The sequence below is a fragment of the Cupressus sempervirens genome, chromosome 5 (assembly GCF_028749045.1).
Source record: "Cupressus sempervirens isolate cs-2001-9-10 chromosome 5, ASM2874904v1, whole genome shotgun sequence".
Lineage (NCBI taxonomy): Eukaryota > Viridiplantae > Streptophyta > Pinopsida > Cupressales > Cupressaceae > Cupressus > Cupressus sempervirens.
The window spans coordinates 871,505,287-871,577,375 of NC_143122.1; the positions used below are offsets into that span (position 1 = coordinate 871,505,287).

General features: G+C 34.9%; 1 protein-coding gene and 1 long non-coding RNA gene across 3 annotated transcripts; both read right to left on the reverse strand.

Annotated features, from left to right (window-relative positions):
* Nucleotides 1–5,642: 5,642 nt before the first annotated feature.
* On the reverse strand, nt 5,643–28,435 carry LOC149558699 (GCN5-related N-acetyltransferase 5, chloroplastic-like). Of its 2 annotated transcripts, none has more exons than XM_089832800.1 (3): nt 27,530–28,435; nt 26,944–27,097; nt 5,643–6,049 (listed from the first exon to the last, which is right to left on the reverse strand). In XM_089832800.1, exons 1-3 carry the CDS (start codon nt 28,143–28,145, stop codon nt 5,830–5,832), a joined length of 990 nt encoding a protein of 329 aa, XP_089688926.1. In that variant the 5' UTR covers nt 28,146–28,435; the 3' UTR covers nt 5,643–5,829. The 2 variants fall into 2 exon arrangements, with proteins under 2 accessions (XP_089688926.1, XP_089688927.1); XM_089832801.1 differs by having other exon boundaries at nt 26,944–27,085; nt 27,530–28,335.
* LOC149558700 (uncharacterized) lies at nt 6,353–7,303 on the reverse strand. The gene is made up of 2 exons (XR_016365056.1): nt 7,022–7,303; nt 6,353–6,890 (listed from the first exon to the last, which is right to left on the reverse strand). It is a non-coding gene; the product is annotated as an uncharacterized LOC149558700 (long non-coding RNA).
* Nucleotides 28,436–72,089: the final 43,654 nt, after the last annotated feature.

Consider the following 72,089-nt stretch of genomic DNA (forward strand, 5'->3'; position numbering starts at 1 on the left):
CTAGATATAGCAAATGTAGTTGGGATTGTAGCTAGATTTCAAGTTGATCCTAAGGAGTATCACTTTGTAGTAGTAAAGAGAATATTCAGATTTTTGAAAGGAACATCTAACTATGGAATTTGGTATGCTAGGTCAAGTGACTTCACTCTATGCACATACTAATGAGGATTGGGTAGGCAATATAGATAACAGAAAGAGAACTAGTGGCAGAGCATTCTTTCTTAGAGGAAGATTGGTTTCTTGGCTACGCAAGAAGAAAGATTGTATTTCGCAGAGTATAGTTGAGGCAGAGTATGTTGCAGCAACAAATAACTATAATCAAGTTGTGGATGAAGCAAATGTAGAAGGATATTAGAATTGAGTTTGAAGAACCTATTATCATTTACTGTGATAACACAAGTACAATGAGTATGTCTAAGAATCTTGTATTGCATTCTAAGACTAAGCATATATCTATCAAGTATCATGTGCTAAGAGAGGAAGTAACAGAAAAGGAGATTAGATTGGAGTATGTGAGTACTAAAGATCATATTGTAGATATATTTACAAGGCCTTTGCCTAAAGATACATTTGAGCACTTAAGAGGTATGCTTGGGGTTATGCCCCTGCCTACTTCTGAGTAGATGATGTAGTAAGTGCATTAGTCTAGTGGTACAGAGCACTATCGTTAGGTTGGATTGAATGTTGATACTTACCGTATGGGGGAGTATCTGTGATAAGCTAAGTCATTAAGGACTCTTGGTAATTGTTCTTGAACAGTGTCTTTGGACACTCGAGCTGGTTGAAGACTTAAAGCGACATATTAAGCAATTGATATTTAACAATTAGTATCCTGTAATATTGAGGCCTTTGACATTGATGTCAATGGGGGAGAGAATATGCATAAAAAACATCTCCTAAGCAATGAGGGAGAACTCCTAAGCATGAATGAGGGAGAGATATCTCTTTGGAGAGATTTAGAAAGATTCATGTAAGGAAGCATGAATATGCATCTAGTGTACTATGAATTGTTTAGTGCGAAGTGAAAAATTATTGTCGATCCCGAAGAAGAAGAAGAACTGATGTGTTGAGAATTTTTTTTTAGTGTGTTGACAACTAATGCTGGTCAGAAATAGCACTTGAACATTGTTTTGGAATTCTTGGAGCTTAGATGATTTTCCATCTATGTTGTCATCAATGTCAAAGAGGGAGATTATTAGCATGAATCTTGATGATACTACTTTGGGGGAGTATCCTAAGCATTGGAGAGTATTGACATGTTGCATTCATGACTATGTTTGTCATTGATGTCAACATAGTATGGTTTCTGTAAAGACTGGATGAGTAGTAGACATAGATCTTAGTCGTACGAACAATGGTTTGATTGTCTAGTAATGCACAATTATGGATATGTTCGACGCAGTGTCTTAATGATGTAGTTCAGTGCACAGAGTCTAAGTAGAAAACGTCCAAAAGTTGCACCTAATTTATAGAGAGTAGTTCAAAGACATAGTATTGGGAAAGTAGTTCCTAATGTTTGTTCACTATATTACATCTAAGATGCATTGAGAAGATGTGCAATCAAGCAATGACAGAGTATAGTCTATTAGTGACATCAGCAAGTGTGCAAGCCCTAGTATCGCACGTGTGAAATTTTGTATAAATTATGAGCCAACAGTGCTAGTGCAATTGTAATTAATTAGTTATCTTATTATAATTAATTGGAAAAGCCTCAAGGCCAATTCAAGAAATTATTTTGAAGATATGGTATAAAGGAAAGAGATTTTCCTTGTTTGTAATGAGATAATGTGTGTTATGATTGTTGTATGAAGTGCTAAGTGCGAAAAGGAGTAGAATGTTTGAGGAATGTGTGTAAGCGATCCAAGGGATTATTGGATGTGAGATTTGTGATCTGGTTACAAGATCAGAAGGAGCAGAGATCTAGTTAACAGGATAGAGGAAGAGGAAGGAATTATATTTCATTTTTATTATTCTGCAAGGAATAATACTAAGATCATTTGGACAGTTGGTTCATTGATCTTGCCCTTGAAGTTGTTTGGGCAATGGGTTCAACTATCTTCCACAACTCCTAAGAGGGTTGGCACAACTCCTAACAGGATTAGCACAACTCCTAATAGAGATTCAAAGTCTTCGTACAAGGTCTAATATGTACTGAATGTTGTTATAGACTCCTAACAAGGTCCATCCTCTAACAAGGAATATTTGTATTAGTACACCATCTTGTGGTTACCATCCCCACTGGGGTTTTACCTCTAATCAAGTGTTTCCCTAGTTAACATATCTAGTGTTATTGTGTATGAGTATCTTGTTGTGGTTTCTGATTATATTGCTTATATGGTTAATATTTACTAAGGTTGATAATTGTGATATTAGTTGTATAACTTATTCACACACACCGCCTCCCCCCCCCCACTCTCAATTATATTGGTGGACTATATATTCTAATAGCAACCCTATGAAAGAGAATCACAAACCAGTCACTAAGAAACCTTCACTACTCACTAACCCTACAACTTGAGATAGAATGTGAACATGCAAAATAAAGGTAAACAAATCACAACTTCCTAAAGTCAAATCATCTATACTAATTCGTATAGTCGTACTAGGGCATTAAACATTGCAAAACAATGGAAAACTCAGGAAAAATGTCCATAGAACAAGCTCACACGTGCATAATCTAACTGGAAACATTCCAACCTTCCAAATATGATCCCCGTGCTCAAATACCCGAGCATGGGTAGTTACAACTTCCCAAACCACCATTTGCAACTTTTTGCACTCTTTACATATTTTGGTCAAATGGGTCCATCTAGGACCATTCTAGGACCCTAGTTAAGATTCCTAGGACCTATTACATAACCAAATACCTTGTTTGCCCATTCCTAACAACTTCTAACCTATTGAGCAACTTTTGGCCAACTTAGGACCTAAAGAGCAATTTTGGCTCTTCCCACAAACACATTGGGACTAGTATTCCAAGGACTCTTGGAACTTATTAAACACATACAACCTCTTAACTAACCTTGAACAACCCCAAAAACCAAAAAGAAGGTAGGTGTCCTACACCAATTTAGAAAGCAAATATATTGAATCATGATCCCAACACTTGTCCTAGAGTGAAATTTAGGTCTTCCTAGCTCAAGTTATGATGAGATGAATGTTGAGAGGTATAGTGTGAGAGAGAATACGTTAGGGTTAGTAAAGAAAACTAATTCAAAAAGTGCATATAAGTTGCACCCTACCCTTTTGAAGAGTAATGAGGGATGGAATAACTACTTTGTAAACATCATATGGACATTCTAATGCATATACAAATACAACAAATAGGTAACGCTATTTATATTTCAAAAAAGGTAAATTGATTCACAAGCATAAATAATATAACAGTCAAACATGGGTAGAGCAATACTTGGAATAATATCAAAACTAGTAGTCATAGTTTTGTGTTGGTGTCTCCTTGTCTTAGGTTGTTGTCTCTTCTTTTATGTCATTGAGTACAAAATAATACAAGCCTATAAGGATTTCATGTCTCTTTAAAATGATAAAAAAATAATGATTTGTCCCATGCTTGTTTGGCATAGTATATAACTCATGTTCTCTTGTTTCAAATTTGAAATTTGAATGTTGGCACAAATTGGAGACATCAGATGATTTTGCCATTAATTTCTAAGATGATTGATTTGGTGGAATGCTTGCATCTGTTTCCAATTGCTTTTACAAGACAGATGGTGTCCTTAAAGCTTGTTTGTGTTGGATGTTGGTGGGCATACAAATGAAGCGAGTATTAGGTGGGCAGTTCAATTGGATAGATGAGGGAGACATATACCAATAATAAGTGTTATAGGGATAAGTTTTTAGTGTGTAGATCTTTTGTGACAATGAAGGAATAGATGGGTGTGCAAGGAGTTGACATGGCAATTCCTTTTTGGTGTCTAGGTGACTAACTATTTTGGTGAGTCTTATGTTGATATATGCTTTGAGAGGTGGGGAGTCCCCTTTAATCATACATCTCATACATGAGCATTAGGGATTTGGTCTAAGATCTATCATAGGCGAAATGGATAAAATCTAACTTGGTGGATTCTAATGATGCGTTTATTTTTTAAACAAATATAAACTAATGAAAGTGCAAATAATATTTGAACATTGATTGGCTAGTATATGATTTTGAATTGAGTTAAAAACATAATCTTTATTGGGCATTTAAATGCACCAATATGGGTCCCTCTTTGATCATCTTCTATAAGACATATTGGTCACTGCTCAACAATATCAACCCCTCCCCTAAAACTCTCCCATACGCCCCCTACTCAAAATTCAAAGAGGAAGGTTTCCTAAATTGAAATAAGGGGCTATTTTCTTGCAAATAGACTAGTTTCAGCGTCGTGGTCCATATATGTACCATACTCAAGGACCGCTTATGAATCAAGAACACAAATGAATGCATCAATGGAGATATTCACATAGCCATCACAGGTTCTATTTTCACTTTTTGATATTCATACCATTAGATTGCAAACTAAATCTTTTGCAATCTTCATTAAAGAAACAATGATTCTAATAAACTTACAGATTAGACCATAAGAAAGTAGTTGCATAAACTAATATCTTCATTGAGTTAATTATCATTTGCAATATTGAAATTCAGATTCCTACTACTTTTAGAGCTATTTATGCAACTTTTGTCAAAAAGGTACTATTTTCACTAAGCCTTGTAAAGCTCTCTTTGAACCAACATTATACTTGCTAGAAATGACACCCTGTGAAAAATTGTAAATGCAATTAGATGATAAATAGAGCTAGAACCCATACAAACATTTTGAAATCCTCTATATTTTATCAATGAAGATCAAAGATCAATCTTTACAAATTTAAGTTACGTAGCACTAAAATCTTATATTTCTTCCATTTCATCATATTAAGAATATATTTATCTTAGCCACATTTACATCCATTTTTCGGGTATATTTCATTCGAATTTGTAAAAATAAACTTTTCTCCTAAATATGACTTCAATTTTGTTAATTTTCTACATGGCATATACCATTTCACTTATGAATAATCCTTGGTTGTAGGATCTCAAAAGTGTTTCAAACAAGTCTTGATTTCCACCAAATATTTTTTCTTGTTTTCATCCTTGAGTTTGACAAGGATTTGAAATTCTGGCCCCTCCAGCTTATCATATAAGCAACTCATCAATCAACCACCACTTCTACTCATCCTTAATTTTATGAAGCAAATCTACCAGTTGACAAAGGAATAGCTCAATCAGTCCTCACATATCTCATACCTTGTAACAGAGATTACGAATCTGTAAGTGTTCTAGATTATCAAATAGAGCACAAACATCAAGAAGACAACATAATGATACTCACTTCAACTCAAATAAGACATGCAGTCTACTTCCATTGATTCGTCTACAGAGGTTTCGGGAATCTTGTTTTTCTCAGTTTTGTTGCTATGCTCCAATATTTTTAAGAATTTTCACAATGATTTTTTCCGACTTTCATCAAGGAATTATGTTTCCTCCATATCTTGTTTGGTGTTTAGTCCATGCCAGTGTCAAAAAGTATAAAATCTTCATATAAACTAAATTAATGATGTTACATGCCATTTACACTACATTATCAAGATGCAACAAGTTATATTCAGAAATTTGATGTAGACTGGAATTAAATATTGATAATCGTGTTAAACAAATGGCAGAAAAACACACACTTTCCATGGTATACCTCAAATGTTTCTTCATGAATACAAATGAGCTGAATTTCTAAGGATCTATAAAAATCATATGCTACAATTTGGAGGCTCCATTGCTTACGTTTTTTACTAACTTGTTAATGGCAATTTCTTATACATCAGATGTTTACGACGTTGCAATGTTAGCAGAGTTAACATGCTGTCTGTCTTGACAACTTCATAACCAGCTTTTGTGTACATATTGAATGGTGCTGTGTCAATCATTCTACAGTGCAAATACATTTCACCAGATCCCATATGTGTTACAAGCTTCTCACTTGCCTTCAAAAGCTGCCAACCAATTCCTCTCCTGATAAAAAAACAAATAGTTGACCATGAATTTCAACTTGCAAGGCTTTTCTACTTACATATGACAATTCATAATAGCAATTCAGCTATTTTACCATTAGCCAAGGGAATTTATAATTGAGGTTATTTGTTAGACACAGGCATTGAATGAGAAGCCTAAGCAAATCTAGCAAAAATTAATGCTTGTATTCAAAAAATGTCAATCACGTAAATGGAATTTGACAAGATGCATTGACCATATAGATGTAACGATGTCTTTGTTTGAAAGTTGTAGAATTATAAATTACTTAAAACTTTGAGTATAAACTTACAAACCTTGAAAGAAATTGAATTAATGGTTAACAATAAACTGTTACGCTGGTTCAAATCAGCTGCAGTCAAACTGGAGATACATGATACAAGCAATAAAATAGTAATTACATTAGTGCTTCTTTAAAAGGACATCAGTAATGTTAATCTTACATGATGCATGGATTTTGGGGCATGCCATATGGTCAATAGCTCTAAACCTTCCCTTCAGTGATCAAATGATATGGGATGATAGGCAGCTGTCTTTGACCTAATTGCACAGGAAAATACCTCACAGGACTCCACCTCATGGCCCTATAACATTCAGAAATTATGTAGATCTTAAGAGTCCTCGTCATCGTGGTCTCCAAGAACATCAATAATTGCAATCTTATACATGCATTTTGGGGCATGCCGTATAATCAGTAGCTCTTTCACTTCCCTTCAGTGATCAAATGCTAAGGAATGACAAGCCAAGCTGCCTCTGACCTAACTACACAGGAGTCCACCTCGTGGTCATATATCATTCTGTCATTATTTGGATCTTAAGAATTCTGGTCGTCATTGTGTCAATCACAATCATCCAAGTCCAGGTTGACATTATTAACCGATCAAATAATGTGAGGTCCAAAGGATTAAACTCCAATAATCAGGGTTTAACAAAGTAACAGAATAATTTTCATACCATAAGGCTCTTTCTTTTAACATCAACTTCCACTCCAACTTTTCCCCCACTTACAGTTTTAAATCATGCCACAAGAAACAGAAACCGTAAAAGGGACTTTAGTTCTCACCAAGATTCACAACCATAATAGCAATTCACACGTGTCATAAATGTATATTAAACCAGTCAACTCTTACACTAGGTAATACACGTTTTCTATGTCATCACAGTAGACAAATCACCTTACAGTTTCAACACTGTAGCTTATGATGTCTTTCTAAATGCCTAAACCTTCAATCCATTCTGCATGTTCACAAACACCATGTTTTCACCGATATCATATCCATATGCTATACATGTTTGTAACCCCATTGATTACATTGAGATACATAATTCATGCATAAGTATAAAAAGACGAGAAAACTATGGGGTCCATTGCTGGCCATTAAACTATCAAACTGTACTGCATTCGGGCAATAAATACAGATTTAAGACACAAATATCAAGAGGGGAACATTAAGCATGTAGCTAAATCAGTATACAAATGTAAAACGTGTTAAAAATTATCAATACACTATACACTAACTCCAATACAAATAAATTAAAACAAAATACATTGTCATGCATGTAACATGCATAGCATACCAGCCTCTTGCTAGAGCTAAATAGATTCTAATATGAGAATGGGATCAAGAATTAAATATGAAACGATGTTGGGTTAGAGAAGTTCTGCTCAAAACAATTCATTTGTAACTATTGGGGAGTAAATGACATCATAGAATTGGGTCCCTTCTTTCCTCCAATCTACCTTGACTAGTTTTGTTTTTTTAAATTTATTTTTCTGTGAGCTTATTGTGCTGCTAAAATTTTAAAGCCAAAACCAATGGTCTGAAGGCACGACTTCTCAAACAACTTATTGCAGCTTTGTAGTCTAATTTTAAATTTTCATTTGTTTGATGTGGGTTTTTGCTAGAGGAATTAGTGTCAATGATGATCAATATTGAGGTTATTAGTAGGGTTTTCCAAGATGGTATAAGAGATAGTATTGAATTTAACAGAAGAAGATTTTTAGGGCCTGGAAAGTATGACACATGCTAAAATCTAGAGAAAAAAAATCTAAACTAACGGAAGTAAATAATTACTCAAAAAGTGGCGATTACAAAAAAAATCTGTTTTAACTCCATCATGTATAACAGTATATATGGAGCAAGAACTACGAAAGATCATGAAAGCATGCACACAATAAAAGTGCAAAATTCTACCTATCTCTAAAAAGGCATGAAAGGATTACATGCAAAACTGTAGAAATAATTTTGTTGGGTGAAAATATTGCAACTGACAGTTTTCCAAACACTTGAAAAATAGTAGTTTTCAAGTTCAACCACAATGTGCAAGACACAATCTCTCCTATTTATAAGGAAAGGTTCCCCTTTTTTATTGCTACTGAAAACAACTAGTACTTAACTAGGATCTAAGATTATGTATACTACGCTAATCAGTAGGACATTACATTCACTATATTCTTGTTCTTTAGAATACATGTTCTTTCCTCATGATATCCTCCTCTTTCATGAGAAATGATCTTTTCTTACATTAAACTTCCAACTACAATCTAGCAAAGTTAATGACCAAGAAGTTCAGAAAAGCTCAAAGACTTTCCATGACTTTCATATTGCATTGTTCTAAAACCATAATAGTGATTCACACGTCATAAATGTATATAAAACCAGCCAACTCTTACACTAGACAAATCACATTAGGGTTTCAATACTGTAGCTTATGTCTTTCTAAATGCATAAATTGTCAATCCATTCTGCATGTTCACAAACACCACGTTTTCACTGAAATCATAAGAATATCCATATTCTATACAGTATTTATAATCCCATTGATTACAGTGAGATACATAATTTGTGCATAACAAGAAAACTACGGGGTACACTACTGGCCATTAACCTATCAAACTGCAATGTATTTGGGTGATAAAAAATGATTTAAGGCACAAATGTCAAGAACAAAACATTAAGCATGTAGCTAAACCAGTATAAAAATGTCAAACGTGTTGAAATTATCAATACACTAACTCCCAAACAAATAAATTACAGAACAATACATGGTAACGCATGTAACATATATAGCATAACAGCCTCTTGCTATAGCTAAATAGATTTTAACACAATAGAGGATCGAGGATTAAATATGAAATGATGTTGGATTAGATAATTTCTGCTCAGAACAATTTATTTGGAGCTATCAGGGAGTAAATGACATCATAATATTGGGTCCTTTCTATCCTCCAATCTACTTTGACTAGTTTTTCAATTTATTTATTTTTCTATGTGCTTATCATGCTGCTAAATATTTATTCAAGAGGCCAAAGCCAATGGTCTGAAGGGATGACTTCTCAAGCAACTTATTGCAGCTTCATAGTCTAACTTTGAAATTTCATTTGTTTGATATGGCCTAGAGGAATTAGTGTTAGTGATGATGAATATTGAGGTTATCAGTAGGGTTTTCCAACATAGTATAAGAGATAGTATTGAGTTTAACAGATGATGTTTTTTAGGGCCTGGAAAGTGTGATAGCTGCTGAAATCTACATTTTTTTCTAAACTAGTGCAAGTGCATAATCAGTCAAAAAAGGTAATTAAAAAAGATAACTGCTATAACTCCATCATATATAGATGGGGCAAGAAATACTAAAGATCATGAAAATATGCACGCAACAAAAGTGCAAAATTCTACCCATCTCTAAAAGGCATGAAAGGATTACATACAAAACTGAAGACATAATATTGTTGAGTGAATATTTTGTAACCGTCAGTTTTCCAACTACTTGCAAAATAGTAGTTTCAACCACAATGTGTGAGACCTGGTCTCTCCTATTTATAAGGAAAGGTTTCCCCCTTTTATCGCTACTGAAAACAATTAACACGTAACTATGATCTAAGATTGTGTACACTAAGCTAATCAATAGGGCATTACATTCGCTATATTCTCTCAACTAACACGTAACTAGGATCTAAGATTATGTACACAAAGTTAATCAATAGCACATTACATTTGCTATATTGTCTCAACTAACACCTAACTAGGATCTAAGATGATGTACTCTAAGCTAATTAACAGGGCATTACATTTTCTATTTTCTCTCTTCATAATAGGTGTTCTTCCTTCATCGCGTCCTCTTCTTTTAGGAGAGAGAATCTTTTCTTACATTAAAGTTCAAAGTACAATCTAGCAAAGCTAGTGACCAAGAAGCTCACAAAAGCTCAAAGACTTTCCATGACTTATTGCATGATCTTAGGAACAACGATGCAATGTACATGTAGCTCAAAGATTACAATATATACTACAACTTAAACACACAAACGCAGCACAAAAACTACAAGTTATTTCTTAGCTTGAATGTAGAATACTAGCTTCAAGTACAATAAGCAGCTTAGAGTCTACAACATTGGGTTTAAATCCCTTTTAGAGAATACTACAAAACTCACAATCAAGTTCAGAAAATGTCATCGCATCACAACTTGTTCCAACACAACGAACAAAAGCAACTTGTCTCTTTTATTGAATACAGTTCAATTTAAATCCAAAATCAAAGTTTTAGAGTGCTCACAAACTAACAAAGGTTTGTTACATTTCACAAAAGATAGGTTTTTTACAATGAGCCCTCTCATATTTATAGGTGGGGGGCTATGAGAAAAAGGTGGGAGAATCCTAACCCACTGTTGACATATTCAACATTACACTCCTAAACTATTTTGACTTGTAATGTGATATTGTGCAATTACAACTTTCCACTTTAAATGTGATATGTCAAGACAGTTGCATAATTCATTACAAAAAACAAACTACATGTATCCAAAAGCTTTTCATGCTGCTAGGTAGCTAGTGCTTTGAAGTCTTGAACTTTTTGTACATGGATGAGAGCATCTGAAATGGAACAACATTAATGGACTTTGAAGGTTTCTAATGTTGGATGACAACTTGACAAGAAACATGAGACGTCAACGAAAAACCTCTGGAAAGACTGTGAGAAGGGCAAAAAATGGACAAAGTATGAAAAAGGTTAAAAATCAGGTCTCAAGACCGAAATGGCAAGTGCAAGATGTCTAGACATGCAATCTGGTCTAGGATGCATGGAGGTTCAACCAATAATCCGGTCCTACAGACCCGATTACAACTGCGGGATGAAAATGATATGCGTCAAGTCTGACTACAAATTGGATGTGCAACAGTCGGTCATGAAGTTGAGTCTCTAAAACCTGGCTGCAAAAGTACAAGGAGGGTTATCATGTAATCAGGTCATGAAGATCCAATTGCAAGTTGCAAAGGGTGCATGCTATCATGCAATTGGGTTCTAAATCCTTAACTGCAAGTATTGTGAACTAAAAGCCTGATGATGCCTGAGGAGGGCTGATGACATGCATGTCGGGTCGTAAGATCTGATTCTCATTTATATTGCATAGTGAACCCACCATTAGGTCTTGGAAACCCGACAAGTAAAACCTTCAAGGTGGGTCTCTCAACCTCCTCAACATCTATGACTTAGTATGGTGACTTGCATTTGCGTCTTAGGCATGTAAGATGAAATAAGACATGTAATCGGGTCCTAAAGACCCAATTAGAGCCGAGAAAACTTATTGATTGGTTCTTAAGGCTCAATTCACATATGCAGATCAATGTTCAGCTTGCAATTGGGTCTTGGAGACCTGATTGCACTTTGTGAATGCATGGACATGACTTGCAAGTTAGAGTTTAGAGCTTAACTGTTTGCAAAAAATGATAAATAAATTGGGTCTTGGAGACTTGATTGCACTATGTGAATGCATGGACATGACTTGCAAGTTAGAATTTGAAGCTTAATTGTTTGTAAAAAATGATAAATAAATTGGAAGGAATAAATTACAGAAGTTATTAATTCAAAGATCCTATGTTCTAATCTCCAAAGAGTACATACAAAACCATAAAGAAGAGGTGACTTTGAAAAGAACTTCAGTAAAGCTGTGAAGATTGATCAACTGAGGCCTAGAAATTTTAGCAGGGAGAAGGTAGATGAGATAATGGAATTACTGAAGATTGTTGAATTGATAAAAACAGGAAGTACAGATACAGGGAGGTGACCATTGAGAATAATAAGATGCTTTACATCCATGAATTAAGGCTTTGTAGTATTACTTTTCCATACTACAAAATATTTATGATGACATGTGGCTAAATAATTCGGCAAGAGTTGGCATAAAGAGAAAAATAAATCAGAAACAAACTGAAAATGAATATACTTATTTAGATATAGTGGAATTTGTTATGCCCTGCATACCTGTCCCTACTTTTTGTGAGAAAAAAGTTGGGTTCCCTCTTTTCACTTTTGTCTTGTCTCGCTTGAGACAAGTCCTTTGTGGTTTGTTTTGGTTTTCGATTTTTGAGTTCTCACATCCCTGTCCAAGTTGTCAGTCCCTCTTGTGTGGGAGAAGGAAGTAAAGATCCTCGGCCTCATACCAAGGATCTAAGGCTGATGAGAAAAGTAATTTACGGACCTGTCAAGAACCCTTTCCCTTGTGTCTTCCGCGACAGGAAAAGGCTTACACGGTCTTGGGCTGGACACGTAGAAAGGTCTATTAATGAAGAACAAGTACAATTAATGCACCCTTTAATTATTGTGATTGACAGGTTATTTAAGATTCCTAGAGGTGTTAGTCAATAATCACAATCACACTTTGCAAGTAGAAGTCTTCGTTTGGGTTGACACCCCACCTACATGTGATCATTTCTTAAGTTTGCAAGTGCTTTGGTGGGACGAGCTAGTTCTGGTTCATGTTTGGACAAAGACGAGTCCTAGCGCCGCAATACCTCTGCCAATTAGTGTTCCAAGTTGGTGTTTTGTCCTTCGCTTTTCTTTCCGCTTTGCAAGTCATGTTTTTGTTTGGCTTTTCGTCTCTTTGGTATCCTTTTTGTTTACTTGTTTCACCTTCTTGGGTGTTGTTTTGCTGGTCGTTGTTTGGCTTTTCTCTGTTGTTGGTTTGTTTCCACTATTTGTTTGTTGTGGGGCAAAGCTATTTTAGTTTCACCCTCTTCGTGTGCAAGACAAGTTAAGGTTTCTTGCACAGAATGCTCTCAGTAGGTTGAATTTTGGTCACTGGTTGTTGGTTTGAATTCCTCGTATAGAATGCATTCTGCCAAAGGAAGCTTTGCTTGATTTTGTATGTTTTCTTTCTTGGGCTTCGTTGTTTGGTGGTGCAAGTCCATTCCTTTCAATTTTTCATAGTGTTGGCCCTAGAAAAACAACGGTTTGCACCTTGGGTGCATTCAGTTGTCTGTTTTTGTCCTTGGTTGTGCATGGGGTTGGATCCCACAAGTTGAGTTGGTTTGTTTAGCTCGGCCAGAAGGTTGAAAGCACGCCTTCATGGGTGCCTAGTTGGTGGCTTTGGCACTGAAAGTAGTATGGGATATGTTGTCACTATTAAAAGCACACATGTGACCTCAGTCCTAGTGGGTTAGTGGTGGCTCGTTGGCATTGCACTAGCAGCCCTTTTCATGGTCTTGTGTCACTATATGAGGTGGTTTCTACCTTTAATCATTTACCTATATACATCACCCATCCTCGGGTTAACTGTCTTGTGTCATTTACAACAAATTAGTTGGCATTTTGAATTCAAATGGTTGTCACATCCAAAGTACGCAGCATTTATTGGTCTCATGTGTCACACAAGCGAATATTGAATGGTAGTCTTGTCAATAGCGTAAGGACAACTCAGCATTGTTAGCACGTTGTCGATGTCTTTGTCCAAACAATGCAATTTGGGATTTTGGGGAAGAATGAGTAATAGATATCTTGCAAGTTCGAGACTATCTAATTTATGCTCACAAATTTAAATATTGCAAGTTATTAGGATTCAGGGGATTTATCTCCCATGACCAATGAGAGGTAGCTTTCATGCTTCTAAGGTATGGCTTCCGGTTACCATCTTTTGTCTTTTACCAGAAATTACTTTACTTGTTTTGGTTTCTAGGTTTCATGTTCCCTCCCATATAGCATATTCGTCTTTACAAGGGACTGAAGGACAGAAGGTCCCAAGAATCATAAATCTTAAGCTTGGTAAAATTAACGTATTTTAAAAAAGGATCATGAAATTAACGCATGTCCAATCCTCATAGGTGCTAATGGATACTAGCTTCAGAGGATCGGCAAAATTGTTCAGGTAGTAGGGTAGGACCAAAACCAGTGTAAATTCTAGAAGATGGTTGTTGCCTTGTAAAATACACATCTCCAAGCAAAGACAGGAAGACAATTCCCCAAGGGTTCTAGGCTAGCAAGGTCTCAAGATCCTAGTCATGGAAGGACTAGTTGCCAACACAAGATGAGCGGCGTCCAAGAAAGGGAAGCTAGAGAGATAGTTAGCCAATATACAGAAGGGTGCTCATATGTTCGGAACTTAGCAACAGCGAGTCCGAAACGTTTGTCTTGCAGGATCGATGAGGCTTCCTCTTCTATGTTCGATGCACCTTGTAACGTGACATAGAATGATGCATGACAAGGACCTCATTACAAGCAATACTTTCAATGTCAAGGGATCCTTTTGGTTTAATTCAGCACCTGCTCAAAAGGAGCTTCACTTGCTCTCAAAGCACCACAACTCTACGAGGTGAAGTTCTAGGTCTAGAGCTCCTTTCCCATGACTCGGTCGGATGAGCTTGAATTACGTGGTAGCCAATATTCAAGGTTTTGAATCCGTGAGTCTTGGAACTCAATTCCTCCTACAACATGGTCGGATGTGCTGGGATTCTTTCTGAAGCCAACCATCCCTTGTCGCTGTTGACTGATAGATTTATTAATGATGCGGCGGGCAGTTAATGATGGCAAATAAATTCGTTTTTCAAATGTGCATTTCCCTACGTACCCAGTGCATTTAAGATTGTCAGAGAAGTGGAGTGCTCTTATCAAATAGTGTTAATTAAGGTGGTAGGTGAATTAGTTACGGTTGGGATTTTTTCCCACACAGTGTAAAAGCCTGTCTATAAATAAGAGAAAGACCAATTGTTCTAGGGTTGGTAAAGATGATGATTTTATCGTCCATACTATTGTAACACTATGATGACCCCGTTCCAATCCTTCTAATCAAGAAACAAAAATATCTGATGATCCTTCCTAGTATTATTGTTTCCTTATAACGTGTGTTGGTGAAAATTCACGACTATTAATTAAGTCACTTTGGTAATATAAGATTGTATTTGGTTTGTAATCATATATAAACCAATATATATTTATATTTTAATTATAATATAGAATATTTTAATTAAATACTTATATTTTTATAATTAGATATATTACTTTATGTATATTATCATTCATTTTATTATCATATTGATTATATATCATTATACTAATGATATATATTTTATTATAATAATAGATTTTTATTGTTAATATATTTATTTGAATTTGAATTGTAATTATTCATTAATTAAATATTATTATTTATTTTTATTTATTATTGTTTATTCAATATTTTTTATAGTTAATTATTATTAAATCTTATACTAAAATGGGGACATGAAAAACGCCTTATTTCATGAATGAAAGCAATATCACCTTTTTTTGAAAAATCTTTGTCACCTAGTGCGTGTTGGTATTTATAAGCTACATTATGAGTAAAGGGATCTTGAGTACTTCTTATGGGATTCATTTACCTTCAAAAATAATTAGATCTTTCTATATTGTTTCTATTATCTTCCTTGGCTTGAATAAAACTAAATGACTTTGTTTACTTCGGTGCCAATTTCATTTGCAGCACTTATATGTGTTAGATTGATTGATCGAGCATAGGTTTAAGTAATCCTACAATTCAAGCATATATTGTTGATAATAATAGTGCAAAAGTAGAAAACAGGTAGATTAAATGTCTAGCTCTATAGGCTCTTTAATCTATTGTTATTTGCTTTCCTTGCTTTCCCTGGTTCTTTCTTGAGATATTTGTCTAGCTTGTTCAAGTGATCCATTGCCTAACCAAACATAGAGGGAAATGATGAAGCTTCAGCATGCCTTACTAAATCAGTCACATCCTCATCCAACTTTACCTATTCTTGCATGATCAAGACCCGGTCTATAGGGAGTGTGTTGAACCCTTGGTATTTGGTCTTTAATTGTTGTCATTGATCTCAATAATGTAATTATAATGAGCATATGGTATGCTTAACATCATGTAATTATCTTATTTGATGTCTTTAAATATTGTTCAAAACATATTCAAGACAAACACTGTTATACAATTAACACTTAATGTTCACATTGGTTAAGAAAACGGTTATAAAAAAACAGTTTTGGTCTATGAGAAAGTCGATAGGCTTTTTTATTAGTTAGACCCCAACTATCATACCATTTTGGAATGGCTTTGAGTTATCTAAAAGGGGTTTTTGTTAGTTTTTGCATAACACATATACAGAAAGAGAAAAAGTTTATTTATCAAAAATAGTTACCAAATTGTTATAACAGTTTTGAGCAGTTTTGGTCAAATGGAAGTTTGAGGTATGTACCTAACTCCAAAATTTCGACTTTCTTGGTTTATAAGTAGAGGATACTTTCCTCTAAAACATCCAACAGGTGGTTTTGACAAAAGTTGCAAGATTTGTGTGGAATTCCTTGCAGACCGAACAGTTTGCAGGCAGATTTTTAATAGCAAAGAAGAGGGTAATGCTTTATGTTTCTATTTTCATATTTGTGATTTGATTTTCATTGCAAAAGTTAATCAGAGGTAGAAGAAGGGTTACATATTTCTTCTTCATTCATTCATATCAATATTTGACTAGATCTTTTAATGGAAAAAGAAAATATATTTGGATACTGGATGTTTTGAGGAGAATAGAAGTATATCTTGCATTATGCTTTCAACAAGAAGTTGAAACTAGTGATTCATGATTTATATTGTAACAAAGATGATCCTCTGATTTTATATCTTATTTGTTCATTTTGGAAGTTGGTGCTTCTTGTATTCGTGAAGTTGGTGCTCCAGGTGTAAGGGATTGGTGTTTCTAAAACAGGGTGTTGGTGCTTCTCAGAGTTGTGGCTCTAAAAGATTTTCTCAAGAGGCCAATAAAGTTTCAGATTCAAAATGGTTTTTTACCCTAAGGGGTTTTCCACATTAAAATATTGTGTCACTTGGTTATTTCATTAACTATCTTGCTCATGTGTTGAATTTTATAACTTGTAATTGTTTCAAGTTTTCAAAAGCATTTTAAACCAGTGATTCAACCCCCCCCCCCCCCCACCTTCTCAGTGGTGTTTGTATTCCAACAGTTTGGAGAGGAAAGTTTTTGCTTCCCATATTGGCCGAACATTCCAGTTTGGTGACAATTGTTACACTGTTGATTAGATGCAAAACAAAGTCCCGCCAACATATTTTTCAAGGAAACAGCATAAAAGTAGATGTAGATTTGACACCCAAAATGAGATGATCAAGCAATCAAAAAACAAGAGGCCACTCGAGAGTAAATCCTTGAATTGAACAACATGATGAACAACATGATGATTTTGAGCTCATTCACTAGCACATCCAACTATCTCACAATACTTTGTATCTCAGATTCTCCATCCCTAGGTAGAGAAGTACGCCCTCTGTGGGTATAATGAATACCAAACCTCCTGTCACCTGTTGAAAATAGTGGATCTTTGATAAACAATTACAAAATGCTTGTATATAAATTCTGATTCAAACCATGTAGAAAATAAGTACTTATCTGTACAGTGACTTGCAACAAACCTTTATCAGTTCTTCCTTCTTCAACAATGGCAAATGTTCCTGATCACTGTATAACACAAGTGAAGGTGATAACAATAAATAATATTGATACTTATCCGCAGATACTCAAATGTCTTTGATCGATACTTTTCTCTGCAGTTAGAATGAGCACATATATATAAATGGAGACAAACATGACTCCGAAGAGTCATGTCTCTACGTGGCCCAAAAGCCACATAGGGACATGCCTCTTCGGAGGCATGTTAGTTAACATGATAACAGTCAGTATTAGTTTTATATACCATCACCCGATAACAACACAAGGGCCTGATAATCATAACAAAGCCAAGGCACGAGTATGAAACCCAACACAAGTAATAGAATCTGTCGCTGATAATATGAAGCCCAACCAATATAAGTTGGTCAACATCATGCACATTTTACTGTCAATATTTCATATGCATGACAGAGATATATGCATACGTATATGTATGCATACATCAGTATGAATATATGTACATATGCATATGTCTTTGTGATGCATATCAGATAGTGGTGGCATATTTATAACTCTGTAATGTATAGCGGATATCAGTAACAAAATACAGATGCTTATATCTCTTAGATGTATTACAAATAGTGGTAGCATAGAAGATTCATGTTTTGCTTTTTTTGACGCTAAACATTAACACTCCCTCTTTAGCTAGGGAGAAGTAAAACATTAATCAGATTCATCATATAAGCAATATTGCATGAACAGTAAATGATCTCTACTTGCACTTAAGCAATGTCTAGAGATAGCACACATAGTCTCTACTTGCACTTAAGCAATGTCTAGAGATAGCACATACAATCTCTACTTGCGCTTAAGCAATGTCTAGAGAAGCCCAGAATAATCTCTACTTGCACTTAAGCAATGTAATCTCTACTTGCACTTAAGCAATGTCTAGAGATGCCCATAATACACTCAGGTCTATTATTTACAAGATCGTCACCTTGTAAATAATTTCCTTCTAATGAATATGTCCATGAAAAATTGTCACCTTTCATTGCAAATCATATGTGAAATAATAATCACCATGAACCAAGTCAAAGGGTAGTGCAAAGGCTTTCACCTCAATTTTATCTCTTATAGAGAAGATAACATCCATAAGGGAATGTATCTCAAAATTTCTCCCTCTGAACATCGATCCGAGGAAGTCAGGTCCTCTAGTTACTTCCTCATAAATTCTCTTTACCCAAGGATGCTTTGTCAAACTCACTCTGAATCAATTGTCTGATTTTCTAGTGATAATTCATCACTTCCTATACATAGGAGTAGGCCCATCACATCATGCAGTCACCCACATGTATTTCTAGACTCCCTCTGAGTATCAAACTTCTAAGTTCCTACGTTGCCTTAGAAGAAGTTTCATACTCCCTCTTAATGTAGAAGGATCTCATAATCTCAATCATCAAGGATATTTTCTTCAAGAGTCTCACTTGATCATCAAATTCACATAGTTGCATGAATTATAGTCCTCTGAATTGTTACAATTTATTGATCACTAAAGATTCCATCACAACATTAGTTTACTCCCTCTGAATTAATGTGATTGATATTACTGACAGTTGAAGATATCACTGATAGGTGATTGATATCACTGAATCTTCAAGGAGTAACCTATATCCTCTATCTGCTCCCTCTCTTTCAAGGTTTCCTCGAGCTCCCTTAAGTATTAATTTTTGGAGCTCCTTGTATAAGGTTGTCTTTAAAGTATCGACCCCCTTCTTGATATGAAAGGATACTCAAATCTCAATCATCAAAAATATATTGGCTTCATGAGTCTCACTTTATCCAACCTCGTCACAACTTCTTTGAAGCTACTATCATAAAATTGCCTCTTTTCCTGAAAGATGAACTTCAGATACAAAGGAAAAGATCAAGGATGATAACTCATATAGTACATATAAAAAAATACAAATGACAGAGAGATTTTAATGAGTAGATAAATGCGAACTCAAAGATAAGAAATACATATCTAAACATTTCCCTTCTAAAGATGGTTCAAGTGGGAATGAAACATTGTTTATCATTCCTCCCCCACAATGTGAAGTTCCCATTCTTATATCATCAAACAATTTTGCATCATATTCAAGTATGACAATTTTGCGTCATGAAATATTAATGAATTTGGCAAATATGTTATAGTTCAAACTCTAGTTTTAAATAAGTGCTCGTATTATGAATTTCATGTTCACTTTCTAGAGTATAATGTGTCGTGCCTCCAATAATTTCCTTCCTTTTAGATTGTAATGCCTTCTTATATCTTGTACGAACACATCTCATGGTATTAAAAGATACATCTCTCATCTAGTTTGTATGCTTGATAAAGAAATGTTTCTTGATTGAAGCCACCTTTTGGACTCATAGTCAGCACTTTTGTGTTACAAATATAGACATCCTTATTGGTTGATCTGACGTTCGATAACTATAAATATATCTTCATAGGTTTCAATAATTGTTCCATTTGTTCTACACATGGACAAGCCCTTTTTCATGATACAACTTAACCAACCCCATTGATTGATCTTGTATATTAATTTCTAATCAACATAGTATCTATTGTTTATTATACATGGAAATTAAAAGCATTGATAATTTTTCTTATACACTCATCATTCAAATATTTACTTCATCTCTATATGTATATTTCAGAGAACCATATCATACATAATCCATTACCGTGCAACGCCGAGGACCTCTGTTGAGCACTACAAGTTGGGATTTGATTACCTCACAAAACTCTCATTGAATACTAATAATTATCTCCAACCTCTTGATCTTATCTTCCTGTCATGATCATGTTAATTCACATATCATCCAAGATCTTCCATGACTTGCCACAAATTCATAACCCACATTATAAGTTACAAATTTATCATTTTATTGAGAAAAGACATAGTGAATGTTGACGCTATAGATGGTCGGATGCTCCTTAACTAGCGACTATTATCCTTAGTGAAAGGTCACTTTCTTATTCTTTTATTTCAAGATTTTATTTCCAAGTATGAACATTTGTTTTCTTTCCAATTATCCTCCCGGTTGTTGCTTGTCGAGTTTCCTTCCATCTCGTGCAACACTTTCTTTGTGTATCATCCTTTATAAAGTACAATATCTATCGATGCCAAATCATTCTCTTATCTACGATCCTCTTGGTACTGACTCTATCAATATGCATGGTAGGAACTTTTATTTCTTGTAAATATTGGAAACCTGGATATTAATTCTTTACGTCAATACATTGCTGATAGAGACAATGCCCTTCCTTCAATCCCTTAATCATTGCATTCGTCAGTTGTCATGATTTATGCTATGATTGTCTGATATACTCAGGGTTCAATATCCATTATTGTCTTGGTACCACAAGTTTGAGATGCATGAGGAGTATCTTTGTTGTTATTATTTTGTAGTCTTGTCTTTAAATGCTATCGCACATAGCTATTTTATCATCATATTTAAATTTTAGGATCTGTCGATTTTGGGAAAGCATTATTGGCTTGACAACCATGCATTTAATGTTTAGGCTCATGAAAGATGAGAATAGGGATGATGGATGCCACCAATGTCAAATCTAATCAATGCATTGACTGATATTTATTTTGTAGCAACTAAGTTATAATACTTGACTGTTGTGACCTTTTAAATCGAGTAGATGGTGCATTGTTTAATGGATGGTTGTGATAGTGTATTGGTGATGAATTTATGCTCCATGTTTATTCATGGTGCTCCCTGGATCATTTTCTAAACTTGAAACCAGTAACAAATATCATCCAGAGAAGTTCGAGGATTTTAAGTCAATACTTTTATGGTGACGTCTCTGAACAAACCTTTCCCTTTGTTTTATTCAACTATAGCTACTGCTCGTTACTGTAGACTCGTGTAGGCACATGCTTGTTTGTAGAGTTCCTTTGTCTGCCAGGCTTCATTCGTCCAAGGAGTTTGCTTGAGTTTATTTTTTTCGTTAAATATCATTCTCCTTTGCTTTACATACTGGCGGTTCTTCTAAAGACTGTATATATCAATTTGCAACATGTGTCGATGGACCCCTTACATGAAGATGCTATAATGGAAATCCTCCTTTGACCACCAAATACAAATTCTTATTTTGCAGTCTAGCTTTGATACTTTGTAATAGTTTTTCTATCAATATGGCTCTGATACCATGTTGAGAATAGTGGATCTCTGATAGACAAACAATTACAAAATGCTTGTATATAAATTCTGATTCAAACTATGTAGAAAATAAGTACTTATCTATACAGTGACTTGCAGCAAACCTTTATCAATTCCTCCTTCTTCAGCAATGGCAAATGCTCCTGATCACTGTATAACACAAGTGAAGGTGATAACAATAAATAATATTGATACTTATCCACAGATACTCAGATGCCTTTGATCGATACTTTTCTCTACAGTTAGAATAAGCGCATATATATAAATGGAGACAGACATGACTCCGAAGAGTCATGTCTCTATGTGGCCCAAAAGCCACGTAGGGACATGCCTCTTCGGAGGCATGTTAGTTAACATGATAACTGTCAGCATTAGTTTTATATACCGTTGCTCGATAACAACACAAGGGCCCAATAATCACAACAAAGCCAAGGCACGAGTATGAAACCCAACACAAGTAATAGAATCTATCATTGATAATATGAAGCCCAACCAATATAAGTTGGTCAACATCATGCACATTTTACTATCAATATTTCATATGCATGACAGAGATATATGCATACGAATATGTATGCATACATCAGTATGAATATATGTACGCATGCATATGTCTTTGTGATGCATATCAGACAATTGTGGCATATTTATATCTCTGTAATGTATAGCGGATATCAGTAACAAAATACAGATGCTTATATCTCTTAGATGTATTACAAATAGTGGTAGCATAGAAGATTCATGTTTTGCTTCTTCTGACACTAAACATTAACACAGAAGTGGTTGTTGATATGGCAGTATCCTCGCATGCTCCTACTCCCACTATCGCTGCATCACCATCAAATACATGATCTTGGGAACTCATGACAATTATATCATTTAACTCAACCTGACATGAATTCTCATCATATTCCACCTCGACTATGCCCATCTCATGCGGTGTCTCATAAGAAATGTCATGTACATCTGTATCATCACATTTCGCTTTTCGAAAAAACGATATGACACCTTGCTCAAATCTTGGATTCGAAATCAGTTGTGTCATCCAATTGTGATTTTGAGCTCATTCACTAGCACATCCAACTGTCCAACAATACTTTGTATCTCAGATTCTCCATCCCTAGGTAGAGAAGTACACCTTCTGTGGGTATAATGAATACCAAACCTCCTGTCACCATCCATAATGCTGACAATTGAATCTCCAAAAAAAAACATTGATCAAATTGAGCCCAATTCTTGTAGGCTAGTAGGAAACCACTCTGATACCAATATATAATCCTACTTGGTTATAGAAGTAACCTATTGACTTGATGGTGCACATTTATATTATTGTCCAGACAAATCTGCAACTCATAGAATTGTAAACGCTGGCCCATATTGCCCTTAAATTCAGATGTGGGACTCCTTATTGCAGCCCTTTACAGACTTCCTAAATCAGCTCACAGGCCCAGTTATTAAAATTGTAGTCTTCAGCAATGAAATGTATGACATTAAAATGAAACGCAGGCTTCTAGCAATAAATTGCACACCCTTGAAACAAGATATGTAGACCCAATAATGGATCACAACCCTTGCAGCTTTCTAATAAATCGCCAAACTCCTCAAACAGTAAATGTAGGCACAATATGATATTATTCTCACCAATTCAAATGAAATTCTTCAACAGCATAGCTCTCCTTAGCCACAGTAAAACAGTAGGAGATATGCAAAATGTTATACAACAGCAGCAAATTGGAAGCTAACCTTCAACTAATTCTCATATTCGAATCTACAGTACTTCAGCTGTAGATCCAATGGAACAACTCAGAATTCAAACTCTTATACTTCAGCAAGGGCACAAAAATCAGAACTCAAAAAAACCACAGAGGCAACAAAAGAAACTAAATATTCAAGCGTGCTTTTTTCAACAAATGGGCTTGTATTTATAACCTCCAAATGTCATTTTTGTTGCCAAAATGTAACTTCACTCAAGAAGCTTCACCACACAACATTAATTAGAAGCTTCCATTAGATTCTTTAACTTGACTTGGCTTAACTAAATAATAAATGGCTCTTTCCATTGATAACTCAACCCTCAACTTAAGTGAAATTATAAAGTTAAATCATAACTTTATAATAAGCTATTTAATAATTTAATATTAATTTAGCCACTAAAAATATAATAACTCCCAAAATACTAATCATTTAAATATGTCATTTGAAATAGAAGTCATGCCTATTATTTCTCCATTACCAAATGCAACTTCCAAAATAGAAAGGGTCCATCTCAATCAACACCCAACTTACCACAAATAGTAAGTACACAAATCTAGGCCCAAACGAAGTCCAATATGAGCCAAACGGAGACCAACCTGTAGCTTACTGAATTGTAGAGAAGACAAAGCCCTCCCAACCCAAGCCATTGCCTTCGAAGACCCTCTATCCACAATAATTAGCCTAAAAGGATCACAATAACAAGCTAATCCCTGAAACTCTGATATTGACAAAAAATTGGGGACGTTACAAACAAATATGAATCCGATGCATGCAAGATTGAGTTACCCCCTATAATTGTCATTTCTCTTATTTTTATTGTATCTAATCTAACCCCCTACAAGAGTTCTCTCAATGCAGGTGATGGAGATGAAGTAGCAGCCAAAGAAGAAGAGGATTGGATCAGTCAATTGCCAACTAATGCACCATCAAAGATGGAATGCATCCTAGATAGCAGAAAGACCAAGAAGATAAGGAAGAAGACTTATTATGAGCATATGATCAAATGGCCTGCCTGAAGGAGAAGCAACTTGGATGCTGGAGGAAGACATCAAGAAACGAGGAGATGTGCAGCAGTTGGTCTCTAAAAGGGCTTGAGGCATTTTGTGCCTGGACAATATGATGCAGGACCACTTTATAATTCGATGTAAGCCAAAAGGCACTTAGAATACAAGTAGGGTAGGAAGATTCTAATAAGACCCAAGGGATCCTAGGAGATCATAATTTAAGGATTGAATCCAATTATAAGCCAAATTTGGGCCAAATTGTCAAATAGGACCTATGGATCTAAGAGCAATATGGGTTAAAGTGGTGAAAAGGGTGAGACCAACTTGTAATAAATGGATCATTTACATCATATATATGCATGATCTAATGTTATTGGGTCCTAGATGGGTCACAAGAGCAATATGTAAAAATGTTGAAATGTTGTCATGACAACATTGCAACTTTTAGGTGCCTTTTTGCAAAATGACTGATAATGGTCACACAGTTCAAATGTTAGTTGGGGAAAGGTTGTGATCATTCTTGTAGTCGGAGATTTGAAGTCATTGAAGCAATAAAATCGCTGAAATTTTCTAAGATTTTTGGCTGTTTTCATATTTTGCATATATTGTTTGGATTGGTAGGCATGTTTTGATTACAGATCAAGGAACTTATGTGTCTTACCTTCATTTTGCAATTTGTTTGAGGATCTGAAGTTAAATCTAATTTATTTGGCATCCAAGTTAACACCAGGTAGTCTGAAACCCTCATATACCAAGGGTTTGACAGAAAACATGGAATTGGCCTAATCGTCCGGTCAAAATTCATAAAAATGAGAATGTAGATCTTTGTATGACAGTTAAGAATATCAAAATCTCAGATTGCTCCAATCAAATGCCTATTTGTGGTGGCGTGCCCTAAGCCTGGCATCTCAATGTGACAGGCAGGAGTATGTAAATTGATTGATAGGAAGAAGGAAGAGGTTTGAATGTTGGTGAAGGTCATTTTTGGTGATATTGAACCTGTTAAAAATTGAAGGAGAGGTTGGATTGACAGGATCAAGTCAAGTCCTTGCTGTTACTTTGTAAATCGAGACCTAATTAGCCCATTAGGCCTTATAAGTCAATGAGCATCAGATGCCTTGCATAATCGATCGAAGCCTGAATTTGTGATACTGTTTAGAGGACCCAAAAGGGTATCTGGAAACCCACTTTGTTTGGTCAGATCATCAGTGAGTGGCAAGCCAATTTCCTTTTAGTCATGTTAATTGCCAATTAGGTCTATTTTAAGGCATCTATCCTAAATCAGGTGTTAGGGTCACTATAGAAGGTTTGAACCTATCAAATATGATGTCAAATGGCATATGAATACTTCATCAGGAGAGTAGGAAAGTATTGAAGTTGTTGGGCCATTCAAACCCCTGGAACTAGCCCAAGTCCTTAAAGGGGTATAAAGGGGATTAAGTGTATTGTGTTGGTTAAAGTGTTAAATTGAACAAGGAGGTGTCTAGGGTACCCAAAATAATGTAATGGAGTCCTAGAAGAGGGAGTAGAAGTTTGGTAAGAGTACAAAGAGATGTACCTTCATTGTTTAGAAGGGTAACCTTGGGATCTCTTGTATCAATTTGTGATCAGTCAATCTATTGTCTCCTCATCAGTAAAGAATTGTCATGATTAATGTTCCACCTAAGTTAATGATTGTAATACAGCTCAAAAAATTGATGTTACAGATTCTTTACAAAGGCAATGTGGTAGAAAGGAAAATTATTATTCATGTTATTTGGAGATTCTCTTTCGCCAAGTTTTTGTGGTCATTGTTTCATGCTAAACCAAATATTGTTGTACCCCACTTTTCATGAAAAGGTCATCTCCTTGGTGACATATTAATGATCAAGGTCAATGGAAAAATTTTATGGCACTGAATTCTTTTAGAAGTCGAGGTCCAGTGCTGCTTCTGTTGATGACTCTCCCATTGGCGGACAGAGAAGTATAAATGTTCAAGAAGGAACTGGTAAATATCAGAGCTAAATTCAGTGTTTCCACAGAGATGCGGAGTCACTGCCTATAGGGGCACAGTCTCAGAAGTTATATTTCGTAACCTTTTCTAAGACGAGACTTTAGCTGGAGTCCTACCGTTAGATTGGTCCATCTGTTATTTTATGTAGTCATAAAAAATACATTCTTTACAGTGTTCACATACAAAACCGCAAAAAAAATAATTTGAATGCAATGAACCTTAAGAGATTGAATGCAGTACCTGCGAAGGTCTTTATTCACTGCCATGTTGAAGAGATATGGAGAACTTTTTGGAGGAACCGGTGTGGTATGAAACTTAGAAGCTCCTTTAGAATTTAAAGAAATCTCTACAGTGCCACAAAAGGTCCATTCTCCCTCTCTTTCTGCATACAGACCTTAATATAAACAAAGAAATATAATGAATTTAAAATCCAAAAAAATAAGGAATTTAATATAGAAAAGAACTTGAACACATATATTTCCAAATATATATTTAGGAAATAGAATCCATCTCCCTTTCTTGAGCGGATATCTTTACTACTCCTCTCCAATGAAAGCAAATTTCTATAAGGTTACAAATTTGTTTGTGGTAGATTCTGAAAGATAGTATCACTTTTTTGGACGCCAACATTTTCCATCATCAAGACGAGAAAAACTAAACAATGAACCCCAATTCAAAACCTAATGAGATAACTGGAAAAAAAATATTACATCAAACTTCTTGGGTTGGCATAACTCAGTGGGCTAGGCAAGGTGCAATAATCAAATTGACCAAAATCGGAAGTGTAGAAAAATCTAATATGCGAATTGCTCTTGCCATTGCTTACCTACAAGTGTAATGGCATGTGGAACAAGAGCCCTCCTCTCCATCATATGATCTCTGATTGTGAACTTCAATAAAGGCTTATAAGTCAAAGGCCCCCACATAAGTTCTGCAAAGGACTCTGTCAAAAGTTCTATTGTATCCTCCATGTGTTCACTATCCATGGCCTTAATCACCAAACAACCATGATCGAACCTATTCTCGTACACAAACTTTTCCAAAGATTCCAACTTTTCTAGCTCTTGATCATCCAACAATCCCTTGTCCTTCTTGACCTTGACTGGGTCTAAGCTGGAGGGACTTAACACTTTCCGAATAACTTCATCATAGACTGGACCTAAGCTGGACGGACTTGCGCTCTCGATTCCTTCTTTTAAGGCATATCCATTTCCTAATTCAATGTCAGCTGGGCTGTTTTTATCCAAATTAGTGGACCCGCTGTAGGGTAGTCTGGTTCTATTGTTGCTTCCGAGTACTCCATATTTAAAGATATTAGTCTTCAAATTGGCGTCGGCAAGAACAAAAGAATGGGCGTGTGTAGTGATTCCAAGGCAACAATCAGAGATAATTGTGGAGGCCAATTTAGCTGAAGGATGGGGAGTAATTTTTAGGAAGTTCATAATTAAAATAATTGGGAAAATACAGAGGTACGAATCATCCCCACTTCTTCTTGTCTGGAGGAACTGTTCGTCTTATCATGTTTGATCATGGGCCGAGACTGGTTTAGGTTTATTTTTACGCTACCCTTATCACATACGTTGTTCCTCTCGTGGACTTACTTGAATCTTTCATTGGCAAATCAATTAGGAGGCAGAAGAGTGATTCTCCAAAACTATTTATTGTCATATTGATTTTTTTCCCTGGGTCCGAACTATTTACTGTCATATTGGTTTTGTTCCCTGGGTCCGTTCGGTTCCTAGAAGATGACAGGAATTGGTTTTTACAAAATCTGAATTTGAAATTTTTTGCCTTTGTTTCAAAATTGGCAAAATGGAATTAGCATTCCAGACTTCCAATTTTGCTTCAAATCAAGTTTTCCAACTTCCTAATAGCAAGTAGGAATTGAAAATCAAAACTTTATTATGTTTTTTTAAGGAATGTAAAAACAATAGATTGAACTACTTTTTGAAATTTGCCTTCAACTCCAAGCTTACACATAAAAATGTGTCTTTACACACATCTTCCGAGTGAAACAAACGGTTCGAGTAAAATTCTAAAAATCAAAATGAAGATTTGCAAAATCTTGATTTGGCTAAATCAAGGTTTGTAGCAGGTAAGGCAAGTGCTATTGTGATACTTTTTAGATTTTATGTTTTAACTAGTGATTAAATTTTTTGGTTTCTACAACTTAAAAATTGAACTCATTTAAGGCCCGTTTGGTAAGCGGAATAGGAATATGTATTCCAAAAAATTTGAATTCTTTGTTTGGATGCACCAAAACGAGATTGGAATACGAGGTAAAATAGGAATACGTATTCCAATTTTGGCTCAAAAATGGGGTTTTGCAATTCCATCCAAATAGGTGGTATTGGAATACGTATTCCTATTCTATTTTTTTTAATTTTAGAAAACATAAATTTTCAGGTCCGCGAATTCCCATCAAATATTGGCTGACCCAAACGGAGAACAGGAATACGTTCTATTCCAGAATACGTATTCTGAAATAAGCATTCTAGAATACGTATTCATATTCCACTCACCAAACGGGCCCTTAGCTCTTATATTGGTGGAGTGGATTGTAAAACTAATAATTTTTAAGAGTTAGTTTTTATTAAGGTGAATATGATTAATTAATGTTTAATATTTTTAATGTAAATGATTTGATTTAATTTTTTTTATATTTAAATATTATTATTTTTATAATATAATATTTGTCATTTAATTAAAACTACTAAAAAGATATCTTTCATATATTATATAATAGCTTAAGAAATACTATTATATATTATTATTATAAAAATAATAATTTTTTTATTTTAATATATTTCTAATATAATATTATTAGATGACATATTTACAATAGTACATATGTATTAATAATTATATTTATAAATAACTTTTAAATTTAAATTATAATTAATATCATTATAGAAAACTATAATTATATAATATTTCTATTAATTAAAATATGTTATAAACTATAATAAATTTATTAAATTAAAACTATATCTATATAAAAGCTAAGTATTAGATACTATGTGGCACTTTATATTCCTTTATATATTTCATTAGTCAAACATTGGAACCAAGCTTACAATTTGATTGCACTATTGATCTTTTATGAATTTTAGAAACTTCTATGATTTTATAGAGTCATTTATATTTATATTAATGTAAACTTTTAATAGGCAAGAGCCTACAACTCAATGGTAACTTGTGAGCCTCTTAGAGTCTTAAGTTTGAATTTACTTGATTTTAACACATTATAATAAACTTTTAATAATAATAAAATATATAAACTTACAAATTTGTCTAATGACTTTGATATTTTTATATATTACTAACTTATAATTTTTTTAGATTTTAGATTTTTTAGATTTTTGAATATATGACTTATATATTTATTTTTTTATTGTTATATTTATAATGAAATTTTTGAACGTGTTATTTATATTTATTTTCTAATTATATATATATATATATAGAGAGAGAGAGAGAGAGAGAGAGAGAGAGAGAGAGAGTTATTTTTATTTGTTAGGAAGAGAGAATTATTAACCTTTAATATTATTTGTTCTTATTATTTTATATTTTCTATCTTAATTTTAAATGAATAAAATAAAATTACTTTTTGTGGATTATTGTTATATGTCTTAGTTTTGAAGGACTTTCTTTTAATTACAGTTACAAGTTTTATTTAGAATAAAATATTTATAATATTTAATATATGTATTATAAATTATATTGATAAAATATTTAAATTTAAAATAATTTCGTAATATGTAAAATGAAAGGCACTAAAATGACTAAACTTCCATAAAAAATTCATATGAGAAGTAGAGGCAACCATCAAATTATAGGCTTGATTGGGACATTTGTCTGCTACACGTTGGCCATTTTGAATGAATAGTTATTGATGCAATGGGGGTCATCTACAGGTCAATACTTTCAAATTACCACTTTTTTATCCTTCAACACATAATGACTCCTACAATGTCCATCATTAATACCCATAAGCCAAAACCTTGGCTTTAAGAAGTTAAGTCACATACAAGACAACCAAGAAGTATCATCAAATTTTGATATCTAATATATGGTTTAGGATACATGAGCACGTACAGTTAGCTATAGCCACTGCTAGTGTCTTCCTCTGAGGGGACTGTTATAAAAATAAGTGTCACTAGGGGTAGAGCTTTATAGTGGAATACTTTAATTTCATTATTTCATATACTTAAAATTTTGGTTTCCATTGATATGTTGTTAAATTAAGATTATTTTGTTGAGATTTAGATAATGATCCTCAAAAAATTAAGATCAATAGTTGTGCACAAAGTCATGTTTGTACTATGTCATAACATATAATTAATTTTTTTAGATTTGAAGAAATCTTTATGAACATAATTATATTGTGACTATTTAAGTTCTCTATTTTGATTAACTTCTATATCCATTATAGAAGCTCACTCTTCTATAGGTCTCTCTCCCTAGTGGTAAGTAACTTATTAATGAGTGAATAAATTTTATCGACACCATGAAATCAAGCAATCCAATGAATCAAAATATATAGAATTAGCATACTAGGTATGTGCAAGATCATGGTGTGCCAAAAAGTGGCGATGTGAAAAAAATAGAGTTTGAAGACGTCTAAAAGCGCTTTAAAATCTGCTTTGACTTTTTTCCACCTATCCAGGTACCAAACTTGGAAGGTAAGGCCGACCCTTATCGGATATCCAATTGCAAATTGGATATCCGATTTGATATCGGATATCCGATTTATATGATAATAATATAAAAAATATTACTTATAATAGTATAATATAATACAATACATTATAATATAATATTATATTATAATTAAATACATTATAATATTATATTATATTATAATACATAATGTATTATAATAATTAAATACATTATAATATAATATATAATAATAATATTATTATTATTATAATATTATACTATAATAATAATATTATATTATAATAATATTATACTATAATAATAATATTATATTATAATATATAGTAATGATATATATTATATATATATAATATAATAATAAAAAAGTAATATATTATAATATAATATATAATAAAAAGTATAATATATTATAAATTATAATAATATAATACATTATAATAATATAATATAATAATATTATTATTATATAATATAATAATATAATATAATATATTATATTATAATATAATATATAATAAAAATATATATATAATATAATAATATTATTCTATTATAATAATATTATATTATAATAATATTATATTATAATAATATAATAATATAACATAATTTAAAATATAATATAATATATCATATGTTATGTAAAATGATTTGTGTTATTAAAAAATGAGATTTGTGATATCGGATATCCAATATCTGTCAGCACTTATAAAAAAAACACAGACCCGCGGCTTGTATATTTCGCGTTTTGAGGCCAGTCACGACCGATATTGGCTTATATATCGGATATCAAATATTCAAGTAAGTTTTTTTTTGTTTTTTAATTCATTTTTAATCTAAATTGAATAGATTTTAGCATAATTTTGTTTGTTTTAGTTGAATCTAGGGTTTTCTTGAAAGAATTGGTTAAAATTTAGGTTTTTTTAAATATATATTACGTTTTGCAATTCAATAGGAATGGCTGATCAAAATGATGACACTGAGGCACAAAATAATATTCCTCGTAATCCCCCACCAAATGATCTAGCACCCCCACAAAACTGTCCACCAAATGATCCTCTACCCCCTCAAAACTGTCCTCGAATTGAAGATTTGATAAATGAGAATCTCACCGAGTTGAGAGGTTTGCATAGAACATATAATAATGTACCTGCATTGGCTCCTATGTTATCCACATTAAACACCATAGTGGATAACATTGAAACCCTTACAAACCAACAAAATGCCGCTCTTCATTGGCATGATGAAATGCACGCGATGTTTGATGATGGTTTGGACTATGATGAGATTGCGGCCCTCAACATAACCAAAGAAGTTTTGGCTAGCCTTTTTGCAAACCCAAAAACGGGTTTACTAGTCGACCGAAAAAAATCCAAACTATCCATTAAATGGTGCACAAATGATGCCATACGTGAAAACTTTTGGGATCATTGGTGGATGGTCTTTGATATCCCTCCACATGGCAATTTAGACATACCATTTTATTTCCTTAGAAAATTATATGCAGAATTTGTGTTGAAACTTAAGGTGAACTATTGGAGCATGAAGCCCAACATGGGCTTAGGACTAGGAGCTCCTCAGGATAGATTCTCTTCCCAGCGGAAGAAAGCTAGCACTTTTGTCCCCCTCACTGATATCTCCCCTCCTCGAGTGCAACATCTAGATATTATGACAAAGGCTAGCTCTCAGACCATTAGAGCCATTCATAGGCTAAGTAGCCTAATGATATCTCAGGCTAGGTCAGTCCTGCCTCCTCGTGTTGATGATGTTGGTGCCAGTTCATCATCGGCTAGGTCATCACACGTTTGTGTGCCTCACACTTGCATTACATGCAAGAATATTTGCCTGGGTCCCAGAGGTGATCTTCCTGAGTATCATTTTGTATTAGGTGAGGATACACTAGACACACATTCAGAGGTTATAGACCCTGATGCAAGAGAGGAGGGGAATGCCTTTGCATGAACTCCTTCAGTGTCGGTACGTGTATACATTTTTTTTGTTATGACATATGCAATTTAAAGTTAATTTTTATAATAGAGTAATTTTAATTTTTAAGCCATATTGACTTTTATATGTATGTGATCTTCATTCATGTTTAGTTGATGACCGAGGAGGAGCTCAGATAGATTGACGATGCCACGCTCTCGGCCATTTCATTTGGCCTTGAGACATCTACGATACATTATGTTGTGTTCACATTTTTTTAAATTTGATATTGTAGCATATATGGTTGCTAAACTTTCTTTTATCTTGCAGGTAGCAACTATCCTAGGGGGACAAAGTGCGGAGGGTGAGCCAGCGCGCATTGACAAAGGAAAGGTAATTAGGTGCTTTTTATTTAATTAAATATCGATGCATTCTTGTAACATGTTTGTGATAATCTCATTTAATTACATTCTTTATTGTATATAGGGCGTGGCTACTAGCGATGGCCATGTATAGATTCTGCATCGTAAACCAGTAGGGATTTCCATTCGCACTCAGAGCCCCACTGTATGTATAAGTATCATTTATTTTTTATTATCCTTATCTTCATAAATAAATTCAAAACTGATTTCCATGATATTAACAACTACTATTTTGTATCTCATAGGAGACTCCTAGTGCACATGAGGTCTGACAAGAGAGTTATGTAGATTTGATGATGTGACCACTCTTTCTTGAGGAGGAGCCTACAATAGTAAGTTGTAGTTTGAATTCATGATTAAATATGTTATAAATTTAGCATGCTATGAATTATAATGTTATAGTTCAAATTGTAGATTCATTTGACAAACGTATTTGAACATATACAACCCACAATCAAAGAGGTAGAAGCATTGCTGAGGGCATATGAGAGGACTCCTGACTGGCGCAGGAGGTCGACGACAGAGGTATTTATTATGAAATTTTGATAGTATAAATTTTCATTACAAAAAAGATCATTATGCATTTGAGTAATTCAATGTTAGATACAAAGAATCATATAAATTTAGTAGTCTAACTTTGGGTTTTCCATTTTTGTTTATGTAGGAGGCATCCAATCCACCTAGTGCAACGAAGAGGCTGCATTTTGATCATCCACCGACACCCTAGGATAGTATAGTTATCGTAGGATGCATCATGAGACATTTTGAGATGGCATATGCCACATTGTATATAGAAACATTGATATTATACACATTTTGATGGCATTATCAGCCACACTTTGTATATGGTTCCATGTATTTTGATATATATTTGAGTTCTTTGTCTATGGATACGCTGGTCTATTTTGATATGTTCATTATTAATAAATGGTATTTTACAATTCAAAATTTTATTATTGATTCATATTATATGAGTAATGGTTTGTAAATATTATATGATTCATATTATTGATGCCCATATTTCAAGGATTTATTTGAAAATTTTAGCAAGTGGAGAAATTGAAAGTTTGAATATATGAGACGATTTAGTTGAACATTAAAAATAAAACTCCTGAGATTAACTAAAGTAGTAGGAATGAATGTTCATTTATTCCTGAACCCGAGAGATCTTCATCACTATGTATGTGGGTAAGAGTTTTTCCCTTTATCGTTCATAAAATTCTTATAGTGAGTATTCCTCAATTCATATTCCTTTAATCATTCTTCAATGCATATTAGTGCTAATTTAAGAGCTTTCTAAAAATAATCATATAAGAAGTAACCCAAAATAATGACACAATGAATTAAAGAACTTTCAATTATACACAACACATTCCATATGAATTCATATCATATGAATTCAATATTTATTCTCAACGTCCTTGGCACTGGAAAAGTCTTATTTTGAGTGGTTAAGCTAACCAAATGCTTTTAACATATATTTTGTCTTTTAAAGATAAACTATAATAACATAAAAAAGATTTGTGACTTATACAGATAATAATAGGAACAGAAGACGTATAAGTACCTTGAAAGATCAACCTCGAAATGCACTTAGAGCACCTTGGAGACTCCTTGGTATGGGGTGTCCGCGAATGACAGATGGTCCCCGTGGCTGGAACAAGGGTGTGACTAGGGTTCACCCACCCACCCAGAGCTAATGGCACTGACGATTCAATGCCAAGATCAGCGGTTTCAAATTTATGTTGTGCTGCACCTATGAACTGAGGCACACTGCAAGTTTTGGCATCGAGCAAGATTGCTGTGCCGAATCCAAACGGAATGTGATCTCTCAAAAATGAGATAGGTTATTTTAGACTTCAACATCATTGTCTTGTAGCATTTGATAGTTCATCGACAACCCCCATGAGTTTCAAGTTATGACCCTCAGAATATCGACCTCAAAATGCACTTAGAGAACCTTGGGGACTCCTCGGTACGGGGTGGCCACGAACGATGGATGGTCTCCGTGGCTAGAAGAAGAGTCTGACTAGGGTTCACCCACCCACCCGAAGCTAATGGCGATGACGATTTGATGCCAAGATCAGCAGTTTCAAAGTTGCGCTATGGTGCAACTATGAACTGAGACACACTGCGAGTTTTGGCATCGAGTGAAATCGTTGTGCCGAATCCAAACGGAATGTGATCTCTCAAAAATGAGATAGGTTATTTTAGGTCTCAACATCACCGTCTTGTAGCATTTAACAGTTCATCAATAGTCCTCATGAGCTCCCAGTTATGACCCTCAGAAGATCGACCTCGAAATGCACTTAGAGCACCTTGGAGACTCCTTGGTACGGGGTGGCCATAGATGATGGATGGTCTTTGTGGCTGGAACAAAGGTATGACTAGGGTTCACCCACCCACCCAGAGCTAATGGCACTGACGATTCGATGCCAAGATCAATGATTTCAAAGTTATGTTGTGGTGCACCTATGAACTAAGGCACATGCGAGTTTTGGCATCGAGCGAGATCACTGTGTCGAATCCAAACAGAATGTGATCTCTTGAAAATGAAATAGGTTATTTTAGGCCTCAACATCACCATCTTTTAGCATTCGACAGTTCATCTATAGCCCTCACAAGCTCCGAGTTATGACCCTCGGAAGATCAACCTCAAAACGCACTTAGAGAACCCTAGTACGAGGTGGCCGCAGACAATGGATGGTCTCCGTGGCCAGAACAAGAGTGTGAATAGGGTTCATCCACCCACCCAAAGCTAATGGCGTTGATGATTCGATGCCAAGATCAGCAGTTTCAAAGTTGCGATGTGGTGCACCTATGAACTAAGGCACACTGCAAGTTTTGGCATCGAGCGAGATCACTGTGCCAAATCCAAATGGAATGTGACCTCTCAAAAATGAGATAGGTCATTTTAGGTCTCAACATCACCATCCTGTAGCATTTGAAAGTTCACCGATAGTCCTCATGAGCTCCCAGTTATGACCCTCGAAAGATCAACCTCGAAATGCACTTAGAGCACCTTGAGACTCCTTGGTACGGGGTGGCTACGAATGATGGATGGTCTCTATGGTTGGAAAAAGGGTATGACTAGGGTTTACCCACCCACCTAGAGCTAATGGCATTGATGATTCGATGCCAAGATCAACAGTTTCAAAGTTATGTTGTGGTGCACCTATGAACTGAGGCACACTACGAGTTTTGGCATCAAGCAAGATCGTTGTGCCGAATCTAAACAAAATGTGATCTCTCAAAAATGAGATAGGTTATTTTAGACTTCAACATCGTCATCTTGTAGCATTTGACAGTTCATCTATAGCCCTCACAAGCTTTGAGTTATGACCCTCGGAAGATCGACCTCAAAACACACTTAGAGAACCTTGGGGACTACTCAGTACGAGGTGGTTGCGGACGATGGATGGTCTTCGTGGTCAGAAAAAGAGTGTGACTAGGGTTCACCCACCCACCCGGAGCTAATGGCTCTAACAATTTGATGCCAAGATCAGCAGTTTCAAAGTTGTGTTGTGGTGCACCTATGAACTGAGGCACACTGCGAGTTTTTGCATCGAGTGAGATCACTGTGCCGAATCCAAACAAAATGTGACCTCTCAAAAATGAGATAGATAATTTTAGGTCTCAACATCATTGTCTTGTAGCATTCGATAGTTCATTGATAGTCCTCACGAGCTCCCAGTTATGACCCTCGAAAGATCGACCTCAAAATGCACTTAGAGCACCTTGGAGACTCCTTGGTACGGGGTGGCTGCGGATGATGGATGGTCTCTATGGTTGGAACAAGGGTATGACTAGGGTTTACCCACCCACTCGGAGCTAATGGCGCTGACGATTCAATGCCAAGATCAACAGTTTCAAAGTTATGCTGTGGTGCACCTATGAACTGAGGCACACTGCAAGTTTTGGCATCGAGCGAGATCGTTGTGCCGAATCCAAACAAAATGTGATCTCTCAAAAATGAGATAGGTTATTTTAGACTTCAACATCATCGTCCTGTAGCATTTGACAGTTCATCTATAGCCCTCACAAGCTCTGAGTTATGACCCTTGGAAGATCGACCTCAAAACGCACTTAGAGAACCTTGGGGACTCCTCTGTACGAGGTGGCTGCAAACGATGGATGGTCTTCGTGGTCGAAACAAGAGTGTGAATAGGGTTCACCCACCCACCCAGAGCTAATGGCACTGATGACTCGATGCCAAGATTAGCGGTTCAAAGTTGCGTTGTGGTGCACCTATGAACTAAGGCACACTGCGAGTTTTGGCATCGAGCGAGATCACTGTGCCGAATCCAAACAGAATGTGACCTCTCAAAAATGAGATAGATAATTTTAGGTATCAACATCATCGTCTTGTAGCATTTGATAGTTCATCGATAGTCCTCACAAGCTCCCAGTTATGACCCTCGGAAGATCGACCTCGAAATGCACTTAGAGCACCTTGGAGACTCCTTGGTATGGGGTGGCCGCGAATGATGGATGGTCTCTATGGTTGGAACAAGGGTATGAATAGGGTTTACCCACCCACCTGGAGCTAATGGCGCTGATGATTCAATGCCAAGATCAGCAGTTTCAAAGTTATGTTGTGGTGCACCTATGAACTGAGGCACATTGCGAGTTTTGGTATCGAGCGAGATCGTTGTGCCAAATCCAAACAGAATGTGATCTCTCAAAAATGAGATAGGTTATTTTAGACTTCAACATCATCATTTTATAGCATTTGATAGTTCATCTATAGCCCTCACGAGCTTCGAGTTATGACCCTCGAAAGATTGACCTCAAAATGCACTTAGAGAACTTTGGGGACTCCTCAATACGAGGTGGCTGCAGACGATGGATGGTCTCCGTGGCTGGAACAAGAGTGTGACTAGGGTTCACCCACCCACCTAGAGCTAATGGCACTGATGATTCGATGCCAAGATCAACAGTTTCAAAGTTGTGCTGTGGTGCACCTATGAACTGAGGCACACTGCGAGTTTTGGCATCGAGCGAGATCACTGTGCCGAATCCAAATGGAATGTGACCTCTCAAAAATGAGATAGATAATTTTAGGTCTCAACATCACCATCTTGTAGCATTCAATAGTTCATCGATAGTCCTCACGAGCTCCCAGTTATGACCCTTGGAAGATCGACCTCGAAATGCACTTAGAGCACCTTGGAGACTCCTTGGTATGGGGTGGCCGCGGATGATGGATGGTCTCTATGGTTGGAACAAGGGTATGAATAGGGTTTACCCACCCACCCGGAGCTAATGGCGCTGACAATTCGATGCCAAGATCAACAGTTTCAAAGTTATGTTGTGGTGCACCTATGAATTGAGGCACACTGCGAGTTTTGGCATCAAGCGAGATCATTGTGTCGAATCCAAACAGAATGTGATCTCTCAAAAATGAGATAGGTTATTTTAGACTTCAACATCATCGTCTTGTAGTGTTTGACAGTTCATCTATAGCCCTCACGAGCTCCGAGTTATGACCCTCGGAAGATCGACCTCAAAATGCACTTAGAGAACCTTGGGGACTCCTTAGTACGAGGTGGCCGTGAATGATGGATGGTCTCCGTGGCCAAAAAAAGAGTGTGACTAGGGTTCACCCACCCACCCAGAGCTAGTGGCACTAACGATTCGATGCCAAGATCAACAGTTTCAAAGTTGCGCTGTGGTGCACCTATGAACTAAGGCACACTGCGAGTTTTGGCATCGAGCGAGATCGTTGTGCCGAATCCAAATGGAATGTGATCTCTCAAAAATGAGATAGGTCATTTTAGGTCTCAACATCGTTGTCCTGTAGCATTCAACAGTTCATTGATAGTCCTCACGAGGTCCGAGTTATGACCCTCAGAAGATCAACCTCAAAATGCACTTAGAGAACCTTGGGGACTCCTCGGTACGGGGTGGCTAATGATGATGGATGGTCTCCGTGGCCAGAACAAGGGTGTCACTAGGGTTCACCCACCCACTCAGAGCTAATGGCACTGACGATTTGAATAGTTCTAGCTGTTAGAAGTTAGATTTTGAAAAGTTGTCAAGAAAATTGTAAAAGTTCCCCTTTTCACACATGCCCTTGTTCCATCATGTTCCCCTTTTCCATGGTTGGACTCAAAAAAACTCCAAATATGAGGCACCCCTCTCTCTACGTGCATCCTACACAACCAATAAAACATACGAGCATTGTTGAATTGACCTGTACAATTATCTGACCAAATGATATGTCTATCCATAGCAATTGCATGCTCATGTAAGAAATCAAAATAATTCTCGAAACAATGTTGCACACACTCGTGAGAGTGAGATCTATCATCACTCATATAAAAATGATACTCTCTAATAATCTTTTGATTATCTTCCACACTATCAAGGACATGCCTATATGTTATGTGAACAAAAATTGCAATCTGAATGAAGTTGTAATACTGAGATTGTGTCTCATTTTGAGGTTTCAATGGGTAGTTCTCAGCAAAATCAACAACTGATATAATAGTGCCAATGGGAAAAGTCTCCTTACACGTTCTAAATTGTTGATCCAACTACTAAGACCTGTGACTATGTCTTGCATACTTGTAAAAAAGATTTGCCTTGAAATCTGAAATAAAATTAGCCACACTGATATGTTTTCCAACCAATTCACATCTAGAGCTCTCACTCCCACTCTTCAATGTGTATTTCACCGTTTCATATACCCTTTTTTCCAGTATTGTCTTTCCAAGATCTTGTTCACACCCCTCATGGAAACATGTGTCAAACTTGGATAAGCCACCACATTCTAAACACTTCTCATTTAAGCAAGCATTTCTATAAAAGGAACAACCATCAACTCTAGGACATAAGAGTTGATCTAGCAAGTCTCTTGATGATTTTGGAAGCCCACTAGCCCCACAATCCTCCAACATTTCTTTACTATGCAAAGTAGAATGGATGGAGTGTAATAGTTCATGGTGCATAGAAAACTCAACATAATATTTGCAACAACATGTATTTCGAATTTTGAGTGGCACACAATAAAATGGCTTCAAAGATTCAAAAGCCCTTTGTGATATATGAAGACTTGGATGACTCTCTCTAAATTGTTTGAACAACATAGTTTGACTTACCTCCAATTGGTGTTTAGGATGTGGCGTGCGGTCTCTGATGCCAATTCTCAACTTTAAGACATCTTTAGCATTGGGTGATACTTGTGAGTAAGAGTGCCAAAATTGTGCAATTTCTTCGTTCACATCATTGGATAGCTTCTTATCAAAACGTGGAAGTCTCCCACCAAATGCCCATGTTTCATTTTGAAGAGGATAATCAATTTTCTCTCATCGACTAAGTGCTCTTCTCAAAGTAGTACAATTTAGATTCAAATCAATACAAGTTTGTCTCATATATCTACCCTTTCTCAAATGATGACTTACTAAAGAGGTTGTAATAACCCTTTGAGCAGCTCTATTATCCTTCTCTCTACTATTTTTCCCAATGCTATTGAGAGCACTGAAAAGATTCTTCACAATAATGGCATTTCTTTCCAACTTTTTATTGACACAAATCTTCAATTTGGAAAGCATAGGTCTCATCTTTTGCATCTTTAATAAGTGCATGAAAAGCTGACATTGCTCTACCACTGTCTTGTTGCCGAAAAACATCTGATATAGTCTTGAAGCCCATAACCGAATGGTTCTTTCTAATTTTTTTCCTTCCAAACTAGTAATAATCATTTCATCAATTTCAATTATCCATTTTGGTGTTTTAGAACCTTCATGTCGATTATAATTAGGAGATATGTAAGGTTCTTGTGCATTAGGTTCTTGTGCATTGTCATCTTCGACATGGTCAATTATTCAATTTGGATTATGACTTGGTGGCATTTCTTCTTCAAAATTTTCATTCTTCAAATTTTCAATTTCGGCATTATCATTTTCAATAGGTACATTTTCATTCCCCAACTGTACATATTCATTGTCTGACTCTATGATTTCACCTTTGATTAATTCATCATCAACTTGACTAATATTTAGCATACCTTGTCTTTTTCTTCGGTGTTCCATTTTGTCCCTTTCCCTATATGTCGCAATGTCTTCATTGGATATCTTCCTTTTGTGTTTATCCTTTCGACGACTGCGGCTCCCCATTCAGATGAAAAATTCGAACACCTAAGGTTATATTTTCAATTTTTTTTTCGATTGGTTGGGCCCCAAAACGCGACTTTTTTCAAAACTCGTGAAAAAATAAGTGAAAAAGTGATGTTGTCGGGTCTATAGGGATAGGAAAATATTGGAAATTGGTGCCAGTAAAATTGGATATCCAATTTGGAATCGGATATCCGATTTTGCAAAGTGAATTTTTGGGGGGAAAACTTGCTATAATTTCCCTCCTTTGCCATAATTTATTAATATTATGAAAATCATTGGAGGGAAACCGACTTTGGTTTATTACTAAGCTAATAGTATAATAGTATTAATATAAAGTATCAATAGTATTAATATATAGTAGTATTAATATAGCTATAGTATCAATATTACTATTATACCTATAATAGTATCAATATTATTACTATAGTTATAATAGTGTAAATATTTAGTGTTTATTTATATTATTATTATTATTATGCTACAATATAGTATTAATATATATATATATATATATATATATATATATATATATATATATATTATAGCTATAATAGTATTATTATTATTACTATAGATATAATAATATTAATATTTAGTGTTTATTTATATTATTATTATTATTATCATAAAATAGTATAAATAGTATATATATATATACTTTCATTTTTTAACCCATATACATATGAACGGTTCGAATATGTCCCTAGGGGTCTTAGGACCCCTAGAGACAAATGTCATCATTTAATGGGTCAAAAGGGGTCATATGACCCCCTTTGACCCATATGAATGATTCAAATATGTCCCTGGGGGTCTTAGGACCCCTAGGGACATATGTCATCGTTTAATGGGTCAAAGGGGGTCATAGGTCACCCTATGATCCCCTTTGACCCATATGAATGATTTGAATATGTCCCTAGGGGTCCTAGGACCCCTAAGGACATATGTCATCATTTAATGAGTCAAAAGGGGTCATAGGTCACCCTATGACCCCCTTTGATCCATATGATCGATTCGAATATGTCCCTAAGGGTCCTAGGACCCCTACGGACATATGTCATCATTTAATGGGTCAAAGGGGGTCATAGGTCACCCTATGACCCCCTTTGACCCATATTACCCATTCAAATATGTCCCTAGGGGTCCTAGGACCCCTAGAGACATATATCATCGTTTAATGGGTCAAAGAGGGTCATAGGACACCCTATGACCCCCTTTGACCCATATGAATGATTTGAATATGTCTCTAGGGGTTCTAGGACCCCTAGAGACATATGTCGTCATTTAATGGGTCAAAGGGGGTCATAGGTCATAGGTCACCCTATGACCCCCTTTGATCCATATGAACGATTCGAATATGTCCCTAAGGGTCCTAGGACCCCTACGGACATATGTCATCATTTAATGGGTCAAAGGGGGTCATAGGTCACCCTATGACCCCCTTTGACCCATATTACCCATTCAAATATGTCCCTAGGGGTCCTAGGACCCCTAGAGACATATATCGTCGTTTAATGGGTCAAAGAGGGTCATAGGACACCCTATGACCCCCTTTGACCCATATGAATGATTTGAATATGTCTCTAGGGGTTCTAGGACCCCTAGAGAAATATGTCATCATTTAATGGGTCAAAGGGGGTCATAGGTCATAGGTCACCCTATGACCCCCTTTGATCCATATGAACGATTTGAATATGTCCCTAGGTAATGGGTTAAAAGGGGTCATAGGTCACCCTATGACCCCCTTTGACCCATATTAACGGGACATATGTCATCGTTTAATGTGTCAAAGGGGGTCAATGGTTGACCTATGACCCCCTTTGACTCATATATATTAATAATATACATATATATTAATAGTATACATATTAATATAATAATATAATAATAATATATATATATATATATATATGTATGTATGTATTACATTATTATATTTAATAAAAATATTACGTTATTATATATATATATTAATAACATACATATTAATATAATAATATATATAATACATATTATATATTTATATTTAATATATTACGTTATTATATATATATTAATAACATACATATTAATATAATAATATATAATACGTATTTTATATATATATAAATTACATTATTATATTTAGTAAAAATAATAATAATATAAATTATATTTATAGATTGTAATAAGATTAACATAATATATTATTATATATTACTAGATTATATGTTATATCTTTACATTACGTTATTATATATATATATATATTATTATATATATATATATATATATATATATATGTATGTATGTATGTATAATATTAAAATACGTCTTTACATAGTAATAAAAGTGAAATAATTTATTATAGCTATAATAGTATTATTATTATTACTATAGATATAATAATATTAATATTTAGTGTTTATTTATATTATTATTATTATTATCATAAAATAGTATAAATAGTATATATATATATATATATATATATCCTTTCATTTTTTAACCTATATACATATGAACGATTCAAATATGTCCCTAGGGGTCTTAAGACCCCTAGAGACATATGTCATCGTTTAATGGGTCAAAAGGGGTCATATGTCCCTAGGGGTCCTAGGACCCCTAGGGACATATGTCATCATTTAATGAGTCAAAAGGGGTCATAGGTCACCCTATGACCCCCTTTGATCCATATGAACGATTCGAATATGTCCCTAAGGGTCCTAGGACCCCTACGGACATATGTCATCATTTAATGGGTCAAAGGGGGTCATAGGTCACCCTATGACCCCCTTTGACCCATATTACCCATTCAAATATGTCCCTAGGGGTCCTAGGACCCCTAGATACATATATCGTCGTTTAATGGGTCAAAGAGGGTCATAGGACACCCTATGACCCCCTTTGACCCATATGAATGATTTGAATACGTCTCTAGGGGTTCTAGGACCCCTAGAGACATATGTCGTCATTTAATGGGTCAAAGGGGGTCATAGGTCATAGGTCACCCTATGACCCCCTTTGATCCATATGAACGATTCAAATATGTTCCTAGGTAATGGGTTAAAAGGGGTCATAGGTCACCCTATGACCCCCTTTGACCCATATTAACCATTGTAATATGTCCCTAGGGGTCCTAGGACCCCTACGGACATATGTCATCGTTTAATGCGTCAAAGGGGGTCAATGGTTGACCTATGACCCCCTTTGACTCATATATATTAATAATATACATATATATTAATAGTATATATATATATATATATGTATGTATGTATGTATGTATGTATGTATGTATGTATGTATGTATTACATTATTATATTTAATGAAAATATTACGTTATTATATATATATATATATTAATAACATACATATTAATATAATAATATATATAATACATATTATATATTTATATTTAATATATTACGTTATTATATATATTAATAACATACATATTAATATAATAATATATAATACGTATTTTATATATATATAAATTACATTATTATATTTAGTAAAAATAATAATAATATAAATTATATTTATAGATTGTAATAAGATTAACATAATATATTATTATATATTACTAGATTATATGTTATATCTTTACATTACGTTATATATATATATATATAAAATATTAAAATACGTCTTTACATAGTAATATAAGTGAAATAATTTATAAATCATAAGCTATAACGTTTAAACCCAATTTTTCCTCCAAAATGGGTTGGGATTTGAAATTCTCCACCCGAAGCATATCGGATATCCGATTAGGCTTGGTATTTACCAAGCCTACCCGGTCAACCCAAAAGACATGTTTGAAGAGGATTTTAGTGATACTTAGACTTTAGGTAGCTGTCTGACAATGTTATTTTGATCAAAATTGAATGAAACGAAAAGGGTTTTTTAATATTGCTCTCTAGATTCCATCAATATAATTTTTGTCAAATTCTGAGTTCGATAAGTATTTATTAGTTAATTATCAATGAAGATTATTGTAAAGTGCTGATTGACATATTGATTGAAAAATAGCTATAACTTTCAAACGGTATAACATTTTTTAAATCTAAAAGTTGCGTCACATTCTATACTTCGCCTAGTATAAGAAAAAAAAAAAAAAAATTGGTAAAATTTTTTATTAGTTAGGGTGGTCAGACATGAGACTTTTTTTTTTCGTGAAAAAGTTTTGGTAGAAAATTCATATTTAATTATTTATTTGGAAAAAAATATTGAAAAATATGTGTCACATCTGGGAATGAGTCTACTTTTCATATCTATAATTATATTAAAAAAAATATTATGATTTGATTTTGATTAAGGTGGTCAAACATACACCTACTCTTTATTTTTGCCCTGAAATTTTCTTAGTACTGCATTAAAATTCAAACTTTTGACCAATTAATTATTTTTTTCTCCTGATAAGGCCTAGTAGTTTAGAAACTACATTCAATTTCCTACAGATTATTTTATTTTAACTTTTTGATATAAAGTCCATAGCTACTTCAAAATTATGTGTCAAGTTGACATAAACCTGATTTGCTGATTTTTCACTGCCACTTAAGGCCATAGTTTGGTACACCATGATCCTGCACATACCCTACTTTTAGGCTTTTTGATGTCAACTTTTCCTTTTATTTCATGAAGCTTTGTCTCCTCAATTAGCATGTTCAAACTAACCACCTTCAATTTATTTTCAAATTGATAAAAAAATATATTCATAAGCAACACATTCTATGATAAAATGTTATTCAATTTCAACTACTCATTTGTTACAAAGCATGGAAGTTATTTCTTCCTACTCTTTCTTACAAACTACCTGATCTAAATTAAGAATTAAAATTAAATACCTGGTGTAGAACCTACCATATTGTGAATTAATTGAAAAAACCATTAAAATGCCACAATTGATGATTTGCAAGCCAAAAGTGATCCATTCCATTCGAAAATAGAGTTTATACAAGTATGATGGATCCCAAGAATCATCGCTATCCCTTGGAAATTAAAATGAGGAGTCCACAAGATAATTAATTACAAAATAAATCCAAACAACTATAGAAAACTACAAAAATATTTATTAAAAAATACATCTACTTGTAGAAGTCATAACTTTCTACTCGTAGCTTGAAAACACAAAGCATCAAAATTACTGGAAAGATCTTCTAAAGTTCCACATTTTATGTCTAAAGTCTTAAGCATAGTGCTAAGACTTCTTGCCCCTGTCAAAGCCCAAAAATTCTCTAAAGGCCTCTGAAAATGCAAAATACTAGAACATAGAAAATACCAAAAAAAAAAGATTTCGGTATTTTCTCATTTTTTCTTGTGCCGACATCTTCTGTATCTTCCTAGACTGTGTTTTTATCATGCACTCTTGGATGTGGATCATTGGATGGTATGTGGTCCTATGGCTAAGGCCCCATAAAGATATTTTATCTTATGAGTTAGTTATGGTTGTAACTTAGGGGCTTTTCCTAAGTGCTTATTTAATTTGGTCTATCAGGATGACTTATGGCTGAGTATTTATTTAATGTAACTTGCTAGGCCAACCTATGGCTTGGTTTAGTATAAGTAGAGGGTCTTGTGATGTCTAGAGTCATTTAGTTGGAGATGTAGAAGAGGAAGTAGCTAAAAGGAGCAAATTTTAGCAGAGCTAGTAGCTAAGTGTAGTCTTGGGAAATAAGAAGGTTTCTTGGTGGCTTGCAAGCACAAGTTTAGATTCTTCTTGGGGTTTCTACCAAATTGTGGATCTAGACTAGCTAGGTTTTTGGTCTTATGAGGTCTTGTAGAATTGTTACTATTATTTCTTATGTATTTGTCTATAACCCATAAGGCCTTACAACTGAGCATGTTGGATGTAAATATTATGATTTTGATGTAGGAGCATCCTAAGTTGCCTTGTTATCCTACTCATCTTTTTTCATTCTACAAGTTAATGTTGAGTTCTAGTTGTTTTCGAGTTATTTAGTATTGGTTGAGTTTTTTAGTGATGACTAAGTTGGCTAGTATTGACCAAGTTCTTTGATGGCCAAGTGTTCCTTCATGCACTAAGTTAACTTGATATTTGTTGATGCTCGATTCCTTCTTTAACTGAGTTTGTCTGTGATTACTTGCTAGTATGAGCTAACTTGTGTTTTTATTTTGGATCATGAATTTAATGTAAGGATCTTGTCTTGGGATGTGTGTAGACCATTTTGAGGTCAACCTTTTATTATGTAATGATCTAGAATCTTTTGTAAGTCATTTTAGCAAGCATAAATAGGGGTGTTTAGGTTTAGATAGGATATCACTTAGAGGCTAAGATGGAGAATGTGAAGTAGAAGAGTTGAAAGTTTGAATTAAGGATATGTGAAAATTTTAAGTCTAGAATTTTGTAAATCTTGTTGGACATAAGCCAAAAGGCCTCACAGTTGGGCATGTATGCAGACAATTTGATGAATCGTTAAAGTATTTTATGTTCCTTCTATCGTTGGTGTTGTTCTTTGTGTGTTTTCTTCTATTGTGTTAACTTAGCAAGGTGATTGGACAATTAGGTGTGCCTCTAGCCTTGGCTATTCCATCCTTCCTTGCACTAGATTCTATTGTGAGAAACATGTTGTTTTGATCTAAATCTCTAAGTTAATATTATTCTTCCAGTGTGGTAATTTGTTGGTGGCTAGAAAATCTCCTTTGGGGATTCTCTTTTCTTGTACTGCATCAAGTGGTATCAGAGCGGGTTGTGTTCTGGTTAGTTGATCTAGTGGATTTGTTATTTTGGGTTTTCAAAGATCTTGAAGGATGCTTTCAAGAAGATTGGACCCTGGAGAGATTGCTAAGGGGAATCTATGTTAGATTGAAATTGTTGAGAGGATTTTGAAACCTAGTTTGAGTTAGAGTCTACTGATCATGAAGAAAGTTGTTTGGCTAGTTCAAAATATTGTGCAAAGAAGAAGACATATCGTGGAAGTACATGATGGTTATGTTGAAGATGAAGAGGCATGTATAGTTGTTTTTGTTGATAAGTTTGTAGAGTCTAATATAAAACCTATAGAGCAACTTGTGGTTGTTGTTAAGATAACTAAGCTTACCAAAGAGGTTCCTAACCTTGTTGATACTAAAAAGGACATTTGTTTTCATAAGTAGATGGATGGATTTGACATATAAATTGTAGAGCATCTTGTTGTGAGTAATAAGATTTTTTATTATGAGGATATACACATGGATGAGAGTTTGCATATGGTTATTGATATGGATCCGAATTCATATATTGTTGTTGAGATGATTGAGGATGTACCAATTATTGCTAATATGGTTGATCTAGATTTTCATATTGTTGCTGATGTGAATATGGTTCTAGATTCACATGTTTATTATTCTATGGTTGTAGATTCTATTGTTGATGTAGATGTTCTTACTAATATGGATTTAGATTTATATTTTGCAAATGTGGATTCACTTATTAGTGATGTGGTTGAGGATCTACATGTTACCACTAATTTGGATTCGCATGTTGTTGATGTGGATTTTCTTACAGTTGACATAGTTGAGAATTTACATGTTGCTTTGGGCTTGTATGTTGTTGATTTAGTTTTGGAGTTACACGATGTTGCTAACATGGATTTCATGTTTGAGGATGTTATTATGGCTAGTTGTAATTATTTGTAGGAATTTTCGGTGAAGCATTATGTTCATTTTATTCTTGGGAGTGAGCACATTGATTGGGTTGTTGAGATTCATTTGATTTTGGTGTTTGAATGCATGAAGCAAAGATGGTTGATGGGCAGATTTGTTCTCTTGTCTTTGATGGATTGGAAAATTTTGGTGAAGATGAAGTTGAGTATAGATATTTCTTTTGACATCAAAGTGTGGGGCACACTTTTCTATTTACCTAGGGATTTTGATGCAAGAACATTGAGCTTGGTTTTTGTGAGCCTTATGTTCACGTAGTTGAGGTTATGTTTGAGGCATATTGGTGGACCTTGTCCTATGAGCGCTTAACAATTGGATGGATTGTGCTATAGTTAGAGCTCTTTTGATGGTTGTTAATGTATTCCTATTTCCTAGGAAAACTTTGGAGATTATTTTTGCAAGCTTTGATCCCAGAAAGTTGGCTTGTGCACTCTTGGATGTGGATCATTGGATGGCATGTGGCCATATGGCTAAGGCCACATAAAGATCTTTTTCTTATGAGTTAGTTATGGTTGTAACTTAGGGGCTTGTCCTAAGTGCTTATTTAATTTTGTCTATCGGGTTAACTTATGGCTAAGTGTTTATTTAATGTGAGTGTGTATCCAATGTAACTTGCTAGGTTGACCTATGGCTTGGTTTAGTACAAGTAGAAGGTCTTGTTATGTCTAGAATCATTTAGTTGAATATGGAGAAGAGGAAGTAGCTAAAAGGAGTGAAGTTTAGCAAAGCTAGTAGCTAAGTGTGGGCTTGGAAAACAATAAGTTTTCTTGGTGGCTTGTAAGCACAAGTTTAGATTCTTCTTGGGGTTTCTATTAGACTATAGGTTTGGACTAGCTGGGGTTTAGATTTTGTAAGGTCTTGTAGAATTGTTATTGCTTATGTATTTGGGTGTAACTCGAAAGGAATTACAACCAAGCATGTTGGATGTAAATCTCATGATTCTATTGTGAGAATATATGTTTTTTTAATTTGAATCTTTGAGTTATTGTTATTCTTCCATTGTGTAGTAATTTGTTGGGGGATAGGACATATCCTTTTGGGATTATCATGCCTTGTATTTTATCACTATCAGAGGTCCATGATGAACATGATATAAACAATGCTTGTCATATAATAGGGCCAACAATACCAACAATTCAGACAATCACCAAAGAATTCATAAGTAAAACCCAAGTGGGCGAATATCAAGTCTGATAGTAAATGAAAAGAATGTCTAGACGATTTTCAATAGTAAATCAAGTGTGACCAGTATCACAAAATAGATAATGAAAAGAAAGTGAGGTGACTAATCCAAGCATAAGAAAGTTCAAAATTTCAATGATAGTCCACTCACATCACTAACAAATCCTCAAATAACCAAAATTGAATTTTCATAAAAACATGTTTCATGTAACAAATTAACTAATGTTAGCCACACTCTAGGGAGTAATTATTTTACGACATCTAGGGGTTTGATATACTGGATGTGCTAGAGAATTAACTTAAACAAAATGATAGACATATCATTAATGATTTTTACAAATATCTTTCCCATAAGTTCATGCAATTATGATCCCTACTTACTAGCAATCATGCAGTATTTATTGCAGTGCAATAAGATTCAACCAATACACATGTCCAAGCATCATCAAAAATCAATGTTATATTATCAAGTGCATAAAAAATAGAGCCTATCATGTCAAATTAATCAGAAGAACACTAAATAAGCTATAAGATAACAACGATAAATTGTACAGTCACAAAATAACAACCCGAAACACCAAGTGTTACAAATCCAAGTTTTATTTTCAAAAGTTCTATTGTTTCCAATTTTTTTGTCCAAACTATGTTGGTCTAAGTTCTCTTTTGATAATTATTACCGTCTAACCTTTTTGCAAGTTAAACTACTTATTAATTGATGGCACACAATATGTCAGAGTTCCTAGTGTAGAAACTCGAGCTCTCATACCAAATCTAATGCTCTGCTCGGGAATCCAAGAGAAATGTAAAAGAAATATACAAACCATACACATGCAAGTATGAGGTAATTACCATAAAAAAATTACGAGTATAAATAGCATGATTTTTCTAACGTGAACATCTCATCACCATGAGGAATACAATAAACATCTTTCGAAGATATGTTATATGACACCATCATGAAGGTAATTTCATTAACTAACTAAAAAAAATTAAAACATCATAAATGCAAGTACACAATCACCACTAACTAATATAAATAAATTACTCTACATATCCAAATATTGCAATTCAAAGATTCCTAGGAGTTGACAGGTTTGTAGAAGGCCTGATAGGACTTAACAATGAAATCTACAATGATAGCAAAGGAGGGGTATTACAATATTTTACTTAATCACAAACCTTAAATAAGATTTTTCTTCACACTTCCAAGTGAGGTTAAATTCTTCAAAATAATGTATTTTTTCCTTATCCAATCTATTTAGTCTAAATTTCTCTAACACCATTTTTTTAAATCACCTCGTTAGCATTAAGGCATTCTTGCAAACTAATGTCTCACTTGTCCCTCCACTTTTTGTGCTTCCTCCAAGTTTCTTCTTATCATTTAATTCCCTCTCAACGTCAATTTTGAACTAGAGGTGTTTACCCATGTTTTTTACTTTTTTAAAGTAACTTAACAAACAAATTATCATTGATGCCTTTGTTAGTAACATACAACCCTTTGAATTTGAGATCAGTATTGTTTGGATGTTTTTGAATTCTTTTTAATCATTCCCATGTATGATTTTCTAATTTAAAATTTCCAAAATATAATTTACAAAATTTTAGTGGTGGCAAGTAGACTACCAATAAAGAAGTATATTAGTAGCAAGACTAAAAATAAAGAATTGTATAGTTATGATATATTAATTGAGTAGATTAGTTAATAGTTTTGTTGGGTGGATATTTTGTAGCCAATAGTTTGGGTAAAATTCAGTCACGAAATAGTTAGACCAGCCATAGCATGTGAGATAGAGTCTCTCCTACCATAAAGGCTCCACCTTCTCACCCTTCCTTGGATCAACTCAAGGTAAGCAATAAGTTGAGAGATTTTGAAAGGGTATTACCAATATTTTCCTCTTAAATTTCAGAAAAGAATCCACTTACCCACAAAGCAAGTAATGGGCAAGATGAAACCTATAACGACACTTCTATCTAAAGTTGTAAACAATTATACCAATAAACCAACACTAACTCAAAGGCTAGCTGAAAGCATACTAGTTTGGCTCTAAGTCTAGTCTTAATCTATTCTATAAGAATAACCTTTACTATTGAGGAACAAAGACTTCCAAAAGTAAATAATTTTAACTATTTTTGTGAATTAAGAAGGATATACAAGCTATGGTCAAAGCTCCTATTCTAGGTATCACCACAATTGCTCCCAGTCAAAGCTTCAGCTTTGATTGCTTCTTAATGCTTTATACTCAGTTATCAAGAACACAAAAAATACATGAATCAAAGATAAAAAATGCAAATCATGGTCAAATCTTCAAACTAGCACTAATCTCAATTGCAATCAATCAAATTGAAACTCCAATTGTCTCTTTGTATTCACTTTTCTTTCAAAATAGTACTAAACAATCAAAGTTATGCTTGCATAATTTCTCCAGAACTTTCTTGCGTACAATAAAAGATGAGTTTTACAATGGGAACAAATTCCTTTATATAGGCAAAGGAGTTGAGAAAAAAGTAGAGGAAAAAGTGGGAGCAACTCAACCAACTTTGACCCACTAAAATTAGGTGAGAAGAATGATTGGATTGTGTGTCATGAGAACATGCAATCGAATTGCATGTGATTACATGCATTTGAGTTACATGTGATTGGATTACATGCAATCCATCTTCTGCATCTACAAAGATGGAAAATACTTAAAGAGAATGTTGAAACCATTGATTTTGAATGAATCAATCCTGTAGACTATCAACAAAAGCCTTGCACTCTGTGATGATTGTGGGATCAAGAATCCTTGTATACTGTGCCACTGCATTCTCTTTGATGAGTCTTGTCATTTTGAAAACTTAATGTGATCAATATTTTCCCCTTTCAATAGTTTTCATGAATTCTTCTTTGTAGATTAGCTCATTTTGGAGTCTTTGACACTTTGAACACCTTCTCTATGATTTCTAGATGTAAACCTCGAACAACTTTCCCACCAACATCTAAAACTTTTCTTTATTTCCTTTTTGAAGAAAAGTTCATTTCCACATGAACTTAAGTTCTTAGACATCCATTGGAAAAATGGAGACCGAATGAATTATTGCTTCTTTCAATTTGAAGCACATCTTCTTGATGTGATGTCTCTGTTCTTTGAAGAAGTTCTAACATATCTTGAAGGGTACACCGCAACATGAAGATGAAAACATATTCCAATGAGATTGGATCCATGAAAACTTTGGGATTTGAGTTACAAGGATGAATCCGTGAGGGATGAGTGTTCGAAGTATGGATTACACACTTATCGAACACGTGATGGCTGAAAATGAACCAGAAAGCATATGTATTTGGGCAAAAAGGGCCAAAATCAGACTTAGAAGGATGGATTACATGTGGTTAATAATGTATTTTTGTAGGTATGGTCAAGAATTAAAAGTTAGGTGCATATGGATGTGTGAAAATAATGACTTTGGTGTTTAAAAGTGTGACCTTTTACCAAAATCAAGTTCTCTAGATGTAATTACATGTATATTGATTTACATGTAATCATAACTTGATATAAGCATGTAATTAGGTTTGGAGGATGTAAATAAAAATTAATGTAATTACATATATTAGAAAATGGAAGAAATATGCTTTGACATGTGTTGATAAAAAAATGTGATGTACTTGTATGAAGAGGTGTAATGTGAAATAGTGTACAAATCTCTCACATTCTTGGGAAAGAATCCTTATCCTTTTCAAAAGGAAGGAAAATAAAACAACAAGCAAACAAAAAATGAAACCAAATACAAAACAAAAACATACCTTTGGCTTTTTGCTCAAACATGTCAAAAAAACAAGTTGCTCTCTTATGCAAATTTGAATTTAAAATTTGGGGAAATTCCAAACACTAAAAAATGAAAGTTCCCATCTTATTTAAAGGAAAATTTCAAAATATATGACATATCTTTGAACAAGTGTACAATATAAACCAAGTATGCAACAAAATAACAAAGGTTTGAAAATGTCTACTTATTTGGAGCTCAAAGTGCCAAATGTGGAAGATTGATAGGTTTCAAAGAGTGTTTCTTCTCCAATTTTGAATTTCCAAAAAATCCATTGACCTTTTAAAAACTTGAAAATAATGATCACCATGCTTAAATACTTGGGTGATTTCACATGTAGAAGACAAAATTAAAGTTAGAAATCCCATGTAAAACAAAAACATTTTGATGTAATGCATGTAGAAGGACATTTTTGGGCAATAACGTGCCCTCCAAATGTACAAGTATGGGTTTTTTTGATGACCTTGGTAAAAAAAAATTATTCTCATATGCAAAATCTTGCATCAAAACTCCAAAATGACTTCTCCATTAGCAAACTTGTGGCTTTGAAGTGCAAATTTTTGGACATTTTTAGAAAAACATGCCCTAGAAAATGCAAATACATGAAACAATTTTGTTGGAAATGATGATAAACATGGTCTCTCAATGCATATATGTTAGTGTAGTTTTTTATTTTTCCTTTTTTGCTAGGTTTTTCCTACACTTTTTAATAATCTCGCTTTTAATAAAGCATGTCTTATTAGGTGAATGGTTGTGAGGTGTCACCTTCCTACATGTGAGCATCCATTAGCTATCTTGGGAAGATACTTTGCTATCTTTAGTCCGATAGATGGTTGCTCCTCATTGGTTGGTGTTGACACCTCCTCCCTCTTCCTAGCCTATATAAGCATGCTACCTGGCTTGTATTTGCATCTCTTGTTTTTGCATCCTCTTAATGCTATTTTGCTTCCAGCATTTGCATTACTCTCTTGGAAACTAACTCTATGATGCTATTTTGATTTTATATCATTTGCATTCATAGTTTAGATATTTACTCTTTGCACTAGTTTTCTGGGTTATTAATCTTTTCAGATTCTAACATGGTATCAGAGCTTTTCTATGTGCAAGAGTAGATTTTAGTTTCCTTATTTGAGAGATTTGGGGGGGGCAAATAAACTTTATTGTAGTTTTTTGAAAAACGAAGTATGCTCTTCTCTTGCATCTTTGGATGATCCTGAGAATCAGAAAAGTTTTGACAAAAACAATTTTTTTCTGGGGTTTCAATCTCAAATCTGACAACCAACTTGCATATTTGGAGTTTTTAATCAGTTTTGCAGGTTCCAGCATGTCATTGATGGACTTAAGAAGCTGATCTAGCATTTGCATGTCAAATTTTGGTTGCTGGGGTCATTTTCTGATTTTTGGAGCCGTTTTTTACTGTTAAAGGCGTCTGATTTACATTACAGCAACATCGTCTGTTCATCAGCAAGAAAAACGCTTTCTGGGTTTTGTTCGCAGCCCCGAAAAACCATCTGGGTATCTTTTAGATTTTGCATGCAAGTTGTATATTTTTCAGAATCGAGTATGCAAAGCTACAACCATACCCCTCTCCGTTGGCAGCCGCAGATCTGAATGCAGTTTTCAAATGTCTTGTTCTTGCTCATAAGGACTCCGATTTTGATGATTCTTGTTATGAACTTGGCTATTTTTTTATGCTCTATCCACTAATGGAGTTAGTTTTTAATTTTCATGCATAAATTCTTCAGAAATTGCAGATTCTCAGCCGTGACTGTGCACAGTTCTCGTTTTGGAAACTTCGGAGGATCATAACTTTCTCATACGACCTCGTATCGAGGCGATTCTTTTTTTGAAAGTGCATGATTTTTTGAGTAGATCGCAGTGGTGCTATTTGTTTCTTTGATTATTGTGCCCAAGTTTCACTTTTAGCATATGCTCTTCATGAGGGTTTGTAATGCATTGAAATCAAGACCACTAAACATCTCTTTCTAGTGGTAATTGTAAATGCACTAAAATAAAGTGCCAAATCATATTTCTTTGGGGGGGGGGGGGGGGGTTCTTTGATTGAGGAAAAAGGGGGGGGCATTGTCGTGGCTGGATTCTCTTCCTTTTAGCATTTCTTTGCATTCCTTCATCATGGATCAAACAAATATGCCCATCCTAACTCCATACAATTACTTTGAGTGGAAATCACGCATGATAATTCACTTAAGGAAAGCTGGATTAAATAGGATAACTATGGGACTTGAAACTGAACCTGCTAAAGATGAAGACAAGCCTAAGTGGTTTAACAAATGTGATGAGGCATATGGAACATTGTGTTTGTCTGTTTCTCCTGACTTGCTATTTCACATTGAGTCTTTGGATACACCAAATGAAGTATGGACAAAGCTAGAAACATTATTTGGCACACAAGATTCAATGAGGGGTCATATGTTGGAAAATGAATTAATTAGTTTGAGTCCAGTCAATTTCAACACAATCCAAGATTTCTTCACCAAATTGAAATCACTAAGGCTGCAGTTAAAACAATGTGGAATTGAAAAGAAAGATGAACAACTGATTCTCAGTATTCTCTCTAAGCTAAGTTCAGAATATTCTGTGTTTGTCTCTACCTTCTATGCTACTAAGGGTGCACTTGGTACTCAATTCACCATGCCATCTCTAGATGATTTTGCTATCAATCTTACTCGAGAACAGGACAAGCTAATCCAGATGGGCACTCTTAAGTCCTCTAAGTCACATGCCTTAGCAACCAACCAAGGCACAAAAGAACAAAAAGGACAAAGTAGTAACAACAATAGTAAGGATGAGAAACAAAATAATAGTGAGGAAAAGAAGGATCAGATACCAATTGCTTCAAAAACAACTATTGATACCTCATCCTCCAAGGGCGATAAGCCTAAGAAAGAAAAGGTTAAATGTGCCTATTGTAAAAGACCCGGTCATGATGAACATAAATGTTTGAAGAAACAAATTGATCACTTGACATACATTCTTGAGAAGAATAATATTAGTGTTCCTGAGTCTATCAAACAAAGTTCTAATGAAGAGTCTAACAAGGCAAAAGAAAACAACAAGGGGAAAGGAAAGGGCAAAGCTCTTGTTGCAGTTGCTTCCTCACCATCCACTTGGGTTCTTGATTCGAGTGCTTCACACCACATGGCTTCATCTAAGGAAGAACTTGCATCCTTAGAGCCATGTACTATGCCTTCTATTTTGATGGGTGATGACACTCCTATTGAGGTGTGTGGGAGAGGGTCTGTTGATGTGGGGGATGGCACATTCCATGATGTTCTTTGTGTACCCTCATTATCAACTAATCTCCTATCAATATACCAAATCACTCACACAGGTTTAGGCAAGCGGGTTGAGTTCACTCCTGATTCAGTGGAGATACGTGAGTTGCATAGTGATTCTGTAGTTGCAGTTGGGAGAGCAGATCATCAGTCACGACTCTATTTGTTTTCTCACTTTGTTCCTGATCCTCCTTCATCTGTTTTGCTCACTCACTCTAATGATGTGAGTAAATTATGGCATGAGCGGTTTGGCCATCTTAACTTTCGCTATTTGCATTAGCTCAACCAGCAGAGCATGGTCACAGGGTTGCCTTCGGTTCAATTCTCAGGAGGTGTTTGCCAAGGTTGCATTCTTGGTAAGCATCCTAAGGAAAATTTTGACAAAAGTAAGGCATGGAGAGCTTCACAGATACTAGAGTTAGTTCACAGTGATTTGGCTGGTCCATTTCAACATCCTTCTTTCAGCAGGGCCCGATATGTCCTCACATTCATTGATGACCTTTCTTGATATACATGGGTGTACTTTCTCAAACAAAAGTCAGAGGTATTTGACCATTTTCAAGACTTCAAAATTTTTGTAGAAAAGCAATCTGGGAAAGCCATCAAGATTTTGCGCACAGACAATGGTGGTGAGTATGTCAACCATCGGTTTGAAAGATTTTGCACTTCAGAGGGGATTGATTTACAGCATTCAATTCCATACAATCCTCAGCAAAATGGTGTTGCAGAATGGAAGAATAGATCCTTGAAGGAAATGGCAAACTGTATGATTCACTCTAGATCTCTTGCACCACAGTATTGGGCAGAAGCCATTAATTGTGCTTGTTATATCCAGAACCGTGTTCCTCACCGAGCCTTGAAGGGAGTTACTCCTTTTGAAGCTTGGAGCGGTCGAAAACCATCAGTTAAGCACTTTCGAGTTTTTGGCTCCCCTGCATGGGCCCACATTCCTACAGAGAAACGTAAGGCCTTGGATCCGCAAAGCAGACCTTGCATATTTGTAGGTTATCCTGATGGTGTGAAGGGTTATCGGTTGCTCCACCCTACTACACATGAGTTATTCATTGAGAGGAGTGTTCAGTTTGAGGAGGGATCTTCAAGCTCACTTTCTATCACTTCTCCAACTTCTACCTTGACATTAGAGTCACTTGGAATACATGACAGATCTTCTGATGAGTCAGATTCACCTGAACAGTCTTCTACCTCTACTTCTGATGCAGAAAGTGATTCAGAGAACTCACCTCCTTCCTCTCCTAGTCATCATTCAGAGGTTAATGATTCCCCTCCAGATTCTCCATCTTCTTGCCCACTTTGGGCTAGACAGACCTTGCAGTCTGCAGGTGATTGGGTTGGGGATCCATCAGACACCAGGCGAACTCGTTCACAATTCCAGGATGCTCCACATGTCTTCATTGCTACTGCCTCAGATCCACAGTCCTTTCATGAGGCTTCTGGTATTTCTGAGTGGGATACAGCTATGCAGGAAGAGTATAGTTCCTTGATGAGGAACCACACTTGGGATCTTGTCCCTCTTCCTAAAGGAAGAAAACTTGTTCGATGTAAGTGGATCTATCGGACAAAATTTGCAGCAGATGGGTCAGTTGACAAACACAAGGCTCGCTTGGTTGCCAAAGGATTCTCCCAGGTTCCGGGGATTGACTACTCTGAGACTTTTGCGCCAGTTGCCCGAATGAATTCCATTCGAATTGTTCTTGCCATTGCTGCGGCTAATCGTTGGGAAGTACATCAGATGGATGTGAAGAGTGCTTTTCTTCATGGTGACCTTCATGAGGAGATCTACATGGAGTAGCCACAGGGCTTCCTTCAGGATTCTTCACTTGTGTGTCGTCTTCGAAAGTCTCTCTATGGCCTCAAACAGGCTCCTCGGGCCTGGTATGCCAAGATGGACTCCTTCCTTCTATCAGTTGGGTTCACTCGGTGCCATTCTGATCCTAATGTGTACATTTTGCAAAAGGGTGATTCACTTCTATTTTTGGTTTTGTATGTTGATGACTTGCTGATCACAGGAAGTTCTTCACCCACCATTAAGGCTATGAAAGTGGCCCTTCAGGACAGTTTTTTGATGACTGACTTGGGCTTGTTGCATTACTTTCTCGGGATTGAGATCCTTCAGTCTCCTTTTGGGATCACCATCACACAATCCAAGTATGCTCTAGATTTAATCTCGAGGTTTCATATTGCTGACTGTAAGCCTGCTCCGACTCCCTTCCTTTCTGGAGTCAAACTTGAGGCTCAATGTTCTTCTCCACTTGTTGATGGCACTTTGTACCGCAAACTTGTTGGGAGTCTCATTTATCTGACTCATACGAGACCTGACATCTCCTATGCTGTAGGCATGGTCTCTCGATTCATGCAGGAGCCCCATGAGTTACACTGGAAAGCAGCCAAGCGGATCCTTCACTACATTCAGGGTTCTCATAGTTGTGGGATTCACTATGCAGCAGGTATTGACCTTGATTTGGTGGGCTACACAGATTCAGATTGGGCAGGTGATTCTGAGGATCGCAAGTCTACTTCAGGGTATAGCTTCTCACTTGGGTCAGGTCCTGTTTGTTGGTCGAGTAAAAAGCAGTTTGCTATTGCTTTGTCTTCTACTGAGGCTGAGTATCGGGGGGCTGTAAATGCTGCCACTGAGGCCATTTGGATTCAATATCTTCTCACTGAGTTTGGTATCCAGATCAGACGGCCATCAGTCATATTTTGTGACAACCAGAGTGCCATTCAGATCTCACGGAATCCAGTTCATCATCAACGGACCAAACACATAGAGGTCCACATGCACTACATCCGGGAGCTCATCCATGGTCATGTCATTGACCTTCGCTATTGTCCGACTTCCGAGCAAGTTGCTGATATCTTCACCAAACCCTTCACTGAGAGCAAGTTCCTTCATTTGCGAGCTTTACTGGGGGTGCGGGATGCTTCATCTTTTGGGGGGGCCTCTTCCTCTCACTCGGAGTCCTGACTTTTTTGTGGGGGGGGGGTTCTTTTCTCTCTCTCTTTTGAGAAATCTTATGTACATGGGTACCTCATCGGGCTTGACTTGCCGGGACCCATTTCTACATCCACCTAAGCTTCGCTTATGGGGGGGTGTTAGTGTAGTTTTTTATTTTTCCTTTTTTGCTAGGTTTTTCCTACACTTTTTAATAATCTCGCTTAGGTTAATAAAGCATGTCTTATTAGGTGAATGGTTGTGAGGTGTCACCTTCCTACATGTGAGCATCCATTAGCTATCTTGGGAAGATACTTTGCTATCTTTAGTCCGATAGATGGTTGCTCCTCATTGGTTGGTGTTGACACCTCCTCCCTCTTCCTAGCCTATATAAGCATGCTACCTGGCTTGTATTTGCATCTCTTGTTTTTGCATCCTCTTAATGCTATTTTGCTTCCAGCATTTGCATTACTCTCTTGGAAACTAACTCTATGATGCTATTTTGATTTTATATCATTTGCATTCATAGTTTAGATATTTACTCTTTGCACTAGTTTTCTGGGTTATTAATCTTTTCAGATTCTAACAATATACATGCATTCAAATTCCAAATCATAACCTCCAAATGCAAACGCATGGGCTGGAAATGCAATTTTCTAGGCATTTAAAACAAAACTATGACTCCAAAATGCATATATATTGATCATTTTTTACTTGTGAATGCAAAAACTTCTTGCCCAAATGATAAAACATGGATCCAAATGAAAAAAAGTGTCTAAAAAATGTAAAAAAATTTGAAGTTAAAGAAAGATCAACCCCATAGCTCCCAAGAATCACCTGCATTCAAACACCTGTCAAAGAAAGACAAAAGCAAAAGCTATGGAGGCTGGAATTCCTAGATCCATAGATGAGACATTCTTGATGAGCAAAAAGAGAAAAATGATATTATCAAAAGTGAATGAATTAATTACAAAGAGATCAATCCTTATAAAAGGAGATCAAAACCCTAAAAATAATCTAACCTATGATGCATGATAATAATTAATAAAAGTATTAGTTATTATATTCCCAATGTTTAGCTTAAGTAAACTAGAGATAATAAGTGACTTAATAATTAAATCAGAATGATTTAATTAATAAGAAAATACTTTATTATTCTAACATCCCCCATTAAGATAAACTTAGGAAGTAGCTAAAAACCTAGAAACTACTACTAAAAGTAAATTTGGGTCCTTGCAACAAAGCCTATTGAGGTACCCAAGCAAAACCAAATCTCTGAAAAGAGGAGAAATAGAGAAAACCCACAAGGAAAAATTCCTACTCCAAAAAGAGATGGAAATGATGTTGAAAGAACTAGCGAAGGACTAAAGAAGCCTCCAAACTAGGGAATGTTCTAGAAGATAGGAACAAAAGATGATCATGAAGAACACTACTGAAGCATGAAGCTGTAAACATTGTCAAACTGTCGATATGAAGAACCTCCACTGTATAGAACATGACTAGGTAGTGAAGACTAAGTATGAAGATTTGATCAATCAAATATGGAAGGTATCTTCATTACCTCCAAAAATAGGAATGAAATAATGTCTATATGGTAAATGATCCATCTCGCCGAAATGCATAGGTATCCAACCACTACAATCACCTAGTACATAGGATCAAATATTGAATGCATAGCTCACTCCATTGAACCAAGAAAGAAATATAACCAAAATAACCCCTATAATGCTGAGAGGTAAGACATGAACACTGAAATTGAATCACCTACAGAAAGAAGAACTAGAAACATTGAGAGTGCAAAAGAAGTACAAACACTTATAATGGAATGTGTCATCGACACATCATGCAACTATTCTCATGGAAGGAACACTCACTTGAAAAAGGAATATGTTGAATATGGCCAACATGAAATCCCACAAAAAACTTTATAATACAGTGCCAGTACAACAAAACAAAAAGATGTGCAAGATCCTGAAATGCACTAGAGTGACACTTTATCTTAGTGTGTTTACAAAAATACTAAAAAGGATGTCAAAAATGATCAAAAGAGACATAAGTCTAATACAAGAGATAGTAAAACCTATCTCATCTAAAACAAAAAAATTGATCCCCAGACCTTTCCAACAATATAAAGAATTTCCAAATCAAAAATCAGATGCTCAAGATATGTCTCTTAGAGTGCAAACTAGAACCCCTAGCTTTGACTACATAAACAAGAAACCAAACAGTATCAAAAGTCCAAACAACCTACTTCATCATGATGGGCTTGGAAAGAGCTTTCTGACAATATAATATTCATCAAAAAATACCTCCATATGACAAAGATATGGCCAAAAAACCATCAATAGCTCTCTATGACCAAACAAATCAAAGAAATGATGGTTTGAAGGCCATCAAATTTGGGCTTTAAATGCTGATATCAGCACCTGTGCCCAAGTAATGATGATGTCATAAAATTTTTAGGTCTATTTATACCTCTTGATGTCAGCATACTTGGATGATGCAGCATGACATGATTTTTTTTTAAAAGAAAGAACTTTTTTTTTAATAAAGAAAGCACAAAATTAAAGAAACACCCCTTTCTCTTTTTAAAAAAAAATTATTTAGTCTTTTGATAAAAATAAATCATCACCTTGGGAAGTGTGCCTAGACATGGGAGCAAATTTTTTGCCTTACTAGTTAACTGTGTCCAAATTGGACAAATTTTATATGGAAATAGGGGTTCTTGGGTGCTACAAATCTAACAGTGAGGTCTGTTTGCACTCAAAATGCACTAAAAGAATGACTCCCCCAGATCTAATACAAAATATCTATGAAAATTAAAACCCTTTGAAATAAAAAAACATAGATTTGAAAACCAAATCAAATCTCTCATAAACAGAATAGGGGCATGAGGATTTGGAGCTCTGATACCAATTTGAAGTTGATGAAAGATCAACCCCATAGCTCCCAAGAATCACCTGCATTCAAACACTTGTCACAGAAAGAGAGAAGCAAAAGCTATGGATGCTAGAATTCTTAGACCCGTAGATGAGACATTCTTGATGAGCAAAAAGAGAAATTGTTATTATCAAAAGTGAATGAATGAATTACAAAGAGATCAGTCTTTATAAAAGGAGACAAAACCCTAACAAGAATCTAACCTAGGTTGCATGATAATAATTAATAAAAAAAAAAATTATTATATGCCCAAAGTTTAGCTTAAGTAAACTAGAGATAATAAATGACTTAATAATTAAATTAACATGATTTAATTAATAAGAAAATACTTTATTACTCTGACAAAAACATGGAGAAAAATCTAATTTTCTAGGTATTTTTAGCAAAAATGTGGCAAAAAATGGAAGTGTTTGAAGGGTTTCTATCTTAGGAAAGAAAAAAAAGAGTTCCTCAAATGCATTTTCATGTGTTGGAATGAAAAATCAAGATACATTTACATGTTTCAAATGTGTTCATATAATGGTTGGAAGTGCAAATCACACTCTCAAGGAATGATTACATGTTTTAAAAATATGCATTTGGAGCTTGAGAAGGAAAATCACATTCTCCATGTCCAAACACATGTATTAAATTGCATGTATTTGAAAAAAATTGTAAATCACACTCTTTATTGTTGATATCTCTTACTATTGTTAGAAGGTCATCACTGTGACCAAGCTACTCTATACAGGTCGAGTCATGAGATAGATAGAATTAGAAGGTCATCTAGGCAGAGTTAGAAGGTCATCACTGTGACCAAGCTACTCTATATAGGATAGACTTGTGAATAAACATGTATATACCAAGCTCTATAGGAGTTGAGAAAGTCTTTGGTCATTGAGTATTTTCAGTATAAGTCGAGTTCAATGATTACCAAGTAGTTCAAGCATATTGATGTCAACTTACATAGAAGGTACCGAGCATAGTAGAGACTAAATGTCAACAGCATATATAGTGAATGTCAAATGTCAGAGACAGTAAGTGTTGAGCAACACAGAATTGGCATTGCATTCAAGTTAGTAATGATACAAACTTTGAGGTAAACCATTTTAGGTCGATGTGGAAAATATATTTAATACTTGTAGAGGTTGTTATAGATATTATTACATGTTTAATGGCATGGATCATAGATCCCTATGTTCTGTGATGAACCAATTAGATGAAGAGGCTAAATCAGGAGGCATCTAGAAAAATCTTTATGCAATCTTTAAATATAGTAGATTTAACCTAGTTTGAAATATAGATGAGAAGAGTATGGTGATGAGGAGTAAATAAGCTATTCATGTGATCACATAGCAAAAAAAGTGTTAAAGTGTGAGAATTGCAAACAAGGCAAAAGAGTTAAGCTTTGTTATTCTTGAACATAGCAAGTGACCTTGTCAGAGTAGTGAAGGATAGTAAAGCTATATCAGATTGGAGATTAGATCAGATTGAAGTGAGGAGATCTAAAAATAGTTTATCATAGCAGAACAAGGATTAGGTACTGAATCAATTTTAATAGATCAAGTCAGGGATAATATCTTAATAGATCTTTGTAAATCTCCTAACAGAGTCCTTACTTTATTGTAAGTGTAAAATACTTTAACAAGGTAAGACCTAACAATCTTAACAACTTTTAATAGGGAAGACCCCTTATAGGGTAGATAATTAGATATGGTCAAACATTGTAACCCTAACAGGTTAACTTTATTATTGCAATAGTGAAGACACTAGTAAATTTAGGCTTAATTTGCAACGCAAAAAGGTCTCAATTTTGACAAGAGTACGTCACTAAAGTGACCAAAGTCATCGTCGCACAAATTTGGTCAATTTTTTGCCACATTCATTTCACGTCAAAATTTTGACTACATAAATGTGGATTTACCGACACAAATTTCGTCGAGTACTCTAGTCAACGTAAACTATTATTTTCTCAATTCCGACGTAAACTTGCCCAATTTTTCGTCAAAATTCTGACCAAAGATGCTTAGCTTTCAACGCCGGTGCTATACTCGTGACCTAAAAGTTTGCTAGTTTGGTGTCTCAATTGTGATGAATATTGGTCGCAATTGAGACCAAAATGTGTTGTAATTGAGATGCACTGTCCCATTTTTTTTGAAAGCTTTGCTCTCATAGGAGCATTCAAAACTACACAAAACTTGATTATAAAGCGTAATTGCTTGATGCATGAGAGTTAAGGGATCATGCACATTTCTTCCTCCACACCATTGTTTCATTCATCAAATGATTTATTTTATACAAAACAATGGGAAGGAGGAAGAAATGTGCACGATATCTTGTTTCCACCGAGCAATTATGCTTTACAACTCAAATTTTGTGGAGTTTAGAAGGCTCTATGAGAGCAAAGGCTTTGCAATAATTGACATAGCGCGTCTAAATTTTTGTTCCTGCAGGGAAGAATAAAATTAGGAAATAATTATTTATCAGGAATGAAAGCCAATAATTTCATCTATTTTTCAAACAGATAAACGTGACAAAAAAACTTACAGTCCCAATCACATCATCATAAGAGCGCATATATAACTATAACTATAACTATCTAAAACCAACATAATTTACAAATATCCACAATTCAAATATTATCCCTTGATGTTTTCTTTAATAATGCTCCAATGCCTTAGGGCATTTAGTTAGAAACTTCAAAATTAATGCTATCAAGTTAGATGTCGTTTCATAGCCACCAAGGATAAGGTCCATAATAAGATTCAATATCTCTTCATCCATAATGTATATTAATGCTATCAAGTTAGTTGTTATATTAATAAGATTCAATATCTCTTCATCAATATACCTCTGGTTCTCGATGGAGACGTGCTCCAATCAATAGGAAACATCATCATGAAGCAGGAGGTGAGGTTGAAGGATTTTATGGAGGCATTCGAAAGTTAATTACAAAGGAAGAGATTTTAGCTTGGAAGAAGTTGTGGCCAAAAGAATCGCTAGAATGATTGATTGTTACATTAGAATTATCTTCATTTAACATTAAAGATGCATGCATATTGGAATGGCTGACATCATCGTTAAGTGCATTTGATGATAGCACATTTGTTTAGGATATACATAGAGAATGTCAAGAGTGTTGTTGACAACTTTTGTATTTCTTTTGGCTTTTTCATGTTGGTTAGTCTACTAACCCTAACTCATCTCATCTAGGTCATATCAAATCTTGATAAAGGATAGTTTGTAACAATTTAACTTCTAATAGCTAGTTTGTAAAAGTAGTTAAAATAACTTGTTAGTAATAAAATTATCTTCATAAGGAGGTCTAATTTGCATTCTCAGTACAACACTCACCCAAATGTGCTTTCAAAAGGTATTTAAACAACAATTAGATCTTGACAAAATTAGATATGAAAGTGGAAATGATAATCAGGTCATGTACCTCTTCTTCATCTCGTTTGCGCTTGTTTTCCTTAACGTTTTCGTGAAGATTTGCAATGTACTTATCAGATATCTCCCGAGAGAAGCTTTCATCACTAATTGCCCTAAATATTCATATCCAATATATTTATAGCTACTACTAGTGTAAGGTACATGATAACTACCTTTAATAACTCACAATAAGATTAATTCCTGATAGTGGCTCTTTTACCTGTATGCTTCCGCATCTTTGAGAAAAGGTATGCAATCCTCCCATTCTAAGGAAGCAACAATTTCCTGAAATGGAAAAATAATATATAACTAATTTATCGTTACATAGATAGAAATTCATTTATGATAAGAATAGAAATTCATTCATATTCAAGATTTTTAATGTACAAAACTCTATGAAATTTTACTCTAGGTGTAAAAGTAGTAGAGGAAAAAGAGACTGCATTAGAAGGATTTTTTCCAAAATGAATAATGTAAACCTTCAGAGAATAAAGCAAAGCCGTGAAATCATCTGCTAGCCTTTCCCTCCTTTTTTCTTCTTTCTCTTCCTTTTCCTTTACTTGTTCAATCACTTCTTCAAACACAAGCTGCAAGCAATACACAGGATGTCAGTAAGACCTAACAAAATCATATATCCCAAAACAACTTGCATTACTTTCAACATTTGCAATTGTTTCAGTTTAACCTAATAAAAATCCATTATCCACTAATGAGAACAGACTAATGCATTTGTGATAGCGATTCACTTCCAGCAACTACTTACCAGTGCAAATGAGTCAAAACATAATATAGCTGATGCAATAATCGAATAAGTTATGAACCAGAGTCATATGGAACATAAGGATAAGATCCTTGTTTGTATAAATAGTAGTTACTAGGAACATAAAAATATGTGACAACATTGTTCAAAGGAAAATACCAAATACTTTTATTGTGAAGTCTTCTGTAGCTGAGACAAAAAATCTAGAAATGTAACCAAAACAAACCTTAAGATTTGTTTCAGATGCAGCAGCCAAATCATATAGTTCCCCAATGGAGGCTTTGAACTTGTCAAGAGTCCATGCTGATGTTACTGCGAGCTGCAATCATTACATCAAAAAGATTACAATATATTTTACATCCAATGGAAAATCTTAAAGCACAAAAGGCACACCTTTCCTAACTCCATAGCATCTTTTATGTTTGATTTGTCCTCCTGGTATTGCCAAAGATACATATTCAAAAAATGGTTACATCAAAGGAATCAAACATACATTGCCTTGAGTAATAATGATTGCAAGCTTGATTGTGAAAGTGCAATTAAATCCTGCAATCAAATCATTAAAATATATGCAACTTTCTTACCTGCTTTTTCATCCCTTTTGCAACATCTTCAAACAAATCCTTGGTTGGTGAACCAGATGTATTTGAAGCAGGCTCTTTGCTTTATGATCCTCTAGTTCTTTGATTTATCAAAGAACTGGAGGATCATAAAACAAAGAGCCTGCTTCAAATGAAGTGTGTCTTTGCTGTAAGCAGGCCAATTGCTTTATGATCCTCCAGCAATCTTCAAAATTCATCCCAATTTTTACGTTCTTTTTGGCGCAGTTCTTCCTGCATTTAAAAATATTCAAGTCATTCCAATATACAAAAATAAGACAGATGAAAATTATGGAAGCACACTACTCTCTCATTCTAGAAAACCTTTTGAATCATTTGTACTTCTTCCTCCTCCAAATCAGATATAACACATCAAAATTTTAGGATGTTCTCAGGTCATTAGGTATGAAAGCTTTTGGAAAGATAAGATGCCCGTAACCGAAGCCATTATCCACATAATGACAACAAACTATTCATCAATCAAGATAAAAACCAAACAACTTTCCAAACACAGGCATTTCACAGCTATGCCATCTCCAGTGCGCCTTCCAAATTTGAGTACAACAATATGGGTTCTAAGATTACACCAAAAGCAAGTCCAAAGAGAAAGTCAGATAAATTCACAGGTTAACATGTGTATTCAACACAAGATCAAAATTTCCTACAAGCAAGACTTTAAGATAGAAAAAAAAGAATGTGAATTTGAGATTTGCTGGGATACCTTGCAAAGTCATTACAATTTCAGAGATTCCTGACTTCAGAATTCATAAAAGAAATGGAATAATGTTTTAAGGAAGATCAATTGGGGTTATAAAACCCAAGCATGAAATTGAGGAATAGGACAAAGAATGAAATGTCATTAGTTTATCAATCTAATTTCGTGTTCATGTTTTCTGCTCACCATAACCTTCCTACCCATCTCAAATATTATAATGTGAGCAAATGCCGAAAACTCACCTTGGTTGAGCGACTTGTCCACCCTTTTGATTCCCTCCACTATTGAAAGAACTAAAATATATCAACAAATTAAGTGTTAGTGAAACTACTTGAACAAATGAAAGGGAAAAGTTAACAAATTTTGTACAATCTAAGGGATTTATTGTGAATTAAGTAGACTTTGAGATCGTTTGATTTCTAACATATGATAATAGATCACACTATTGAAACATTGATATAACAAGCATACAATATATTGAAAAATAACAACAAAAAGCATTACATATTGTAAAAGCAATAATATGTACCAGAGATGCAAGGGGTGAGGACGCCATCTCCTATAACCATACAAGTCCCCACAAGGGCTAGTATTAACAAACATCTCTTGGCAAAGTTACTTTGTTCAAGAGCTTCCTTTATCCTAATGGCTCTATTGGGCTGTCTACCTGCAACTTCAAGTGTATATGAGGAGAGTTTCCTATCTTCTTCCTGGTGATTGGGTATCATGCTGACATTTGCATGGCGGAAAATAAAAGAATAAAGAGAAAACATTCCACCTGCAAAAGAAACTGTCCCTTTAAACTTAGAACACATGTTTTCACATCAAAAAGATCAAACTTTGACCTAAAAACAAAGTGAAACTAGAGCTGTTATAATCTTACCATCTCCATTATCATTGGCCCACAATACAATGAAGACGTATTTGATGAGGTGCAAAAGAGTGAGAGAATATATGATCAAAGACAAAGCCCCAAGAACGTCATCATGATGTTTGATGCCATCAAGAAAAGTACTCGCATACACATAAAGTGGTGATGTTCCTATGTCCCCATAAACCACACCAATACTCTGAAACGCCAATTGCACAACTGCAGCCATGCTCAACATCTGAGAAACAGGATTTTTCATAAAGTGATGTTAGAATAGTTACTAAAATGGTCATAAATTATGTTGTTATAGTAAAATAATACTTTAACTTAAGAGGAAAAAACTATACAATATTAAAACATGATATCCTGCTTTAAAAACTAAAAAGGTACTTGTAACGAAGAACTTCATTTCGACTTGCTAATTGGTTGTCACTATTAACTATAAGCTTATCTTTAAAGTTTGAGCTTCACTTGGTTTCGAGAATAGTTAAATATTCTCTACTTAACAGGGCCAACCACGTGAAGGTGGAAGCTCATTTGGCCCCTCCCCCCCTCGCCTAACATCACTCTAAATTCCCTATTAACATTTAATAACATTCAATTCATCCATTTTTGAAATAGAACATTCAATCATTATAATCACATGATAACATTCATTAACACATAAAATTCATAAACACACAACATTCACGAATAATTAATTAACACGTAACATTCAAGAGTAAGTCATTCATGAATAATTCATTAACACAATATTCAAGAGTAAGTCATTCATGAATAATCATCTCTTTTTTTCTTTCTTGCCGTTTCTTTTTTTCATAAAATTTCTAAGAGGAATATCAATGTCCTCGTTAGGATCCCCCTCCTCTACTGGTTCTAACACATGTCTCCTCCTCATCCATTCAAGAACACCATGAGGCCGCTGCACCAAAGGGGGGTCCGCTGCAATAACAAGTACTTCATGAGGTTAAATTCCCACCATTTTATATTAGTGAATTACGAGTTTTTATTTAAGTAAAAGAACTATAAATCAAAAAATTAATTTAAAAGAACAAAACATAGATTTTCTTTACCTGAATGTGCCACATGATCTACCTATTGATCAGTCTGAACATCCTCTGGCACTCGTTCAGCACGACATGATTCTATATCCTCAACACAAAAAGGTTATACCAAGTTCAATTAAAGATGTTAAATTCTATTAATAATTACATAATTAGTTTTAAATAAAAAATGAGCACCTCCATCAACGGTACGCTGCACATCAGGGGCTTCATGATGCTGCTTATGATCTGTGTTAGGATTAACATGCTGCATTGCAATGTCATGCACATTATTATCAAATAAATTGTTGCTCAAGTATTCAATTTCTAATATATTTTTTGGCATATTTACTTGTGCACATGATGCAGGAGACTGTTCGGTTGGGGCAATGGAAGCTTGCCGTAGGCGTTCAGCCACCGCTGCATAGCCTTGCTTGAAGGCAATTTTTTTGTGTTCTTCTGTGGCCTCCAGATTAAAATCAATGCCCTGCATTTTTTTATTAATTAACAAAATTATTTGCATTTTATAAATATTTTTTCTTTGCAATTCATTTATTGCTACTTACAACGCGTGCTTTGATTTTCGAATATCCCCCAGAGCCAAGTTTGTGCTGCCCAACCTTTTCCAGCCTCGCCTTTGTTGCCTTTGATGTGTCCTGCAACCTATGAAAAGTTTGAAATATGTTAGATGATATAAAGAGAATACTAGAATCATTGTGGAAACATTTACTTCACTTGGGTTTGATGTCTTTGGAGGAAAAAATGCGCCATATGTATGGGTTCAATTTCCTGGTCAAAATTCATGAGATATTTTTACTGAGATCCTTGAGAAAGCACATATAGTTACGACTCCAGGAAGTGGGTTTGGACCCGTAGGTGAAGGTTTTATAAGGGCGAGTGCCTTTGGTCATAGAGAGAACATATTAGAAGCTTCATTTGTCAATATATCTTATGTAGCATTTATGCCCAGATTGAGATTGAGATTTATAAGCAATTGTGTTAGCATATGAATTACATAC

What these genes read in the sequence shown, in the direction of transcription:
- LOC149558699 (XM_089832800.1), bottom strand. Translation starts at nt 28,145, where the DNA reads ATGAACTTCCTAAAAATTACTCCCCATCCTTCAGCTAAATTGGCCTCC. An exon ending in ACATGCCATTACACTTGTAG is followed by an intron (nt 27,098 to 27,529) that starts GTAAGCAATGGC and finishes GTTTATATTAAG; the next exon opens with GTCTGTATGCAGAAAGAGAG. An exon ending in GTGAATAAAGACCTTCGCAG is followed by an intron (nt 6,050 to 26,943) that starts GTACTGCATTCA and finishes TTTTTTTATCAG; the next exon opens with GAGAGGAATTGGTTGGCAGC.